Here is a 72089-nt window from a genome sequence, read left to right on the forward strand (position 1 = left end):
GACCCAATGTCAAACACCATGTACTCTACCAGTGCATAGTATTCCAGATATTGCTGGACAGCAACTCTCATCAGTCCTCACCAGCATAGCCAGTAGTGAAGGATGATGGGAGCTGTAGTTCAAAACCTCTGGAGGGCCACATGTTCAACATCCAAGACCCCTCTGCTCTTTTTAGGCCTAACCAGATTTACAGTGATTTTTATATAGGCTTTCATTTTCTCTGTGATGCTTTAGATTCCCCATTCAGCACTTATACAATGATCATAGAATCATAAATAGTAGGGTTGGAAGGGGCCAAGAAGACCATCAAATCCAACCCCCTGCTGGAAGCCAGTTACACCATCCCACTCAGATGACTGCGCAGTTTCTTCTTAAATGTCTCTAGCGTGGGAGAGCCCACGACCTCTCTTGGCAACTGGTTCCACTGTCAGATTGCTCCAACAGTTGAAAAGTACTTCCTTATGTCTAGCCTGCACCTGGTGTATTGTATTTTAAGTTTGTTGTTCCATGTCCTACAATCTGGGATAACTGATAATAAGTCTTTCCTTCTTTGTGCCAGCCTTTGAGGTACCTGCAGAGTGCTATCACCTTACCTCCCGGTCTTCTTTTCTCAAGGCTGAACAAGCCCAGTTCTTTCAGCTTCCCATTGTAAGACTTATTTTCTCCTTCCTCACCCTGCACAAAAGGTTTGTTTTTTCAGAATTTGTTTTATACATTGCCACACCTTTCGCTCCCCTCCCCTCCCTTAACAGCTCAACCCTAGTGTGGCATTGAGCTAGTGGCGTCTCTACCATGGAGTTTATGGCTACAGTGCCTTGGGGGCGGGGGATGCTGAGAGTGGTAAGACTTTTTCTGTCTAAACATGCGTAGGACTGCACCTTTAAGAGCCTGTGGAACGATCTCCTTCATGAGGCACTTCAGCCCTCAGCACTGACCCGCTGCACGTGTTTCTTCGCACGGTATCTGTTTGTATGGCATCCCTCCAGCCATCAGCTACATGTGCGCCGAGCTCATGATACTGCTGTGAGGGGAGTGTGTGTGTGTGTGTGTGTGTGTGTGTGTGTGTGTGTTTAAAAATTCTTGGGGAAACCACTTCAGGATGTATTTCAAATGGGAAGCAGTGTGTGAATACTGGAAATAAATATATAAAGACACCTGAGACTGTCCTGAACATTTGCTACTGTGCTCCTTGCAAGGAAGGGATGTCCCAGCTACTTGGTAATGTCCAATGGTGGTTCATCCTGATGAACTTGAGTGGCATGGTGGTGGTGGGGAGCCTTGCTGTTGTCCTCCAGGATTTTGTAGGCTTTTCTCACACACACAGAGGCAAGCCAGGAATTATGGGAGCTGTAGTCCAACTAATACCTGCCAGCACATTTCATTAAAAAGTGGCGACCAATGAGGCCCCCAAGGGGTGATGACAAAACATTCCATCAATCAAAGCATCATTTTAAGAAATGAGCAATATTTAGACCAGCATTTCCCAGCCTGGTTCCTCCAAGATGTGTAGGACTGAAATTCCCTTGGTTATGTGGGCTGAAAATCATGCCTCAATAATTCACACTAGTCAGGAATTATGGGAGCTGTAGTCCAGTCAATCTGGAGCAAAGGCTGGGGTTGGGAGGCTGCCTTAGGCTATTCAGAAAAGAAAAGAACTAATTTTGTTTGTTTGTTTAAGATTTTTGTATACTGTCCGACTACTACTGTCTTGGCACGGACAATTTCTGTCTAATCTGACAGAAGAGTAACAAAAAAGATTAACATGGACATAATTCTTCTAAAACCTTTGGTTAGCATAGCTCTATCATAAAAGCAGGAAGATGTCTATTGAATGCTGACTGATCCCTGGTCTGAAGAAGCAGTTTCAGAGTACGAGAAAGTTACTCGTTATCCTCTCTGACCTCGTTTTATCTACAGTGATGCAAAGGTTGCCAATATCAAAGCATCTGCGTAAGTCACTTAAGCCGCAGTCTGTTGATACGGAACAATCATTATTGCAGCCAGTAAAACTGTCACTGTGAAGAGAAGCCACTTGTACGGTGCCTTGTGCTGCATTGGCTAATAGCTGGGCTAGTGATGGCCCCTCGTTTACAGGTTATTTGGCTTTACGCAGAAATCTTCCCATGCTCCTCCATGTTATTAATAGTCCTAGTGATGAAACTTGCACTGCTTTTTCCCATAAAAACAATAATGGGTTCTGGCAAGAAAGAGCTGGATCCTGTTAGATTAGTTGTGCTGGTAAAAGTGGAGTGCTCCATGGCAGGTGATCTGCGGTCGGTTGTGTGTGTGTGTGTGTGTGTGTGCGTGCAAGATCGAGAAAGAGAGAGAGAGAGAGAGAGAGAGAGAGAGAGAGAGAGAGAGAGAGAGCGTGCGCGCGAGCGAGCGCTGATCCTGAAAACTGAGGCAGAGGGACTTTTCACAAGTTGAGATTGTTCTTGTGGAAAGTCACTTTGTTGTGGAAGCCAGATCCTGGGTCCAGCCCAAACCCAGATGTAGGTGACCTTCCAGAAGTTTTGGACTGCCTTTTGGCTGGGCCTTACCAGACCTGTAGTTCAAAACATCTGGAAGGCACCAGAATGTTTACTGTTCTGCACTTGTGATCATCAGCATGAATGAGAAAGTCATGCAAGGCTATTGGCTGCAGTTGTATTGTCCATACATTGAATTAAGTCTTGGCAATACCATAAATTGTATGCATTTACAGTTCGTCATGAAGCAAAGCTAAGTTGATATTGATTAGTGCACAGCTCATCTGCAAGATTTATACTGGACATTTCTGGAAACTGTTATTAGATAAGAACACAATATGGGCATATTTTCAAGTACATTGCTTTTACAAGATATTTGTGTGACTGGAAGTCATGTGGGCATTCCAGCTGCAGTCATTGGTTGTTGGTTGGTTGTACCTCAGACCAGTCCAGGCCCTGCATTTCCAGGCCCTACAAACTAGGAGAATGGACAAAGCACTAACATCACACACATGGTAAAATGAATCTATTTTGTACTTTCTGTCTTTGTGAGCGTGGCCGTCCTGCAATATGCCACGGTGGTGTAGTGGCTGGAGTGTTGGACTGGGATTGAACTGGGACTGGAGTGTAAAACTTCCAGGTTCTCATCCACACTCAGCCATCAAGCTCCCTGTCTTTGGGCCAGTCACTGCCTCTCAGCCTAACCCACGTCGCAGGGCTGCTGTGGAGATGAAATGGAGAGGAGGGGGATCATGTATGCCCCTCACAAGAGGAAACGGGTGTGGAGCATAGTGTTGCTTCCCTGTGGTCAGAATGCAGAGTTGTGCGTTTGTCTGAGCAGTGCTTCCCAACAATAAACCACAGGCATGTCAAGCAGCTAAGACCACACATTGATCTTGCCTAAAAGACACAACGGGTGTGTTTATGCAACTCTATCGTATTTTTAATTGCAGTCCGTTCTGGGAATTACTGTGCGGGATGCCCTCTCCTGTACCCTCTCCTGTATCACTCAGCAGCATGGCACACAGGGAAGAGGATGAAATTATCATCATCATCGTCATCTCTTAATCACCTTCCACTGAGGAACAGCATGTGCTTCATAAACATGAATGAGTTAAGCCTCTTGAATCCCTGTGGTGAAAGGGACACCACGCGAGCCCCTCTCCATCTGCTGGGCCTGCCTGCAGGAGGGAGGGCCTGTGCCAGCCGCCTTGCCCAGTCCTGGCCAGCGTGACATGGTTTTGGCCGGCCGGCCTGCGCTGCAGAGCATTGTGGGTGTCCCATTTAACCTTGGCCACAGGGCATTTGCGTTGCTGAGCTCGTGATCATAATCATATCATGAATGGCCCAGATTTAAGGATGCCTGCTGACAGAGCAGAGAAAAGAAATCTCCAGGCGTGTTTCTCAAGCTCCCTCTGCAATTTGGCTAAATAGGCTTCATTAAATGAGGCCGACGGCTGCATGTGCCGCTTTGCTGTTCAAAGCTGCTGAGCTGGCCCCGATTGGAGGCAATGTCCTACTTGAATTTCGCAGAGGCAGATTGGGCTTTGCGCCTCCTCTGTCCCTTCTGTCTTTTAGATACCTTAAAGCATGTTTCTGATTCAGCCGATTCAGTCACTGGTTGCTGGAATCTCTCTAGATCCCATGCTCCCTGTCATATACCCAGGACTGTTCAAGTCTCATATTTGAACTCTCTGAATATGTCAGTGGTGAGGTGTTAAGACAAGTCGTGAGCTCTACCTTCACCCATACACCACTTTTTTTCCTGCAGGTAAGTATGCGGGGCTCCCTGAGTGTCGCCCCCAAAAGAGGGGTGTAAAAGAGATTGCTGGTGTCATTCTATGTACACCTTTCTTGCCCTGGACAATTGGCTTCCAGTCCATTGCTGGCCCCTGCTCTGGCTCATATGAACCATATGCTGTTCCTTGTATTTGGACTGGCGACACTGCAAACAACCAGAGCAAACCAAAAACCACTGGCAAAAAGAGATATTGGCTGGTGTAGGAAAGCCAGGACTTGCAGGGTTGGAGCACCAGGACATTTTATTGATCAGGAATAACGATATCTTCCACTCCCTTCTTCAGCTTCTCTGTTTCCTCTGCTTCCCTGCTTAGCTGCCATCTTTATAGTAGGTTTTGGGGGGAGAATTAATATTCGCAGCAGCAAGATATTGACAAATATCCCTCTTGCAATGAAAAGTGTTTCTAATATTACTTTCGAATGTAATGTTGCATTTACACCCCACTTGTTTCCCTCTTGCAAGGAACCTGAAATGGCTGGGTGGGGTGGCTTGGGTCTGAATGGGCGGTTAAGACCCATTAGCTATGAAACACCCTGCTCCTGCTGGAGAACTCCTAAAACTAGTTTGTTGGTGTGGTTCGAGGCAGCCACAAGAATATTTGGACTCTCTTTGGAGCATGGTGTTGGGACTGTCATGATGAGTGCCTGCCGGTAGGTCAAAATCAGCCGCTGCCAAGAAAACAATTTTGAGCCCATCCAAATAAAATATGTGTGCAGCTCATGTAGAAAACATGCAACTTGCCAAGATCTTGGCTGAGAAATACCTGTGTGCACAACACCTCTAATTGATGGGTCATGGGAGGGAATACCGGCCCCTTCCCTGTGGGAGTACCATTGCTCATTGTTTTCACTCTCTTCTGCATGATCCTAGCTTTCTACTCTCCTTTCTTGCCTTCTTCCTTTGCCCAGAGCCCAGTTGTCCTCAGCATCCTAACTGCCAATCACACTCCTTTGTCCTCTCCATCATCATCCCCACAATCTCCAATTATTCTATCTGCAGCCCACCAGTTCTTGCCTCTCCCACCTATATTTTGTCTCTGTCCTTCTCTCTTCCCCCTGCTGCTCTCTCCTCTGGCACAGCTGAAGATTAGCATCCTGAATATTATTTACATCATTCCTAAACATTTAAATTAATCCTTGATAGATTTGTTTTCCTGAGCCCTTAACTATGATCTGCTTTACTCTGTATTTACACATAATCCAAGCCACAAACCTTCCCTCCTGGGCTGTGGATTCAGCCTGTTCTGCTTAGTCAATCCTGCTCTGGGTGAGAGAGAGCCTGGGCAGCTACTGGTTTGTCCTTGCACCACATGGAGGATCCTTCTGCAATACACAGATGGCCCGTCTCCCAGCAGAAATCTGCAATGGTGCCAAGAGAAGCTGCCCTGCGCTGTTGGTCCATCTAGCCATTATGGGGCACCCTGACTTGTAGAAGCTCCCCAGATGTCAGGCAGAAGCCTTCTCCGTCTTTTCAGAGGGGGGCTGAGGGTTCAAGCCTGAGAGCCTGCGAAGGGAAAGCATCCTCTGCCACCAAGCTATGTCCCCTCCCAAAGTCCACTCATCTCTTGCTCTTCCTCTGACTTGTACCCTTTTCTTTGTCATCATTTCTTATTTATAGAGAGGTTTTTGAGATGATTATATTGAAAGAATCTGGTCATATATGCTGCTGCAACCTTTTTTCATGCAAGAAACCCAAGGCAGCTTGCATAATCTTCCACCATTCCATTTTATCCTTTACAACAACAACCCTGTGAGGTAGGTTAGGTTGAGAGTAGATAACTGACCCAAAGTCACCCAGTGAGCTCCATGGCTGAGTTTTCATGGCAGATCTCCCAGGTCCCAGTCCAACATGGATGGCATATAACACTTCAGCTCCCATTTCTCATGGCTTCTCCCTCCCTCTACGTTACTGACAGATGTTAACCTCTGTATCTTACCTGTTAAACAATTCTGGTAAAATGCCTGTTTCCGTGACATTTTAAAAAATGAGGGAAAGGAAAAAGCAGGAAGAATGCATTTATTTATTTGAGTTGTATCAGACCTTTCCCCCAAGAAAATGGTGTTTAAGGCAACTAATTTCATACATGTTGAAATAAAATTGGTAAAAACAAAAATAAAACCAGTTGTTTAAAAAGAGAGTTCAAAACACAGTTATAAAAGAATGAAAACAACAGCAAGTCCAACAGACCTGCTAACAGGGTAAGGGCTTTTTTGAATTTAATTCAAAAGGAAAGAAAATTAAAAACAAAAAAACAAAGCATGGTATGGATGGTGCAGAGGCGTGGATGATGCATGAGGAAGGAATTTGCCTTCTGCTCTTCAAGAGAGTGGAAATCCATTTCCACAACAGGACTTTCTCTGTTTCTCCTCCCCTGCCAGCTCCCTGTACCCCTCCAAAATCCTCTGGAGCAGATTTTAAAGGCAGACTGCAGTGGGGAGTGAGAATCATCCCCCTGTAAGCCCCCCCCCCCCCCGCCCCCGTTCTACTGATGAAAGAACTGAATGGGATGCCACTCAGGGCTCTGAAAACATTCTCTCAGATATTTTGGAATGCATCTTCCCATAAAGTGTCAGGCTTAAATAGAACATAAGCTGGCAGAGGGAGACACCGGAGATTCAAATCCAGCCTGCTCCAATGAAAACAAGTCTGTAAAATGAGGCAGGATTATGTAAGCGACTGTAACGGGATTACGCCAAGTGGGAAGGAATTCGAAGCATTCCCAGTGACACCCTGCCTGAAGTGAGGCTCTGCTTCCCCAGCGCTCCGCTGGGAAACGATATCTATTGCCGGCTGTACACTGCCCACCAGAGCTGTCCAAACATGAGGAATGGGGCCGCTGGTTGACGACCGACTGGCTTTCCAAGCATGCAGACATGAAGCTTGCGGAGCGCCTGCGGCCGGCCCAGTGCAATGACCTCATCCATGATAACAAGAAGCAGAGCAGATGAGAAGATGCCTCTTGTCTCCGGTACCACCTCGCTCTGTAAAATAACAGTCAGCAGCAGGCTCCAAAAAGGACCACACACGAGCAGAGTCCCATAGCCAGGCAGTTGTCAGGTGAACGGGCTCGGTCACAGAGCACTTGCTTTGCTGGAAAAGGTCCCCAGTTTAATCCTGGCACCTTTGAGTGGGGCTAGGGAAAAACTCTTGCCCAGAACAAGCAAGAGGCCTGCTTCCAGCCTGGGGAGGAAGCACTAAGCTGGGTAGAGCCACGGTCCGGCCTGGTATACAGTTGTCTCCTCTGTTCCTATGAATGGCAGTCTAGGGACCAGGGAGAAAGTCGTTCTGTTTGCCTTTCATACCTTCAAACCAACACAAGAACCAAAACTCAGTTACTTCCAAAATTCCCACTACTCTGAATTTTACAGTGCCATTTTCTAATTTTTAAAATAAGTGTATGTTAGGGAAAGGTGGACACAAGATGCATACGGAATTCCATACGTGGCATAGTGCAAACTGTTTTTATTGTAGCATTTTTGGTGTTCTTTATTAATGGTTGTTAACTGCCCAGAGAGCTACAGCTATAGTGGGGTACAGACATGAAATTAATATTACGAAAGCAAATAGTAGTACAATATTGGTGAAAGCATCATTAAAAGGCATTATATTAGGAAAATTGCTTGCAAAAATGTGTAAATGAGGCAAAATTGCACAAAACTGCTTGTATTAAGAGAAAGGTAAACAAAAAAGCATATGCATTCTCATATAAACTTTTAATTTTTAAAAAACTCTCAATGTTTAGGATGAACCAAACTTAAGAAAGGTTCAATTAGAAACTAAAAGAAACCAGGACTAAGAGACTAACAGAAAGACATTTGTCTGTCCATACTAGACTTGGGATGAACCCTGTCAGAATCCACCCTGCCAAGCATTCGGGCGCTTCCTTTTGTGCTGGGCCTGCGCTTCCAAAGCAGGCCGAGTGGAAAGGAAGCCCGCAGATGTTCACAGAGCACCAACTGCACAACGAGTAACCTTCTTTTGCGCCAGAGGCTGCCCAAAAAGGTGGCAGCAGCTTGAACAGAAAAGGGATGCTGCTTGTGCAGCGGTTGTGAGAACAGCTTTCCTGGCAAGGCCCTCACAACCCAGTGCCCTACGCTCAAGCCTTCTTTGGCACCAGGTGCAGCTGCCGTTGGAGGGCCTCCTCTTCACACAAAAGAGTGGCACTGCCTGCACGCGCCATGGTGCTTGACCCCTTGCTAGGACCCAGAAAATTCCAGGCATGCCTGCCAGGAGCTTGGACTCTGGGCTGCCACAAAGCAGGCCATGGTTTGGGGAGCCGAGCCCAGGAGCTCTGATGGATTCCCACCCCTGGACAGATTCCTGACACGTCTCTAGTCCATACAATAACAAATGAAGCACTCAGCCTTTGGTAGAGTGAGGCAGCTGCCTCAGGCAGCTATTTTGGGTGTTACAAAAAGGTAGCAAATTAAGTTAGTGCTGTATTCTTACTGCCAGTGTGGTATTTTTACTTCTAGGAGTGGGGAGAGGCACTTGCGGTATGTTTGCCCTCAGGTGCCAAATACCTTGACTGACCTTCTGTACTGCTGTACACCTTGATTTGAGTGAGTCACGGTTCCATTTGATGCTCTGTGTAAGACAACACAATGTCTTGGGCCAGGCATAAAACACCTTTGTGTACTAGGAAGGTTTATTGCCCAAGATTCTGTAAAACAGTAGCTTGGCTAAGCTGAAGTGACGACAAGTGAAGTATAAACCATATAGATAAGGCTGTACAAAATGTGTTAATTACAGAGGGCTGGTGCCATAAAGTAGCTGACGCAGGAAAGCTCTGAACATTAAGTGGCCTCAGTAAGATGGCCTCTGTAGTAATTAGAAGGTTGGAACTCTTGGGAATAAGAACTTAGATGCATCATAAGCTTACGGGTCCTTTCTGGCATGACATGTAATGTTCTGGGTCCTTTCTGGCACGTGGCAGCAAACATTCCTCTTTCTAGGCACCTCTTTGTCTTTCCGTTTTCATATGAATCTGATTAATGGGGCTGGCCTGAAATAGTGGCTTGGACTAAGGAATCACTGGCTCTGTAAGGAACACTGCGGATTCTCCCAGGCCACCTGCAGGAGGAATAAGTGCAAGCTGCGTGGCAGAGGAAGCCAAATTTAGAGAGAAACAAAAGGGTTATTAATTCACAACCTGGCTAACCAGGGAACACGGGAACATAGAGAGCTGCCTCACACAGACTGGCTTTGCATGACATGACATGACATGACATGACATGACATGACATGACATGACATGACATGCAACCGGCAATTGGTATCAACCCTTGTTGGCCGTGTTGCCTGAACCCAGTCGCGGTGATTCACCATTCTGTGGTGAACCCACAGTAAGAGGCCTGTGGTGCAGAACCACAGTAAGAGACGACGTTCTGTTCCAGGGTTGCTCCCTCCCTGTCTGCACTCAGACAACACAGCCTACTTTTGGGAAATCCCCAGAACGAGAGAGCACTTTGCAGGAGTGGCCAGCCGGCCATGCCCCACAGATCGCCCCCCCCCCCCACCATGAGCCCCTGAGAGGCTTCCTCTTCCACGTGACCTGGAAGGGAGCATCCCTGCCTGGTTCAGCTCCTCTGCCTCTCAGGCAGGAGCGGGGGAATCAGTGGAATGGCGTTGCCCCTTTTGGCAGTGCTGCCCAGCCGATTGCCTGACAACGGAGTAGGCACCCCTGCCTGCTGCTCTAGGGGTCTTCCCTGCAGCAGGAGGCAAAGGTACCCGACCAGTTCCTTCACTGGCTCTGCTGCACTTCAGGGCATGAGTCCTGTTTGCAGGGTAGGGACACCTGCACAGCCTTGGTGAGCTGAACTAGGCTCGTGATCCTGGCTGTCAGAGAGGGGCCTCCTTCCTCCCTGCATTTTCCTCAGGGATACTGCTAGGAGAAATGAGAAGGAAGGGGGCAGGGAGAGGACCACCTGTTGGGCTCATGTGGCTCCTTGGCACTTAATGACAACCCATGGTGGAACGTACCATGATGGGATGCCCTGACATGTGAACCTGCCAGCTGAGTCAGATGAAGCTTTACCTGCAACGACAGTGGGTCTGTTTTATCTGCAATGACAAGGCGTCAGGCAGGAGTTTTTCCTGCTTTCTGGGAAGACTCCAGGAGTGAACCTGGGACCTTTTGCCTGCCAAGCAGGTGCACAACCACTGAGCCCCCATCTCTCCTTCCGGGTTGAGGGGCTAGTGTCTCGGTGACCTCGCCAACACTTTTCTGCCATCTGAGGTCTAGGTCATGTTGCCATGATGACCCAAACAGGAAAATATATCCCGGTGCAACCACCAAGAGGAGTATAGGGATTGGGAGGAACCAACTGGTGAAAGTAAAAGGTCTAATAAGGTGCTTGAATCTATGCGAGTTTCTGGCATTTAATCCGATACAAAAGAAAAGAGTTATAAAGATGTTGTACAATAATTCCTATTACACCAATATGAACCGGTATCAGAGACTGCCAACTGCACTTCAGCCTAGGGGCTTTTAAAATGCTCTGGAAATTGAAACAGTAAATAAGAGAGTATATATACAAAGGGTTGTATGCACACATACGAGTTAGGAATGGCAGTTAACTAAGTTGTGACTAATTTAAGTCTCATTGATTTCAGTGGGTCTATTCTGCCTAGGACCAACATTGGTACTATCATTAGAACACATGTGAAATTTGATTTTTGTGAATTCTGAGATATGAACTGTCCTGATATGGAACAGATTAACACGCAGAACTTAACTAGCTTATGCACTTCCTGAATGCTGCAATACATTTCTTAGCCTGAAACTGTTCTTCCTGCTCTACCCCTGCTATTCCATGCTTCACAACTGCTTCTGCTTTCCTGATACGTTAGAGCAGGGGTCTCAAACTCAACCTACCTGGGGGCCGCTGCAAGCAGAGCCTGGGTGAGGCTGGGCCACATCAAGTGGTGGTGGTGGGCCGCTCGTCCCGCGGCCGGCCCGGGTGCCGCCGGCGCTTGGAAGGCCGCAGGGCCCCTCCCCCGTGCCCCACCCGTGCCGGCAATTGGCCCGCGGGCCGCGAGTTTGACACCCCTTCCTAAGAGCAACAGAACTTCCTGAGAAATAATCTAAGCACCGACAGCTTTGCATTACAGATTTGGATCATACAGGCACCAGTGAGGCTATTCCTGAAGAAACCCTCTCTAGACTCAGATAATCTCAGTAAGTTCAGTAACGGGCAAATATACCCTTCCTGGGCAAGGTTTGGGAGTGGATAGAGGCCATTTGATCCAGACACTCTTGGATGAGACTGACTATCTGGATGCAGTTCAGCCAGGGGTCAGGCTGGCTTTGGGCATGGACACTGCCTTGGTTGCCCTGTGAGATGACCTATGCCTGAAGAGAGATGAAGGAGTACAACCTGTTGGTCCTCCTGGATTGACCATTTTATCTTTCAATAAAAAGATCTGGCCAAGTTGGGAGTAGCAGGTACTGCACTGCAGTGGTTCTACTTGGGATGGCCAGATCCAGAAGGTCATGTTTGGAGGATACTACTCAGCCCCTGGGACTCTTCAGTATGGGATTCCTCAGGCGTGTGTCTTGTTCCCTGTGCTATTTAATGTCTATATGAAACTGCTGAGTGGGGTCATGCAGCCTTTTGCCACCAGTGTGCTGATGACACACAGCTCCAATTTTTCTCTTCATCGTCAGCAGGTGAGGTGGTAGGTGTGCTGAACCGGTGCCTGGCTGCAACAATGGACTGGATGAGGGCTCACAGAGTGATGTGTGATCCAGACAAGACTGAGTGGGTGGTTCTTTTGACCAGATGGAGGGAATCCAGCCGGTTCCAGATGGAGTCACACTCCTCTTGAGGAGCAAGTTCGTAGCTTGGGCATGTTCCTTGAGACGTGGTTGTCTTAAGTTCAGGTGGCCTTGGTGGCAGAGAGCACCTTCTGCCAGCTTTGACTGGTGCCCAGCTTTGCACCTACATGGACAGGAAGAGTCTGACTTTGGTAAACTATGCTCTGATAATCTCTAAACTAGATTACTCAATCCATTTTACATAGGACTACCATGAAGACTGTTTAGAGGCCTCAACCTGTGCAAAATGCAGCAGCCAGATTAATTAATTTATTTTTTTTCGATTTATATCCTGCCTTTTTCCTACAAAGGGCTCAAAGGGCATCTCCTCAGCCATCTTATCCCCACAACAACAACCCTGTGAGGTAGGTCGGGCTGAGAGAGTGTGACTGGCCCAAAGTCACCCAGTTGGCTCCATGGCTGAGCGGGGACTAGAACCCAGGTCGCCTGAGTCCCAGTCCCAGGCTCTTAACCACTGCACCACACTGGCTCTCTAATTAATAATTAATTAATAACCAGAACCAAAAGGTCTGACTGCCTAAGACCAATTTTGGCCCATTTGCACTGGCTGTCTATATGCTCCTGAGCCTAATTCATGGTGCTGGCTTTAATGTACTTGTCTTCATGGCTTGGGACTACAAAACCTGAGGGAAAGCCTCTCCCATCTGCAATCTATGTCAGTATTATGATCTGGGGTCTGCCTCTGACTGATTCAATTGGTGGCAACAAGATGAAGAGCCTTCTTAGTGGCAGCCCCCCAGTTATGGAACAAGCTCCCCAATGAGGCATGCCTGGCACCAACCCTCCTATCCCTTGCATGCTTCTCCTACATAATATTTGACTTAAACCTAAGACGTGTGTGTGTGTGTGTGTGTGTGTGTGTGTGTGTGTGTGTGTCAATAACAGAGTACTGTTTGAAGCAACCTTAGTGTTTTTCCTGTTGAGACAGAATCGGTGTTATCTTAGTATAGGAAGAATAAAAAAGGGTAATTCAATACACTGACTTGCTCAGTGAAAGCAAACAAAGGTGACTGTTTTAAAACACAAACCAGCAAACAGTTGCTATCAAGTATGCTTTTCAGTTCTGCATTTCTTCTGATTCCCATTGTCTGACTTGCAATAACCACAGCATAGCACTTTCTGTTTCCTTTGTGATCAAGTGGATGCTTATTACCATTCCTGTTCCACTACTGACTCTATGTGTAAAGCTCTGTTGTTATTCTGAGTGATTTATGAATTCCTCTTTATTTTGCATTTCAGTTCTGCTTGGCACATGCCTGGGTATTTGCAGCAAATGACGATATGCAAGTCAGTATGATTTGTCTGGTTATATAACACAAGCAGTGGCCGCACTAAGAATAGGATGCGGAAGAAAGCCTGAAGGCGGAACCGCTGCAGAGAAGGGAGAGATTAAACAAATGAAATGCACAAGAACATGCCATTCTTCGTTAACAGAGGCAGCTTTCATTTGGCCCTCTTGGCATTTCCCTGAGCGTTTGTGTCAGTTTCTGGGAAGATGTCTGTTACGCAGCATCCTTCGGCGCTTGAGAACCTACATAGCTGAGGTCCAGCTTCCCATTTAGTTTGGACAATGTATTCCTTTGCTGACTTATGCAAGAAGTAATGCTAAATCGCTTCTGATGATTTAGGCTGAGCAGTCATGTTTGTGTGTACTATTGAAAACAATGGTGCATATAGATGAATGGGGTCCAATGCACTGTAGAAATAAGTTTTCCTGGGTGAACTGTTTCTAGGGGTGGAAGTTCATTTGCACCCAGTGCAGGTTACTGCTACAACTCTTAACTCTCAAGTTGCTGCACTCACTTTGATGCACACTCACACAGAAAGCTTGGTTTTCAAATCTCCCAGCTATCCAAGGATTCTGGCTCCGAGCCTTTCTTCCTTGGACCATTCTCCTGCTGAAGGATCCTGACATCTCATACTCTGTTACCTGGATCATCATCAGGAAAACACACAGCTCCAGGGTCAGTCTGCGTGGTTCCTGTTACAGAAGCCCCCTCCCTAGAAACCCATAGGAACCAAGCAAGAGGCTGAGAGCAACCTACAGCAACGTGGGATCCTCCAGTTGTGTTGGACAGCAAGTCCCATCATTTCCAGATAGCATGGCTAGGCTGAGTGGGAATTACAAGTGTTATAGTCCAATATAGCAAAAGGACAACAAGGTGGGAAAGGCTGCCCTACTGCAAGGTTTCCTAGGATGCTTAGGAGATGGTCCAGGAATTTGGCTTCTATGGTGGGATCTATAGAGCCTGATTCTAGAGTGTTTTTCCATTTTTCCAGTTCAGAGGGTCCCCAGATAGCGCTTGGGGGTTTGCTGGTAGCCTGTACGTTTTGCACTGAGTCTGGCAGACCTATCTTAGACATCATCAGGCTGAGTATTTTTCCACCAGTTCATGCACCATACCACTGCAAAGGGAAGCGTGCTAATACCAGAATGTGTTTAATGTGTAAAAAGAGGAAAACATGCAGCCCTAGATCCATGTGTGTTCCCAGCAAACAGAGGTGTACATACTGTTTCCTAGATACATGAAATCCTGTCTTGTGTGGAACAGGCTCTGAATCTGTAGTAATTCTTTAAAATAATTTGAGAGAGCAACAGGAGGAATAAAGGGATAGCAGATACTCAGACCCATTTTAGTAACAGCATTAAAATATGTCTTGTTCACTTTCAGCTTGTTTGCCTAGATGTCTACAGAAATATGAAAAGAAGCTCTGCTCCCACAACAGTCAACCAGATGTTGCTAGTGAATGTTTTGTTGCCAGCAATTGCTGTATCCCCGTTTTTCCATTCTGCCTGACTTTTCCAGTTTTCTGGTTACATTCTGCTCCATTTTATAATGCAGATTGTTATGAACTCTCCATGTACACATTTACTAAATTATGTATAATAATTTGTAGTTATACAGTATATAAATCTTGTGCTGCAATTAATGTATCTTTTTTATATGTACATATTTTCATCTTCTTTGAATCCTGGGGTCTTTCGTCAACCACGTATCCCATCTCACTGCCCTAGCTAGCCTGCTTCTCCCCTCCTCCCTCCATTTGGCATCTGCTTTAACCGCTCTTGAATAATTTTCCGCATCTCCTGCTTTCTCTTCCTTTCCACCTGGCCAGCCCGGCTGCCTGCTTTCATATGCTTTTCCCTAAATTATTGTCTGTCTAATGCTGTAAATATATTTCCTCTGCACACGCATCCAAGTCATTATAACTTCCTGCTGCAGTTTTGTTGTGATCAGAAAACCACCACTGCAGAAACTTGTGAAAAGAAGCCAGCCTGATCTGTTGATCATTCTGAATAGTCATTTGTTGCTCTGTTGCTCTGATCTAATCTGTTGATTATGTTGAATAATAAAATTGGGAAAGGATGTCAACTTTGTGGATTCCTCAAGCCTTCTTAGCTGTTACACCAGGAGTGCGACAGAGAAGTCTCTTCCCTGGTAATCATATAGGAGTCCAGGGAAGGAAATGAATGAAATGGACATAAAATATAACAGAAAGTGAGCTTATAGCATGGACTTCAGCCATGCCATGAAGTTTGCTCTCATCTTTGCAAATGAAATGACAGATATTCACAGTGGCAAATTAAACAGTTTTACCCTTCACATGGAAATGTTGACACATATCCCTTTTTAGGTGCTGCATGTATGTCTATTTAACAGTTCTATATGTAATTGATGAAACGGAACCTCACAAAAACTGCATGGCTGCTATAGGGATTTTTTGGGGGAGGTGGGGAGGTACACATCCAAATCCTGCTGCAAGCTGGTATAACTGCTGTCCCAAGATGTTCTGTAGGGGATGGGGTAGAAAAGCTTTTAATAAATAAATAAACTGTTGCCCCACCCCCACCCTAAGAGTGCATTCCATTTGGGCCAGTCATAGTAAAGCCCTTTCCAAATCAGTCCTGCTATTTTAAAAATGCTATGTCTGCTTTCACTCACGATTACATAATGATGATAGCCATTTTTATTGTTTGCTATTATTTTTCAGGCTGGATTCTTATAGTCAATGACTGAAGTTTTAAAACACATATTGATATTTTTCTGTATTTTGCTGGTTTTTGTAAGTCACTGCAAGAATTTGTTTAAGAAATTAAGACATTTTACAAATAAAAAAACCACAGATATACAGATTATATGTCCAGACAACTGGGTCTACTAATATTTTAGAGAACTCTTAATCATCATATTTTTCTGTGATAGAGTTATCAGTTAATAATAACTGCTAGAGATGTAGTCATTGGAGATACATCTAGTTCCCCAAAGCGATTGATTCTGAATTCCTTGTGCCACTTTTTCAGTGTGCTCACACTGGTGATATGTATACTAATCTAGAGTACTGCAGCCTAAATAATTACAAGGTATCTGTAATGTAATTTCATACCAGTTGTAGGTGGCTATTAAGGAAAGAGAGAGCCTTTTCAGTGGTGGCATCCCAGTTCTGGAATGCCCTTCCCTCATCTGGCACCTACACACAGTATTTTTCCAAGCTGCTAGTCCTTTATAGTGCTTTCCTATTCAGAAGAAATTTCCATGCAGCACAATGGAGCTTAGTCCCAAGTGAATGGAACAGGACAGCAGCTTTAGTTTTGTTTTTATATGTATTATTGGGTTTTTATTTTTATTATTTATGTGTGTATTTATTTATAAAATCTTTTATATACAGTTCAATTTGCTGGAGGTGCTTAGAATGGTTTACAACAGAAAAGAGCTTTACACTGGCTTTGATTGTTTAAATTTTGTGAACTGCCCAGAGACCTCTGACTATTGCACAGTATAGAAATGGAATAAATACATAGATACTCTATGTGAAATTAAAGTAACTTATAAGAATTCTTGTTGGAGAGAAAGCAATAGGTACCCTTTCCCAAAAGAAACCACACAAATATTTACAAATGCAGTACGTCAAACAGCTTGGTTTGAACTGATGGTTCAGAGATACCAAATTCCATTGCTTATTATCAGTTTGCTGACCCAGCCAGTCTTTGTGTAACTGATATCATACAAAGAGCCCACTCCAAGCTCCTCTGTCTTTTCTGGATTGTGAATTATCTAGAACAACTGCCTCTTAAATTACACATTACAGATTAATTAGGGTTTGGATGGAGCCAATTAAAATGATCTTAACATCAGTTAATCATCATCCATTAATTGCTGCTGTAGGCAAGAAAAGGACAAATTCAACACCTCTGACTTCCTCATCTCTGGCTTGCTTGAAAAGGCAGGGGCCACTCATCCACCTACCTTTGCCCAAAACTTTAGGTGAATCCCAGGACAGAATGGTAATTCCAATAAACAAAATCCTGGCACATCCAGATTTTGCAATGTGTTCTTTTGCCATTGCTCAGTAAAGGTGCCTGGCTGGGACCTGACTCTGCCAAGTGGCCTTCTCTGGCAGCCCAAATGCTGGCTAGGACAACCAGGTCTTCAAACATTCTTGCCTTTGTACTGGCTTTGCTAAAATGAAAGTTTCACAAGCCCTGCATGGACTGTAAAGAGACTTCAGAGTACATTCCTGTAACATTCTGTCCTCGAGCATTCTTTTCAGCAGATCTCTCTTAACACCATCTAGTACAAATGCAGTCCATTAAATCAGGGCAGGTTAACTCTTTCATCATTCTAATAATGCCTTCAAAACACTATCAGCAGCTCAAATTCCCTCCAAGGATCACAGCCTTCAGCCCATTATGGACAACTGCTTTGATTGTGACAAAAGGATGCTGAAGGGCACATATTATTACAGGCTGTCAAGTGTCTGAGCAGGACAGGCACAAGGGGGGGGGCGTGTTTAGAATGGAGCTCTAAGTTCAATAACATCAAAGGAAAAAATCCTTGTATCTACATGGTGACAAAAACAGCAAATAAAATCCACTATGAATCATCAGGTTGGGTGCAAGTTGCATTTCTAGTCTCATTGCTGGCGAGAGCTTTCTAATCCTGTTAGATGCAAGACTACAAGTGCGCCATGCCCATCTCAGTGCCGCAGCTTCAGCTGTGGACTTTCTTCTCTGCACATGGGTATTAAAACACAGGCGCCTCAAGCAAAGAAACATTCAGGTGCCTGGGTGTGGGTAAGCCTGAGTCCAAATTCTAACTTAGCCTTGAACTTGCTGCTAAGGCCTGGAGCAAATTACTAATGATCAGTTTCCTTTTTCCATCCATGAAACAGACAATGAAAGCTTCTTGTAAGGATAAAGAGCCTTTCCCAGCCTAAGCCCAGCCTTGTATTTAGCAGCTCTCCTAGTCACCACAGGTAACAAGGAAATCCGTAGAGGTGAATATCCCTGCAGACAGAAGAGGGATGCATCACTTTTACTCCTTCCCTGTAGTTCCTAACATTTGGTAGGGGACATTAAAAAAAACTCAGCTACTAAGAAACTAACAGTCTCTCTTCCCATGCTTCTTGACTTATGCTATCAGCATGGAAACTCAGCCTACTAGACTCTTGGAGAGCTAAACATTTCTGTAGTCTTATTTGCAAGACTGCTTGTTAAATTGTAGTGATCAGAAGAGTAATATTTTTAAACAAATATCAGCTATGAAGTCATGGTAACGGATACATTTGCTAGCAGTCTGAAGCAATAATTCTGCAAAATCATTCAGATTTGAAACAACCAAAGAGAGGTCCGCCTGGCGCCAACCCTCTACTCTTTTCCGTGCCAAGTAATGACCTTTTTCTTTAACCTTCATTTTAATGACTAATACTATTTTATTAATATTTCTGATGTGTATACAGTTGCATTTTATTTCTTATTATTGTTATTAATTAGGTAAAGGTTTCTCCTTGACATTAAGTCCAGTCATGCCTGACTCTAGGGGGCGGTGTTCATCTCCATTTCCTAGCCGAGGGAGCAGCGTTTGTCCCAGACAGTCTCCGTGGTCATGTGGCCGGCATGACTAAACACCGAAGTGCACGGAACGCTGTCACCTCCCCACCGAAGTGGTACCTTTTTATCTACTTGCATGTGCATGCTTCCGAACTGCAAGGTTGGCAGGAGCTGGGACAGAGCAAGGGGAACTCATCCCGTTGTGCAGATTCGAACCGGCGACCTTTCGATCAACCAACCCAGCTGCACAGCGGTTTAAACCACTGTGCCACCTGCAGTCCCGTTATTAATTAAGACAGGATATATTGCGGAATGTTTTATGTTATTTATAATATTATATTGCCATGTATTTTGGAATTTTATTCATGGAAGCCATTCTGAGGCTCTCACAAAGGACAGCATACAAATGTCTTCAATACGTAAATAAATAATAAACCTGTTGATTAAAAGTTCCTGCAAAAGCCACAGATGCTAAGAGAAGAGCCTTCCTTTGTGTTCTGTAATGGCTGCCAACTGTGGAGCCATAAGGACAGGAGAGCCAGATAGATGCTATTTATCCATCTGTAAGATCAAACATAAAATTGAAAACACAAGCTAAAGTACATGTGACTAATAAAAAGCAGTGTTAGTAAGATGACTTATACTAGTAAAAGTGTAGTGACTTTTTCAGACTGAAGATCTTTGATCTTTAAATGATTAAAAGTGTGCTGACATAAAACTTTTTTTTAAATATATACCTAAATACAAACAGGGAAGGAGGCCAGCAAACATACATGTGGGTGCACTCTATACTCTACAGATGCTCAGTTTGGTTACTGTGGCAGTGCCTTCGGGCATTTATAGCACCATCCTATGAATGCTTAGACAGAAGAAAAGTTCTGCAACTTCTAGCATGCCCCAGCCAGACATTTTTTTCTATTATAACATGCATGGTATTGTGCGCTTACAGTACTTGCACCTGTTAAAACAACCCTAAAAGCAAGGTCAGCATCATTACCCCCATGCTGTATGTGTGAGGCTGAGAGATTTGCCCATGAGTACCTAGTGAGTTCATGGCAGAGGCCAGATTCAAGCTGCAGTCCTAATCACACTTGGGAGGGGGTGACCAGCACTGACTTTGACCGGGGCTCCTTTCTGCCCAAGAGGAGCATGGTCCGGGTGGCATTCTGTTCAGAGTGCTCCAAGCAGCCAGAAGCGGGAAGACTGGCTTTGCTGACTGCCTCCCGCCTTCTCCTGCTGCTCTCCCAAATTTCTGGAGCAGAATCATTACAGGAGGGATATAGCCAGGCTGGAGTCAGTGCAGTGTAGGGCCACAAGGCTGGTGGCCAGATTGTAGGGAAAGCCATATGAGGTGAGACTGAGGGAACTGGGTATTTTCAGCCTGGAGGAGACTCCGAGGGGATCTGTTGGCAACATATAGGTACATGAGGGGATGTCACATGGAGGTGGGTAGAGACCTGTTCTCCCCTGCAGAGGGGGGCAGAATGCACTCCAACGGAGCCAAGCTCAAGGAATCAAGGTTCAATTTGGGTGCCAGGAAGTACTTCCTGACAGTTAGGACCCCTAGGGTATAGAATGGGCTTCCACAGGAAGTGGTTGAAGCCCCATCAGTGAGGGTGTTCAAAGACAGGCTGGACATGCACATGGTAGGCATGTCGTGAGCAGAGTTGGCTAGCGCTAGGGGTCAGACTAGATGGCCCGGGAAACCCCTTCTAACTCACTCTGTTTCTATGTTTCTAGGTTGCAGAGTGGAGGAAGGAATTAACCAAGGTAGCTTGCTGCCCTGTTGCATTGGTGGAAATGTTCCACTGGATTGGGACCCTACAATTCATTTAAGGATGATCACGGTTCCAATTCAGTGGGACTCACTTCTGAGCAAACGTGCATAGGATGATGTGGGCAACCTCTTAGCCAGTACACTATACCGGTTGTACATAGGTGAGCGCATGCATCTGCGTTGGCACCTAGCCATGAGTCATATGTGAAAATGTGGCAGCAATGTAAGACCCTGCTTGCATTCCCACCTTTACCTGGGGAGTAAAGCAGCATGCACAAAATCAGGCTCCCTGGTTCAGCTCGTGAGCAGAGCTAATAAACTGCACCTATGCCAACAAACCCCAGCAAGGTTAAAGAGCTCAAATTAGGGAAGCTGAGCAGGTACCATACTACAGAGGTATCAGTCTACATTCCAGGTCTCAGATGAAATCAAATCTGGAATTGCTAAGTAATGACAGATCTGGCGGGTGCGGGGAGGGGGGTGTTGGAGAAAGAACGAACTGTTCAGAAAGTGAACATGAGATAAATGTGAACCAAGGGCGAGTGCTGAGGGTGAAGGGACAAGGCCGGAGAGCTGAGCCAGAACATCACACCTGGTGTGCACATTCTGATCTCATCCTCTTATTACAGTCTTCAGTTGTAGCAGTTGGTAAACTGATCATCCGTAAGCATGGGAGGCCAAGGCATCGAAATGACCTGTATAAGCTGGAATTGAATCCCACCTTGCTAATTAAGAAGGGCAGAATTAAAAGAAAGAGAGAGAGGAGTGAGGTCTGAAGAAATCTAATATGACTATAATAATGTGACAATTATCCTAAGTCATGTGGGAGTGTAAGATAATCGCACATCTTCCAATAATGGCTTCAAAGGGCTGAACCTCTTTGTACTAACCTTCCACTAATTGCTGAATACAAACAAAATGAGCACATTGGGGCAATTACATAATTTATAGTTTTCTGAAGAAAGCATTATAAACTGGGACTAAGCGCTTATCCAGCACATCAGAGAATGAGTGCCCTGACTGATTTCAGCGTTTGCTCTGCAGTCCCAGTGCTCGAAGTTCTAAGTCAACAATGTGGTATCTTCTCTGCACAGCATGAATTGCTGAAATGGCTGAGAGAGAGGGGGAAGATCTTGGTGTTAGCCACTTTAATATAGATCTCAGACTGGAGCTTGGTATCTTCAAAATAAGCTGTGTCAGAAGACGGTGAGCTAGGAAATGGCAATTTCATAAGGCCTGCTAAAAGACCACTTGCTTTCCCAGCCTCCTCTGTATCTCAAAATCCCCCCTTTTGGGTCATGTCTTTCTACATTGTAAACCTACAGAAAGGATCTGTTTTCCTTATTAATTATATGGAAATTGATTTGGGAGTCTTTTTAGCCAAGCAGCACAATAAAATGCTATAAAGGAATGACATAAAATTGAACTAAAAAAGTTTTAAAAAATCACAACATGCAAAATACAGGTAACCTTTACAGAGTCTGCTTGCTAGCTAGTCAATTTCTGTGCTAGAATGGCTCAGTGGAGGATCCACCACAATCCTTTACCTTTCTACTCAGAAGGAAGTCCTACTGAGTTCAGTGGAGCTTATATTATCATGTAAATGGGGATCACCATTGCAGAATGTAGTCTCAGTCTTTAAAGCATTCAAATAAAATAGAAAGGGTACAAAATGAGGCAGGCATGGGATGTGTATGCACTGTCATTGCACATGTCACCACTCAATTCACAAGAATTATTTGACGGGCTTCCACACAATTACCTTCTCTGTGCTAACTCCAAACCAATGCTGTGATGGATGTTTTCTGTATCTATAGGTTGCATAGCCAAATAGATCAGTTCAGAGTTTCTGAACGCCCTACTCTCAAACTTAGTTTGATCACATATGGCTGCATTCAGTTTCCTGTAGAGGAAGCCTGTCTCATAAATGGGAGTACATTTGGATTTGTCAAAGTCATAGACAAACAGAGAAGCGTGTCCCTTAAAAACTTCTGCCAATACACCCAAAGGGGCAGTTGGTTCTTTTTCTGATGACTACTAACCTAGAATGAGATTAAATCCCTAAAGGAAGTCATACTGTTGAACTTAGAAGAGCTGAGCAGGGCTGTCATGCAAAGGACAATTTGGAGGGCTTTCACTCAGGGGTCACCCTAAATTGGAAATGACTTGATGGCACATAACAACAACACAACTACAAGCTGACCCAGAGTGCCCTCTACGTCTGCTTGGCCTTTCTAGAGCCCAGACAGCATGTGGTAGACTCCATTTTGAAATGTCCTTAGAACAAAGGACTTTCAGGAGAGAGGAATGTTTACTAGGAATCCTGCCAGCACGGCAAAAGGCTTGTACCCAAACAATCTTGTATTGTTGTACAAAAAATGCCACTTGTCATTTTGACATTTTCTTACTTTTTGAGTTTAAGTGCCAGGTAAATTTAGATTTTACATTGAAAAAAATACAATTCTTTGCTGCTGCTTTTTCAGGCTGCACCTTTACATATCATAAGTGCCAGACTGAGATCCCAAGATAATGTGGGCGCTTTTGTATAAGAAGACTGATTGGTGGCTGGGCAGCTGGATTAAATAGCCAGGTGGTAGTTGTATGCCAGGGTTTTATTTGACCCTTTGAGATCAGATAAATGGGTGGAGTACAGGACACGTCGATAAAAAAAGAAGTCTGCGGCCCATACCCGTTATAGATGTGGTATCTTGGGGAAAGTTTCATACAGTATGCTTAGAACATGAATTAACACACAACGTAAGTAATGCATTGAGGGAAACTGTCTGTACCCAGCACAACGAATGTGTACAGACTGCTTATTTATTGTGCATAATAAAGAAAGAAGTGGAGAAGTAGTACACAAAGCCCCCAAACTACATACAACTTGCTGAATACTAAAAACCTATAGCACATAGGAGCATCTTCAACATGAGCTATGCTCATCTCTCACACAACATAATCTATGCAAAAGTCTAAGAGAACAAAAGGATCATAAGATTGTTTTGAACTGTGATGGATTGAAGAGTGACAGATGGGAGGTGGAGGTGGAAGCTGTGAACACCAAAGTCTCTTGCTGCAAATAATCTGATCCGCAGAGAGATTTATCTGAGGACTTGAGAATTAGCTCCCAGTTTGTCTGGCAGTAGGAAATGGGGAAAATGCAGAGCTTCATCTGCCAATGGGCAAGGACTCTGCACCAAATACATGCATGCAGCAATCTTAAAGAATGGTCATAAGACTGCAACCAGTTTGGCATCTGTACCTATAATGATAATTCGCTTTAATAGCAAACTCAGTGGCTGAGTGCCAATAAAAGCAAAAACAAAGCCACTGACAAGATAGAGGCATCAGTGTGCTTAAGTGAACGTAAAGCTAAGTACAGTAGTAGTACAAAATATTTACAAAAAACAATACCCAAAGGGGACAATCCTACCTCCAAAGAGCCCCCAAAGGACTAATATGTCAGTCCTCAGAAGCCATGGAATACTGAGTGTCAGCTGAAACAAAACTGGAGTTGGGGACAGTGAATTGGCCTGGTTGGATCCCTGGAAAATGATGAGGATGGTTTCCTGAAAAGAGGCACCAGTTGGATGGGCAGGTGAGAGTACAACACTTTGTTGCAGGTACACTTATTACAGAATGATGTATACCCTATAATGACATGCCATTTCACATTGCCTAATAACATATCCATTACTGATTAATAAACTGCACAAACATCCTGGCCCCAAAGGAGTATCCTTTCTTAATGTGTATTAAACCTGTTCCTTTTTGTCATACATTTTGCTGAGGGGCACAAATGTTCTATGGCTTCCTTTTGACATTGCTTTAAATATTTGAAAACAGCTGATCTTTCTAATCCTCTCCCCGCCCCATTTTTTAAAAAATCTTGTCTTCCCTAGAGTAAACAAGTCTGATTTCTTCAGCTGTTTCCCAGACAACTTTGTCTTTTTGATCCATTCCCCTCCTTACAGCTTTTCTCAGAATCATTTCCATTTTGTCTTCAACCTTCCTGAACTGTAGTTTCCAGAATGAAATGCGGTATTGCAAATGCATTCTATGTAAGTGCTAAGCAGAGAGATAACCCCCACCCCCCACCATGCTTCTATTCACACAATCTAAAATGTGCTCTGGCAGCATCTCATTGTTGACTCTTATTGTTCTTCATGAATGCAATTGAACACAGAGGAACACTTTATTATATGTGCTGTCAGGAGAAAAATATATTTGCATGGGACATTTTTCCTCCTGCTGACCTTTAAGATGTGTAATATTAGCACAAAATGTTAGTAATTTCGACCTGAACAGTCCTTTCATTCCAGAAATGTGATTAATTAGGTAGTGCAGCCTAACAAGATTAATCATCAAAAATCCTGTCCCTTGGCAAACACACTAGCAGTTATCTTTGCAGCTGTTATTTTTCTTTCAAAGATGACATCTCTATTAAGTGGACTTATTTGGATGGCTTCAGGAAGGATGTCACACCTTCATACATGTCACATTTGGACCAAAGCAGTGATTGCAGGAAGATGAAAGCATGGATTCAGCTAAAATCACAGACCAAGGAGAAAAGAGATACTTAACAAGAACTGAAAAAAAGAGCATTATGTAGAAGGAATCAAGAAAAAAATTAACCCAACAGATTTAAAAGAAATAAAAAAAAGTCTCTTTTCCCCTGAAGATCTTCAAAATATTGACAGTCAAGGAAGGTATTATGTTGGCTTAAGCACATATGAACTCTTAGCAATAGAAATGTATTGGGAAGAACAATGTTTAAGTTAAAAACCTTTGCCTATTTAAAATGAAAACTTTCCTTAAACAAACACACACTTAAAAGAGTTGGGCTTATGTAAGCTCTGTGAAAGTCAACTGTAATGGAAAATGAATTATCAATGCACTGAACTAAATGACAGGGATACTTTTCTTACATAATAATTAAAGATGTTATGAGTATGTAATCAACCTGGGTGATCACGATCACTTGAGTGAGTTTAAAAAAAATCCAGCTTTTAGCCACTTAGTCATCTCAGTTTAGCAGGGAGTTTTTAAAAGGGGTTAGTTGTAACTTTAAAAGATTGGAGGTACAGAAACCCCAGATCCAGGATTGCCCTTTTAACAGAAGGTTCCTTCTTTAATGGAAGGGTAGCAAAGTTCTTTAGCTGGAGGCTTTCCCTCACATTGCCCACATGGTTCTAGGAGTTTCACAAGAGGAGAAGGCAAGAGGAGGAAGTGAATACTTTCTCCCCATGCATTCTACTCCTGGGAATTCTAGGAAGTGGGAACAAGCCAAGAGGGAGCCTGAAAGCAGCACTGAGGTTGTTCAAGTAATGCAAGCACCCTCTCAATAATGCAAGAAGTACTGTTGGTATAAGACTCTTCGTTAACCTTTATGTGCCCTAGAACTCTTTAATAAAAGTTAACATGACGTAATACCCGTATGACCTATTTCTATCTATCAGATGTGTTTTCTTTCCCTGTGAGGATGGACCATTGGTGCCCTCTGGATGTTTTGGACTACAACACCCATCATTTCCAGGCAGAATAGCTAGTGCTTTGTTTCTCCCATCACTTAAGCCTAATAGGAGTGATAGTGATCTTGAAAAATCCACCTTGCGCCCAGGGGAAATCTTGGTGAGGCAAAGCAGGGCAGGCTCAGTGGGTGGCCTGACCCCTTGTTTTAGCTGCCACTGTGCCTTAAAGCTCAACGCTTCTGCAGCTGCAGGAGTCCACCGTATACAGGAGTCATAATGGGAAACGAAGCGCACAGTCCTGCCCAACAAGAAGGCCGCTTTCGTGGTGACGGATCTAAAGCACTGCAGGCCCCAGTGAGGGCAACTCAGCAAACAGAGCCATTTCCTGTTACTGCTGCGGTTATTGCTGTTTGAGGGAAGAGGCCGCGTAGGCCGCAGATCCGTACGCCGAGCAAGTCAGGAACGCCGCCTCGCCGAGACAGCCGCATGCTAAGATGAGGCCGACCAGAGCAGGCACTGCACCGATGAAGGAAAGGCACCTGCGCGAAGCTCTGCGTCGCCGGGATGTTCTGCACAGAAGCTCAGCAAAAAACACGGGCCGGAGCAAGGCTGGCGCATGGCTGGGGGTGGGGGGGCTGCCCTTCACGTTGCAACACGGGAGACTTTCGCGCCCCATTTCTGCCTCGTGTCGCTGCCTGACAGCGCATCCCTCCAGGCTCACTGCCGCCCCGTGCGCCGCGTCCGCGGCCTTCACCCGCATCATCACGCGGCGCACGCTTCCTCGCCACCCGCCTCGGCTCCCCTAGCAACAGAGTCTGGCTCCCTTGCTCCCCCAATCGGGAGAGGCTTGCTCCGCCAGAGCCAATGGAGACGCGCCGGGCGGAGCCTATCCGCGGGGGAAGGGCCGCCCTGCTTGGCGCCGCCATTTTGGCCTACGAGAAACAAAAGAGCCGAAGCGGAGGAGTTGGTTGGCAGGTAATCGTATCCCGCTTGACTGTCCCATTGTTCGTTTGCTCGGGCTGGGTTGATGGAGCCGGGAGGTCTGAACCCGTGTTGGCGTCTCCAGAGGAGCCCCGGCATGGGCACCGGGGTCCCAGCGCGAGAGTTTCCTTCCTCCCGTGTCGGAGGGCCACCACCATGTTTCACCCCTTCTCTCTGCGTCGCCCAAGTGCCCGTGAGAAGGAACCGAGCCGGCCGGTTCGTTTCGCCGCCTCATCCAGCCCCTGACACGTGGCTCCGCCTGAGGGAGCAGGTGTCTCTTGCCCGCTTTTTCGGTAGCCGGAGTCACTGAAAGCCAGTATCCCCATCGAATTGCAGTAGTTTGCTGGGGGGGGGGGGGTCCAGATTAGAAGCCTTATACAGGGATTACCATGGGGGAGTAATACACCTGCGCCTTCACTCTCGTTATTTGTATAGGTTTCTATTTTCTCCTTTTAAATAGTCTACATATTTTTCGCATCTCCCTCGTACCTCTCCGCCTTCCGTCGGAATGGCTTTGCGAGTGACATAGCTGAGCACTGTGTCGTCTGTGTGATACGTTTGGCTGTGATGTGGCATGTTATGTGTGTGGGGGGAGGGGAGATAAAGGTAATAATGGTGAGGAAACATCTGCCTGCTGTAGCCCGAAGGCTTTTCCTTTTCATCAACCAGAATGAAAAAATTGGTATTTAGACCCAGCTTTTTAAAAATGTTAAGGTAATCAAGACTTCTGTACATATATGCTGTATCTCAAATGTTTTATTGTGGTAGGAAATGCATGAGTCATTGTTACTGAGCAGTTTGAATCAGCTCCAGTTGATCTTTCAGATACTTCTCCGTCACTCCCTCTCTCTTTCTTCCTGTCCTATATATGTGCAGCATTCCAACCCTGGCATTCTGCAGATGTGTGCCACTACAGACTACAATTCCCATCATCCCCTGCCAAAAGGTACCTAATTGTGCTGACCTGGAATGATAGAAGTTCTAGGCCACCACATTTGAAAGGTACCAGGTTATAGAGAGCTGAGGATCTGTATCACAGATCTTACAACAATTTGAACTGATTTTGGTGTTACCTATTCCATAATGAATTGAGCATCTAATTATTCTTTTCCTAGATAGCTCCCTGTATGGCAAAGGAACTTGATTGCTCTGAAATAAAAAAATAGCTGCAATCTGAAGTATGTTGATTTTTCTGACTCAGTTTGCTGAATGCTACTTTTAACTGTGTTTTTTTTCTCTTTGAGCTTGCTTTTATAGATCACTCTGCCCAACAGTTTAGCTGTGGATAGCATAGTGGAATATAAATAATATGAATACCTTTCTCCCATGTAGTAACTGTTTCTCCAAAAAAGAGTCAAGTACAGTTCTGAAGAACACCCAGAGAAAGGATGTTTGTTAAACTGTTAAGCAGTTGTAAAACACCTTTCTGTGTGCGCTTGATTTGACCTTGATGTACAGACTGTGTTGCTAGTAGGACTAGAATGTGACACTTAGTTATAATGAGTGGAAATGATAAAACACACCAAATAGGTACAATAAAATGATCAATAATAAGAAGGTATGCCCTGATTACTAAAAGGAGGCAGCAGCCACAGTGAAAGCTAGCTGAAAGCCTTGGTAAACAAAAGTAGTTACTAGAAAGCAGAAGACAAACAGTGAAGTGTATTAATGGGAGACTGCAGGAAATTTGTGGTGAGACTGGAATAAAATGCATCAGATGTTCTGTCGCCACTTGAGGTGATGGTAGGTTCCCTTCTATACCACTTCCAGCATAATAGTTTTCTAGGATGCCACAGTTTATACCAGTCTTCTCCACTCTGATTCTCTCTGTGTGTGCTGCCTGGATTATGAACCTCATAATTCCTAGCCTGTATGTCCGCTGGTGGTACTGGCTGGGGATGGTGAATATAATAGTCCAGACACATTGGTGAATACCAGGTTAGGGAAGGCTTAGCTACACCATGATATAGTAACTCTCCAAATGTAACAGAGATACATAGAAGACTGCCAGATCTGAATGAGCAAGAGGTCCACATTTTTACCAGATGGTGATATTTAAAATCATCCTTGGTCACCAGTGAAACCTGATGCTTTAGAAATACTCCAAGACTCTATTTTGTAGGAGGTGTGGAAGACTAATTCACATGAATGACAAAAATGTCTGGTGCCTCAGTTTCTATGCTGCAAGACCTGCCATAGGCATTAATTTGTCAGAGTATTTTTTTTTGTACCTTCCTGTTACAGGCTGTATGAGCTTTCTGCAACTCGGTGCTGCCTGCTTATTTTGAACTACAATTCCTAACATTCCTGACCATTAGCTGTATTGGCTAGGGCTGATGGGAGTTGAAGTTAAAAAAAATCTGGAGCGCACTAGGTTGGGAAAAACTGAGCTATAATATAAAAACACAACTCGGATGTAACTTCTGGCTTATTTAAGACTTATTTTTAAAAAGTAATGATGTGTTGGATTTAATAATTTTGCATAGAAACACAGGAAGATGAGTCAGTCTGTTGGTCCATCTTGTAGCAACTCATTACTGTTTCAGACAAGTTTTTCTAGTCTTACCTGGAGATGCCTAGAATTAAACCTGAGATTTTCTGTGTACAAAGCATACATTCCACCACTGAGCTATTGATGCCATTGGCATTTCAGTGAAGCTGGAGTTTTTGTACTAGAATATTATACAGCAGTCCTTTATTGCTTCAAGTGAATTATTACAAGATGCAAATTTACTTATGTGAGTCTTCCTCACAGACCATGAGCCAACTCCCAACAGGAAATTGCTGTAGAATTTGCAACCTTAGAGGCTATAAAAGATGCATCCAATGTTACCACAATCTGTCAGTATATTAAAATGTAAGCTTTTGAGGGACACATTCTGGTGTAGACCACTAGTAATGGGGGAGCCTCTCTGAGTTTACTTGGGAAAACTTTATCTCTTTTCTTTGTGCCTATAGATCTCCAAAAAGTTCAGAATGTTGATTCAGCAGGGGAAGCTTCCCCTTAGATGACCACCTAGTTTAATTAGACTTGCAAGCGGTCTGAGGTGTGCCTGGTTGGTGCCTGCAGAATCTTTGTGGTTCTGTGCAATCCACCTGTCTGTATCACCAGCATCCTCCCTCTTGCATCCAGCTTGGGTGAAATTTGGTGGGCTGTCAGAACCTCCCCCCCTTCTTCAAATAAGGACAAGAAAAGGTTACTGGTTCCCACAGAAAAGGGAATAATTTGGAGTGGACTGTGGGGAAAGGTTAATGAAAGGATTGGTGAAGACAAACTAAAAACAATTCTCTCATCCTCTCTCAGGTGGTATAAAACCTGTTGGAGATGGTGGTGATGGCAAAGATGGCTGTAGTTGTTCTCAAAGTGTCTATGTATTTGCTATCTGTTGCAACTAATTTGCAAAATATTTTGGAAATAAAATTGCTTGTCTTTGTTCTGGGTTGGATGATGCTGCAAACTGAATTGCAACCAAATGTGACTGCAGCACCCTCTTGTCGTGTTTGTTTGGAATGATTCCAGATTTATTTTATCTGAATTTGTGAATGAGGTGGTATGTAGAGAGGCTCATGTAAGCTGAATACTCTATCTTTTCCCTTTATAACTTATCTAATAATGCTAAGAGAAAAGAATTGTGATGTGGAAAGTGATAGACTGGGAGATGCCTTACTTAGTGTGGGGAGGTTGCCGCATTATTATTGGAGCAGGTGGTGGTCACAACATCTCTTTGAAAGTCTGTGTCAGATCTAGAGAACCTGAAGAACTGAGTCTATGCACATATAGTGCCAATGGTTACTGTGCAGTTAACTTTCTTACCTTGTGTTCTGTGTTCGCACATTCGTGAGGTAACTACTCATGCATAGTCTCCATGCTTTTTTCCTTTCTTCCCTCCAAATGGCAGCATGTATCCCATCAGCCCCCTCACAACTGGGAGCCAATTCAAGCACACACTGCTCCTGCCTGCACCACCTGCCTCTCCTTCTCTGGCCTGCATATTCCCCTGGGTGAGTTCTCAGCTAGCCACCACTTCCCCACCCCTCCTGCTCTGCCGAGAGCCCGTCTTATTTGAGTAGCATGGTTGCCCTCATGGTTGCTGTTTCCTTTCTTCCTTCTCTGTGTGTGCTGTTTCATGCCTAGTTGGATCACACACCTTGCCTGCCACCTGCCTGTCTACCTCCTGGCCAGATGGTCAAGATGCCTGTCTTGCCACCTGGCACCGGCACATCCCGACCTGGTGCAGCCTACTGCATGAACTGTCTCATGCGAAGTTGCACTGTTCCCTCTTGTGCAAGTGTGCTGCAGTTGTGTATCTTTACCCAGATGGATGGAACCGCTGCTCAACACTGTTGTCTTATTTGGATTATATAATAAGTTTGTTCACTCCCATCCATGGCAGGACTAACTTCTGTCCTACTAGGTAAGCTTAGAAGATGAAAAGGAGGTCTGATGGGGGAGAAAGGGCTGTTGATGAGCAGTGGATATTAGTATTATTACTGTACTGGATTTATAACCATCTTTTCCTCTTGTGAGTAACTGAAGGTGGCTTGCATAGTTCCATTTTATTCTCACAACAACAGTTCTGTGAGGTAGGTTGGACTGAGAGGGAAGTCATCTAGTGAGCGTCGTTGATAAGTGAGGAGTAGAACCCACGTCTCCCAGGATCCTTGTTTAGCACTCATTTAGCCACACCACATCCCACTGGCAGAGGCAGACTGATCTAGGCCTGAGTTTGAAGGATCTGATATCTTGCTTTTTCGTAAGTCAGCTTTTTTGAATGGAGAGTTCATATTCTGAACTGCCTCAGTTTGAACTTGGCCTCATCACTAATTTGCATTTGTGTAAATTTCATTCATCAGTGATTTCTTGTATTGTACCTAAATATTTAACCAAAGTGTTGTTAGAGTTGCCTCATATGTAAAAATTTCCTCAGTGTTACAATGGTCTATTTTCAGCTGAAAAGATTTGTAACTTAGCATTAGGGAATTGTTGCAATCACTACAATATGGCAGGCTCTTTAATAATCTATAGTCCTATCAAGCTCTAGTCCAGTGCCTTGTTGGTGTTTTTTTTAACCAACACCAAATACAGGATGTAATTTGGGGAAAGCGCTTTTAAGTCTTATTGGTTTTAAAGGAACAGATGAGCAGATTCTTAGTCTCTTTCCATTGAACCCAATTGGATTTAATTTTGGCTAGATTATACCCATAATTGATTATTATGGCTTTAATCCATTATTATACCTATAATTGATTATTGTTGATTATTGCCTTTGTGGATCTGTCTTTCTTGTTCTACTTTTGACGATGATAGTGGAATATCTAAAAGTGAAGGGAACTGTGTTGACTGTAAGAGCAATTCCAAAATCAGTATTAGAACAATGACTTAATTAGGCCATTCAAGAACTTGGCTGATTTATAAGTCATGGTGTCTTCATGTAGTCAACATCTTCTGCTTCCATTGTGGGAAGAAATTGCAGATGTTTGGCTTGGGCTCTGCTAGATGCTGTAATAGTTCTTGATTATACTTAAGACTTTCCTTAGGATTTTGAGATAAACAGATTCACATTTTTTGAAAATAAAAAATCCAGCTGTCAAAATCCATAGGCAAAATAGAAGGGTTCCTTGGTTGGCCAAAAAACAGAGAAACTAGGAAGTTTGTATATTAACAAAGCTGGATATAATTGTATTTGGTACTATGATTCTATTCTGCCTGCTATCCAGATCGTTGGTTGTTGGTGTACAGTATGAAAAAGCTCATGTCCAGCACTCCGAGTTGTATACACAATGCCCCTCATTAGATCAGAACTCTGTGCACCTGCTGAACAGATGGCTAACACTGTCAGCTTTGGCTGAACTCATCACCTGTTTGGATGGATTGAATCCAGAATGCTTTTCTTCCTTTTTTACTGCAGTGCACAACACAAGTGATTGGCACTAACGTAGTGCTGGCCATCTGTTCCAGCAGGGAGATCCTTGCATGTAGCAGCATGTGAATAGTCCACTGTTGCATGGATGGATTTGTGGACTTAACAACCGTTTATGGGCATGGATGAGGTTCTGTGGTCCTGAGGAGAAGGAAAAATCCTGTGCACAATAGCCTTTTTATTGCCAAAGTATAATAACCATATTGGACCCTAACTGGTTCTATTCCAGTGTCAGTTCAAATCATTATAATCTATTGCAGTCTTCTAGTTGCAATGATATCAGCTTTCATAGATGTGCAGGTTGCAAAAAGAAACAGTTTTAATGGGTATTTTATTTGCTCAGTCCTTAAAGAAGCAGCATATAGCAACTAAACATCTTACCAGAACCTTTATAGGAAAGGTTTTGTCTTGTTTAAATGATTCTAGAGAAGAATCTATTCCTTATTTTAAGAAGGGACTCTTTGCTTTTACATGAATTCTAGGTTATAATCTAGCTTTGTGTCTTGGTGTTGTGTGTAGTTTGCGGCAGCATGGCAAGCAGATTTTTGAAGCTATCCTTTGCTTGTGTATTGAAATCCTGAAACTGATTGTTGTTTCTAAATAAAGTCCAGTATATTGTATTGCATATTTAAAAAGACAGACTATTGAAATTAGGATGCAATGTTTATACTATACCCTTTTGAATTTTTAAAGTGCTATTGGTTTTAAAGAAAGTCAGCAAAGAATTAGAAACAATGGAAAAAATCCTACCAGGTAATGGAAAATTTTAATCTCTTCAAGCAAGCTACGAATGTGCAATGCTGGATCTGGGACAGTTAGATACACATTATATAGCAGACAAAAAGCAAAAGCATTGGAATGCAGAGCAATTAAGAAATCAGCTTAATCATAGGGGAGCTTTTATTTCATTTTTCTTTGATCTTGTACAGCTAGTTTAATGGCTACAGCACAAGCTGTGCTGTATGCACAATAGTTAAAAGCTTCATCATAGTCTTGACAAATGAAGCAGACCCATCTATTTCTGCAGCACTTAAAATCTCAAAGCCTAAAATACCTTTAGCTGCTGCTTTTTTTTAAACAGTAGTGCTGCCCTTGTGTCCTTTTGAATTCATCTGCCTATCTTCCTTACCATCTGACTTGAAAACATGTAGTACCATAGGCAGCAGCTGCTGTTCCTATTGTTCCATTGCCAGAGACATGGTTGCCCAGGTTGCCGTGTTAGAGGAAGATCAAATATTTCTTATATGCTAGTTTGCAAAGCAAACTAAGCGTTCCCTTGCCCTAGCACTGTGCATCCAGCAATATTTGGTTGCCCCTCTTGGCTGAACAGAAGTTCAGAGGTTTTGCAAGTTCACATGGTACATATTGCTAAGTGGAGCATCACAGTTAGGCCAAGGCTGCAGGTGGCGCAGTGGTTTAAACCGCTGTGCTGCTGGGCTGGTGGATCGAAAGGTCGCCGGTTCCAATCTGCACAACGGGGTGAGTTCCCCTTGCTCAGGAAGAATTCAAATAGGAGATGGATGAACTCCATAAAGGAAGTCTCAGCCTTGAGTTTAGAAGAGCTGAGCAAGGCTGTGAAGGACAGGACAATGTGGAGGCCATGTAGTGCTGATTTCTGTTAAGGGTCTGGGTGGTTCCCCTACCTTGCCCTGTAACCATTTATGAGAATTGGGAGGAGGTGAGATGGGGAAGCCTTGTCATTCTGTCCTTTCCCATTTACTTGTTCATACCCCTCTCTCCTTTCAACCTGGTAACAATGCAATGGGAAAAAATTTTAGAACTGCTTGCACTGGGTTAGTCTCTGCCTTCTCCTTTCAGTGCACCTCATTCAGATATGCGGTGGAAATTTTCAGTGCTTTGTTTTCTGTGGAAGATTTTCTGTTGCACAAGTTTATTAATAAAATGAATGCATATCAATTGCAAATATAGTATTAGGCAAGCTTGGCAATTTCAAATTGTAATGAATGTTTTTCAGGTTGTTATTTCTAGCAAGTATGTGAGAGAATACATATTGACATGCATATTAATTCATTTTATCCTTAGACATACAAGTAGCAACATGAAACTGAAAATGTCCAAATAACTTTCATGTAAGAGAGTTGAGCTCTGTTAAAATAGATTAATTGAAGGCAGTATATCATGCACAATCTTTGGGATGCTAACATTAATGAGTGTGTCTACACTACAGTTTCAATACCTTTGTTTTTTATTTAAACATAATGTAAGGGAAGCGCATACTATTATTCTTAAATGTTTCCAAGTATTCCAAGAAAAATATCTACACATAATATTAAAATCACATTTGGGGCATAATCCTGTGCATCATTTAGGATGCAGGTGGCGCAGTGGTTTAAACCGCTGTGCTGCTGGGCTGGTTGATTGAAAGGTCGCCAGTTCGAATCTGCACAACAGGGTGAGTTCCCATTGCTCCATCTCAGCTCCTGCCAACCTTGCAGTTCGAAAGCATGCAGATGCAAGTAGATAAAAAGGTACCACTTCGGTGGGCAGGTAACAGCGTTCCTTGCACTTTGGTGTTTAGTCATGCCGACCACATGACCATGGAAACTCCGTGCAGACAAACACTGGCTCCCTTGGCTAGGAAATGGAGATGAGCACTGCCCCCTAGAGTCAGACATGACTGGACTTTAATGTCAAGGGGAAACCTTTACCTTTTACCTATGCATCTTTAGACAAAAAAGTCATACAATTTCCATGTCATGGATAGGACATTTTGGAGGGCTTTCATTCCTTGTTGTTAGTTGCGAAGTCGTGTCCGACCCATCGCGATTCCATGGACAACATTCCTTCAGGCCTTCCTGTCCTCCACCATCCCCCAGAGTACAGCTAAGCTCACACCAACTGCTTCAGTAACTCCATCCAGACACCCCATTCTCCACTGTCCCCTTCTTCTTTTGCCCTCAATTGATCCCAGCATTAGGGTCTTCTCCAGTGAGTCCTTCCTTCTCATTAGGTGGCCAAAGTATTTGAGTTTCATCTTCAGTATCTGGCCTTCTAAAGAGCAGTCAGGGTTGATCTCTAGGACTGACTGGTTTGATTGCCTTGCGGTCCAAGGGACTCGCAGGAGTCTCCTCCAGCACCACAATTCAAAGGCCTCAATTCTTCGGTGCTCAGCCTTCCTTATGGTCCAGCTTTCACAGTCATACATTGCAACTGGGAAAACCATAGCCTTGACTATACGCACTTTTGTTGGCAGGGTCTCTGCTTTTTAGTATGCTGTCTAGATTTGCCATAGCTTTCCTGCCCAGGAGCAAGTGTCTTTTAATTTCTTGGCTGCAGTGCCTGTCTGTGGTGATCTTGGAGCCCAGGAAAATAAAATCTGTCACTACCTCCATTTCTTTCCCATCTGTTTGCCTGGAAGTGATAGGACCGGATGCCATGATCTTAGTTAATGTTGAGTTTCAAGCCAACTTTTGCACTCTCCTCTTTCACCCACATCAAGAGGCTCTTTAGTTCCTCTTCACTTTCTGCCATTAGTTTTCATTCATAGGATTGCCATAAGTGGGACATGACTTGATGGCACATAACAGCAACAATTTCTAGCATGCTTTTCAGTTAGCCATCCTGTAAAATTTCCAGTGCAAATTAGTCCAGTTTTGATAGAACATTTTCTAATACACATTGGAAAATTTTCTTCCTATGCAACTGAACTGAATTTGTACAGGAAATTTTTCCAGTTCAAAATTTTCCAGAAAACCTACACCACTGACCTCATCTCTTCTGCTTGCTTGAGATTTAGTTATGATGCCAGAGTGCATTGTTGACTATTCAGTTGTCAGATGTTAATTTCAGGCAGATTAGAATTGAGGGCAATTTACTTTAGATGTAACCCTCTGCATGTTGCTCAGAAAAAGTCCTACAATTCTCAGCATGCTCTAGCCAGGCAGTTGATGAAGAGAATATATTTTTGAGAGAGCAGTTAGGTATTTGTAAATTATATGATTGAGATGAAAATACTGTGTAACTATTTGACTTGAGTGTTAGTAATTTTACATGAAATGAGGTTATCGACAACTAAAATAAATATAATTTTATTTAGAAATGTTTATTAAAATGCGTTGATCTGAATTTTTTTCTTGAATTATGCCTGGGAGATGGAAAAGACTCCACAAGTACTGTTGTGTTATTGTGTGTGTGCATGCTTGCTGGTAGAAAGATAGTCACAATTGCCTAGTAAATTGGTTCTGAGGGATACACCCATTCTTTCTGCTGTTGCGCTTTACAGATAGGTGCCTTTTTGTTGCCACATTTGGAATTTTGAGCGGGCTGTCACCAAATGCCTGCCATAGGAGGCCTGCCTATTCATAAAATGGCTATCTTGGTGGACCTGGCTGGTCACAGAACGCTCATTTCCCAGAAGGCAAACTAGGGAGATAAAGGACAAGTTACTTGACCAAGAACCTAAGTATAAGTGAGAGTTGGGACACTGATATCCTATACTCAAAAGTCTTTTAAACTCAAGTACAGATGATGTTGGGACAGCCTTTTGCTTTGCAACATGTTAGTCTCTTCATTTTTAGTCATGGTCATCCCATAGGACACAAAATAAAAAGCAGTTGAGGGAACCCTGGCAAGGCTCAAGCATGAGAGTGCCTGAGAATCCCACATTGTTTCCCCAGCATTAAGTTAATGCAAAAGAAAGAAAGAAAGAAAGAAAGACAGAAAGACAGAAAGAGAAAGAAAGAAAGATCACTGGGGGCATTGGAAAGGAAGGGGAGAGAGTTGAAATAAAAGCTGAAGAACAAGATGTGAAGGTAGAGTATCATGGAACTGTTAATGTTTCATGTATAGAAGGAGCAAGTAAATGAAAACAGAGCAGGAAGTTGTTGGATGTGATAGATCAGGGGTGTCAAACTCGCGGCCCGCGGACCAATTGCCGGGACGGGTAGGGCACGGGGGAGGGGCCTTCCAAGCGCTGGAGGCACCCGGGCTGGCTGCAGGATGAGCGGCCCACCACCACCGCTTGATGCGGCCCAGCCTCACCCAGGCTCTACTTCCAGCAGCCCCCAGGTAAGTTGAGTTTGTGACCCCTGTGATAGATGAAGAAGGAAATGCATCAGAGGTTATAGCAACAGTAAGTGTTCCAGGGATCCTGATCCACCCCCAGCATTTCAGTTTTCTTGGTGTTCATCAGTGGGAGTTTGGCTTGGCTCTGTCATTCTTGGGCTTAGGGCAACTTTGGACATAACAGCTTCATTTTGTGCTTAGAGTTGTGGCACAGGGGCACTGCATGGGAGGTCCCCCCAGCAGCAAATGTTCAGTTTTTAAAATGAGTGGTATCTCCACTAGTAATTCCATAGAAATGAAGTCTTCACTTGCTGAGAAGCATTGTCATGCTTATTTCACAAATTCTTTTTATGCTACTGTGGAAATGAGGAAGAACAGCAACAGCAATATGTACTATGTTGTGTGTAAACACTGAAATCAGTTCTTACTGCTGATGACACTAAAATCAATGGCATTTGGAAGCTTCTTTCCTTGTGATAACTCCCCTCCCCCAATCATGTTTTCAGTGATGACCAGCCATAGATACTATGACTTTTATTTCAAATTAAACATGCAATTTATGCCTAATATTGTGAAATTGCTTATGGAATAATTAACTTACATTGATATTATCTTTATGAACCACTGTAGTGTAGTGGTAAGAGTGTTGGACTGGAACTGGGGAGATCTGGGTTTTAGCTTCCCTCAATCATGAAGCTCTCGGGTGACTTTGGGCCAGTCACAAGCTCTCAGCCTAACACACCTCACAGGGTTGCTGTGAGGATAAAATGGAGAAGATAACGTTGTAATCTGCTTTGTCTCCTTGTAAGAGAAAGGCTGAGTATAAAAACTTTTGATGTAACTTGAACGTTTGCTGCCTCCAAAACAAATTTTGGGGGAATATGTAATACCCAGTTCTTTAGTCACTTCCTATTTGACTTTTATACCATTAAGTTATTGAGTTCTTGCTTTTACTCGTTTAGCTTGTTCCGTTTTCATTTTCTGTGAAGAGCAAGCTTGCTTCCACCCCCAACACTGCTGCTGAGTTCTTCCTCTTATTAACCTCCTACAAAAATTTCCATTCATGTTTACTGCTATCTAGTGTCAATATACTGACTTCATTTGCAAAGATAACTTTGAAGTTGGCTTTCTATCCAATTTTCAGAGCCAACTTTGGCAACTGTCAGATAGTGAGATTTTAGTCTTAGAATTTTTGGAAAAGCAAAACTTTGCTGAAACAACTTAGACCTAGATCATGTGGACACCCTATAATCCAATATTGTCTGTTGTTCCTTGTAAGAAAGACTTGGTGACACTGCTGTTGTTTCCTGTTGCAGATGTCTAGAAGTGTGTTTTCAGGATTGAGGCCGTTGTGACTTACTCCATTATTCACTTAAATTGCTGTGCTATTTTGAACAAAAGGCTAATGAAAAGTATGATTGCTTCTTCTTTGCTTCCTCCAAGCCAAATGTGGGGTGGTAATTCTAACAATTATAAGGCTGGATTCTTGATTCATATGAGATAGGGGATGGTTTCATGCATAAACATCATTATTAGCTTCTCAGGGAAAAAATCTACAAAGCAAGGGTGAACCTAGAATGTATTAGGTAAGTGGCAATGGGTGGGGTGGGCAAAATAAGAAAACAATGGGCAAGTATTTTTCACTTACTACTGTACTTGTCCCAAGTGTCTTACGAGATTTCCAGTCCTCAAAAGCCAGCCTCTCCCTTGGTGGGAGTTGGGCTTCCTCCAGTCCAAGCAAGATTTTCTTTTGTGGGGAGGGTGTATGGAGGAGTTGTGTGGGATGGAGTAGTGGGAAATCACCAGGTTCTAATGGAAAAAAGCAAAGGGGGACAGGGAAGGAAGAGTACCTTTGAGAAGGTTGCATTGGCTTGCCATGCTACTTGGAAGGCAGGGGTTTTACAAAGGTTAGCCTTTTAAAAAATCTGCAAATCTTGACTGTTTTTTAAATTGGCTTAGGTGTTTTACTTTAAAACAGTGGATGGTTTTAGCTGCATTTATATATCAAGCTCCAATGTTTGTTCTAAATTTTGCCATTCTTGAAAGTTATTAAAGTGCAAAAGCTTGAAACATCACAGTTGCCAATATTTTGAATATTGTCAAGATGTTTTGATGTTTACTTTTGAAACTTGCAGTCCAGGTAGAAATTAAGTAGGACAAATGAAAAGTAGGGAATGTGAAATACGTGAAATCATGCAGGAAAACATTTGTTGTATTTTAGTATTTGGCACTTTCTGTCCCTAACACGTAAATCATTTTTCAACATCTTCTCAATATTTAAGAAGGATGTTCTGTTCCAAAGGTCTACTAATAATTCAAATGGTTTACTTTTTGTATGCTGAAGGTTTAGCAAGAATTAACACTTGTTCCCATTAGAGTTACATAAATAGTCTTAAGAGGAAAAAAGATAGAAAAACTTGCTGGGGTGGAACTGGAAAGAATAATGATACTGTTGTTGCCCTGAGCTACAGCATGAAGAGGGCAAGTGTTTTAAGAAGCTGTACATGAAAAAAACAAACACTTTATCTAGGGAAATCTGTTAACTTAGATTGACTTGGGGTGCTTCCAGACAGGCTTCTTTGGATGTCAGCTACGCAGACACCTGCAAGCCACACGGGGACCACGATTACTGATGCTAATCCCTCTTAGTCCAAACAGCAGACTACAGAATAGCAGGATCAGTATAAATGGCGCAGTCCGAGAGTGCAACTGTAGTACAAAAAATAAATAAAAGCCATGTTGGTTTCTTTCCCCTGTGGCTTCAAACGATGAGAGCTTAGTAAAATGGTTAAACACAAAAGATAAGTTTCTGATTAAGATCTCTGCTTAGCCATATACATGCTGTATGTTCACCCTCCTGCTCCCTCTACCCTGTTATTTTGGAGTAGTAATGCAACCTGTGTTACAGGGGTGTGAAAGATGTTCATAGGCTTCAGTAAATTTGCTTGCCATGGTGAGGGTGTGCTGCCCTCTCTGCAGTCAGTGACTGGTTTTCCAAACATTTTAACCTTTGAAGGAGGACAAGGTTTGTCCTGCCAGTTGTGCAGCAATTTGCCAAGTTCCAAAGTTGGAAGCAAAACTGGGGTTGGTTTGGCAACTGCATGGCCACTTCTTCCAAAGAACTTTTGCTATATAAGCCAGACCAAACCAGTAATACACACAACCTGTAACCAGTTCCCAGCTTGTCAGTAAGATGGCATTCCTATAAAGTTATGTAAACAGAATGAGTAAGAGAGACTACACTAAAATTTGAGTGGAAAGTTGGAAGGTGCGGTTTCCTGTCCCCTAAGTTTATATGCTATACACTTTCTCACTAAACTTTAACAGTAGGCATTCCATGATATTTTAAAATAGTTTTAACGTTGCATTAGACGTCTTGCCTTTTGTTTCCTCTTGTGAGGAACCCAAGGCAACTTGCATAGCTCCATTTGATTCTCATAATAAGAACCTTATGACTAGTCCAAAGTCACTCAGAGAGTTTCATAACCGAATAGGTTCCAGAACCCAGGTCTCCATGGTCCCTAGTCCACCATTCTAACCATCACACTACGCTGGCTCTAAAATGTGACTAGCATCTGATTTTGCAGGAGATAGTTTTGCCTTTCTTAAACTTACTTTACACTCTGTAATCATGTGTGTGTATGTGTGTGTGTGTGTACTGACAGCTTGAAGCATATGGCAAGGGCATCCTAGAGATGTACTGGAAGGTGAAAGGCTATGTGCTTTGGCAGTTGGACTAGTAGTATCTACCCTTGAGCTGTAATTCTGTACTCATTTACCTGTAAATAAACTCTGTTGAACTTACTGGGAGTTCTCAGTAAACATTTATTTCATTATTAGATTTATATCCTGCCCCATTAGCCACAGTGGCTCTCTCAGTGGGATACATAGGATTGTTCTGTTAACCTAAAATAATCCAGCATCCGTGCTGTATGTTTTAGCTGTGACTGCAGTTCAATGTCTTCTTAATTTGGGAATAAGTTGCAAGTACAACTGTGACATTTGCTTCCAAATAAACACAGATGTAAGCCTTGAGAAAAAAAGTTGGTGATATGTCTCTGATAATTATAGTCAATGTAAATATATACGGGAGAGGTTTTCATAGCAAACATGGCAGGACCATCTGTTTCACTGTCATTTTGGACACTGTGGAGCATTGTTTGTGACATTGTTTGGATGTAATATTCCTGTTATAAATGACTATAATTCTATTTTAAAATCTATTCCATGAAGTGCTCTTGTTTGGAAATGAAGTGATACATGAGTGTTTATGTAGCTTGTGTCTTAATTTTCAAATATTTATGTATAAAACTTCCTATAGTGCAATCCTTAAGCATGTTTACTCAGCAGAAAGTCTCAGCACAACTGGATTTGGTCAGTAGTATTTTCCTGCAGTCAAGTGCTCAAAGCAGTACAGAAGACTGTAGACCCCCTGGAGACACACCCTCCACTAATGAAGGGCCAAGTCCAAGAGCCAGGTGCCAGGAAGCCTTGTTCCACACTGGGCCTTATCTGGCTGCATGTGGGGAAGAAATGTGTATGAGGGCAGGTACTTCATGGTGTGGAGAACATGGACCACTGGGTGGGGGACACCCAGCACTTGATTTTGGCCTTGAAACTAGTATGCAGTCTATACAGCCATGTTTGTACTGTTTTTACATACTGCAGTGAACAGTTGGGATTAACTGATGCGTCCAAATTCATTCAAGAATAGTCTTAAGATAAATAATTTTGCAGTATTTTAAGTGTGCCTTTACCAATACATGTATCTGTTGAATAATATTAAAATACTGCACTTGCCCATGGTTAAGTGACAGAGCCTTATGCTTATGTTTTCAGCTGGAGGTGTTTCTTGTTGGATCATGTTCTGGAGAATACCCAAGGGGCTGCAGTTTTGTAAATGCACAGCAATTCCCCTATGGTCTGCTTTGAACATGCACGAAAGAAAACAGGTTGGGAAGTGTGTGGCAAATTAATGAGCTCGCAGGGGATGATTGGGGAGTGGCATGCTTTTCTGCGTTTGGAAACCCATTTTGTGGCAGAGATAGCCTTTTCTGTAAGAAATTGTGGAGGGGATTTTGGTTGCTCTTTTTTCTTACGTGTGTGATGGTGATGGAGCAAAATGGTCATGGTGTGATTTATATTCAAATCAAATTTAAAGCCACATCTTATATTACTTGGAAATAAATCCCACTTAATATCTGTATATTACTTACTCCAAGAAAATGTGCACAGGATTGTGCTTGCAATATAATTGGTGGAGTAATTTGTTGTAATTGGAAAAATTGTAAGGGTGCCATCTTCTGGATAAAAATATGCTACAGAAAAGGACAGGATGCAGTACTGTGTAGAAGTCAAGGCATGTTTCATCCCAGTGATCATCCCAAGAGAATTGGCATTAAATGTGTTTATTATTTATTTACCTTCTGAATGCGTATTTCTCTTGAATCAGGCATTTAAAAGTTCTTGAAAATGTTTTGGTAAACCTAAATGGCATTGCATTTTTACCAGGTACTGTTTACAATAATACCGCCATTATGTTCTAGAAAACTAGCTCACACTCTCTGTTGTACAGTATTCAAAACCACTACTCCCATGGTTCTATAAATTTATCCATTTTGATAGAAAAGACATTTATTCTTGATATTTAGATTTAAAGGGCTGCAGTATTGTTCTCACTTTCTTGGAAGTAAATATAATTGAACTCTGGGATTGACTTCTGAATTAATGTGCTTTGAACAGCTATACAATGTGATCCCGTACTTGAGTATATCTAAAAATAGGTCTCTGACCTAGAACACTTTGTGGTTTCCCAGAATTAGGTGCATTATTGTTCATGTAATACTCTTTAAGGGTGAGGCAAGTGTCATGTTATTTTTAAATATAAAAAATAGCTCAAATTGCTATTATAGCTAATAGCTGTAGCTCAGATTGTTTTGGAACCTTTGCACTTGTTAATAAGATTTATGAACAGAATCATCTCTTGAATGATACAGTGGGCCACTGAGTTAATATGGGCACAGTCCTTTGCACACCTAGTCAGAAAAAAGCCACAAAAGTCTATGCTAGCTGGGAAATGCTGGGAGTTGTAAGACTTTTTACTGTCTGAATGGGCACTGGTTTATGCCCTAAATGTAGTATGCTATTTCTGGATGTAGTTTGTCTTCATAAGAAGAGATCTCTGTAGATATGACAGTTGCTAAATAAAATATTTAAGATGATTTTTTGTAAGATTTAAATTAATTAGCTAATAAAACAAGTGTTGAAGACACTACCTCTGTGCAAATAGGCATGGCAGATTTTGAGAAATTTTAAAAATTAAGGAAATAATGAATCTGTGTCCTTTACAGTTGTTTGGGGGTACGTAGCTATGCGTGCCTGGTATTTTTTTCCTGTTCATTCTTCTTTTTAGATGCTGCCGTCAGGCAGAGTTCTAAAACTGTTCTTTAAATTCTTATATGAAAAGCAGGTTGAATTGGAAGTGTGTCCTAAAGAGTGTTTAAAAAGGAAAATGCTTCCCCAGTAGCTCTGTAAAGGATGAAGAATATAACTTACAACCATTTGCTTAATTCTGGAAAAATTAAAGCATACTTTATTGTTTCTGTGCAAGGGTGTTTTAGCTCGAGGCCAGTGTTTTTTATTTTAAATAAACGGTGTGTGCCTCTGTGCCAGCCTCAATGCCAGAGGAAATGGAAACATCTCCTTAACAGTTAAATATTATATATGCTGACTTTTAAAAGGCTAGCTCGCCATCTGTGAGATCATACAGAAAAAAGAGTGAAAATGCGTCATGTAGGCATAGTTGTGCCCTCTGGACCATTGAGCCATAAGAAAACGCTGCGACTGGGCGGCTCGCAGCTCTGAACGGCGTGGAGGAGCAGTGCGAGTGTCTCTTGCCGTCCACTCTCTGCACTGACATTCTCGCTGCTCCTTCATGGCGGACACACCTAGGAGGTTTGGGCTGGCTCCCATTGGCTGAGGCTGCGGGGGGGGCGGGGTATGCGGACTTTTGCATGACCTCACTCCTGTTTGTCTCCGGCTCGGTGTTCCGTCTTCAGTTTCAGCTTCGGCAAGGAGAGTTTCACTTCTGTTTCCCGTAGCGGAGGTTACGAAAGAATGCGCTAGCTAGCCTGCCTCTCTTTCAGACCAAGCAGCTAAACAAAAAGGGCTTTTTTCCTCTTTTCATAGACTTTCTCAACTGGAATAAACACCAAGAGGGACAAATCTCAGCGTGAGGTGCCTTCTCAATTGCCACATTGGTGTATCTAATGTGCCACAAGGATGAGCCCGGCATTTGGAGCTATGGAAGTGGAGCACTATTCCAAAGGGGTCCTGCTAGAGCCTTTTGTGCACCAGGTCGGGGGTCACTCCTCTGTCCTCCGGTTTAATGACAAGACCATCTGTAAGCCCCTTATCCAGAGAGAACACCAGTTCTATGAGACTCTTCCTGCAGAAATGCGTAAATTCACTCCTCAGTATGAAGGTATGTTAACAACCTTAGAAGGGGGCTGGGCGTTTTATTCCCTTTGTAAACCCAAATGTGCTCTTTTGTCTCTAAAATCTCCTGTGTTGAAGAGATTTTAGGGGGTTTCTTTTCATGTATTTTGATGTTGTCTGAGCCAGGCTGTGGAGATGCAGGGTGGAGATGCTTGCCAATGGGTCTTTGGGCTGACTAACAGCATTAGAGTAGATCAACTCTGCTGATGATAGCCTATAGAGCGCCCTTAGGCACAGGTAGGTAAGTATATTGATACAGCTTGTATGTTTTCAGTAATGATGTGCTGCTACTTTCTGATTTACTTGTCATGTGTTTTTATTTTTATTATTATATAAACTGGATCAGTTTGCTTGTCTTGTGGAAGTTTAGTGTGGATTATTGGATTGTTCTAAATCTCCTACATTTTGGAGGATAGCAATGAAAGCTAAAAACTACTGTTAAACATATTCAGCTTGTTTTTGCCCTTAAGGAGATGGAAAAAAAACCCCTGTGGCCATTAGGTAGGCAAAAGGTGAAATACCGTCGAGGAGGCTGTCTCGGATGGTATGTGGAAGTGGATATTCCAGTTTTTCTAAGCATTGCATTAAGCAATCAAAACATTTTGCTTTCATGGAGTACCCAAACAATTTAAAGATAGTCTGTATTTTAACATTAAATTTTATATTGTATTATATTTCTTCACTGAACTAAGCAAGCATGATTTCTTCCGTGTGTGTGTGTGTGTGTGTGTGTGTGTGTGTGTGTGAGAGAGAGAGAGAGAGAGAGAGAGAGAGAGAGAGAGAGAGAGAGAGAACGAACGAACGAACGAACGAACGAACGAACACTGGAGGAAAACTAGGAAAGATACTGTTACTTGTATTGCTGTAATGGTGTGCATACTTATCAAAACATTTAAAAAGTCTTATTACAAGCTGTTAGAAATGATAGATGAGAATGTGACTTATGAATGTTTAACAAAATGTAATAAATTGTACTAGCATATGTGGTTTTTCTCTTTTGGGGGGTGTTTGGGAGGGATTAAGGGGGGGCTTATTTGGTCCATCTTTGTTGTTTTTTCCAGGATAAAGCCAATGGCCATTTTCTAGCTGGCTTCCCCCCTTTCCTGTAGTTCTTTCTGTGTGGGCAGCAGGAGTGTCAGTCAAAGCTTCCGTACTCCCCACCCTTGCTACTGTAGGTCCCAGAGCCGTCTGCCCTGCCAGAAGTGCCAGTCTCGCCAAGAACCCTAGTGATGGCCGGCAAGAATGTGCAGATTGATTGATTTGAGGATAAAGAGAGAGGACTGAGAACACCCCCCTATTCATTCAGCCAGTTGTTACAACTTCTGCCGTAACAGTCCTATATGGCATCGGGGTGCAGCCCTGACAGAACTTTCCTCTAAGACTCTCAAAATAGAACACAGTGCTCTAGAGACTTTGAGATGAGCAGGCAAAAATGCTTTGAGGTTCACCATGTTTGATGTATCTCAGTCAAATTTGTTTTGTACTATATTTTGTTATTTATTTGACAAGATTGCTACGTAAGTGAAATCAATAAACAATATTCCCCAAAGGAACAACAACAAAAAAGAATTGTAAAATTAAACGTGGTGATTCTAAGTGGAAGCCTTTGAATTAGTTGTCTGTTGTAATGTGTGCTGTTGTTCTTGTTTTGCCCTACTCTTGCAAGCCTTTCCTTTTCCCTGGAATATATTAACCCTTCTGAAAGCCTGTGTTTGAAAAAATGCTTTTAGCTTTGCTGCTAAGCAAAACTTAAAGCTCTTGGTGTTTCTGTGCAGGGCATATTCCACTGCAAGATGTAAATAAACTATGTTTTACATCTCTCTTAGGGACAGATAAGTCAGCTTATTTAAAAGAATAATAATAAAAATTTTCAATAATTGAAAACGTCTCCTGTTATTATTTGATTACTCTGTGATTCTGCTCACAAGAAAGAGAAGAATCTCCTGTATCGTTAATGTGTTGTCTTCATGATAAATTGTCTTCTCTGTGAGGTGTCACCTTGTCTAGATGTTTTGATATTTGTTAGGTGGACAGATGAGTTTTGGCCTGTGGCAAGATAAAAAACTAAGGACTGGGGTAAGAGAAAAACCAAAGTTGCTATATTCTTAGTATAAAATTATGTTGTGTTGTAAGAAGTATTGCCTTCTAATTTCTCTAGTCTTAACTGGCTGTCTCATTTCTTCTCTCAAGGTGTGGTATCTGTAAGCTTTGAAGAGGATGAAGATGGAAACCTCTGTCTAATAGCTTATCCATTAAATGGGGACCATGATAACTTAGAAAGCCTAGATAATTCTGACTGTGAACCCAAAAATAAATTGCTCCGGTGGACTAATAAAAAGACTGTATTGCTAGAAAATGAAAAGCTAACTAAGGAATGGGTCCGGCAGCACAGGAAAGAAGAAAAAATGAAAAGGTAAATAAACAGTAAACAAAACAAAAACTGAGGGTGATTCTGTTAGCTTTGTACTCATGTGTACGCAGGTGTCACTGATTATGCAGTACAGTCCAAACATCTCGAAACTAAATCACATTGGGTTGCATTTAGCCCAAAGAGGCTTCCAGAGCAGGTTCAGAAGGTGCTTTGGGGCTGTGTAGGGGAGCAGAGAAAGGGAATTCATGCTGCAGGTACAAAAACCCATTCGTACAGTGTTTGCTTGAAGCCCTTGTATTTAGTAGGTCTTTTACCAAGTTGTGCATAGCATCACATCCTTAGGCTTTCCTATTTTCAGCAGCAGATTGGGTTAACAAGGCCTAACTGAAACATTTTATAATTTGAATCTTGAAATTTCAAATGCTGGCAACTGGTAAAACAGTTCTTTGCAGAACAATATCAGTTCTGTGCCCAACTAAACCTTGTAAAATTTTGCGGTAATGGCAGTTACCACAAAGGGTAATGCTGAAAATTACCCTTGCTTTTTATTTTATAGTAGCATATCAGATAATTAATTTCCACAGGATCACGGCCATGTTAGCCTGTTTCTCCAGAACAACAAACAAAACAACATTTGGCACCTTAAAGATCAATAAGACATTTATACTGGTATAAGCTTTTGTAGACTGGAGTCCCATTCCTGAGATGCAAGTACTCTTGGATGAAGGCTTGTCTGAGACAACATTGGGCAAATTGCTCCGATGATGTAAAGAAAGTGGCTACCACCTGTCAGTTGCAAAAGCTTTATGAAGTGGGCCATATGGATGCTGCATGTGGGGAAAGAAGGCTGGCAGAGTACAATTCTGGTTTATAATGTTTTTGAAAGGAAAGAATATGTCTGTTTCACTAAAAATATTATTTTTTTATTTTTCAGTCATAAATTAGAGGAAGAATTTGAGTTGCTGAAGAAATCTGAAGTGTTGTATTACAGTGTTGAGAAAAAGGGGAATGTCAGTTCGCAGTTTAAACATCATAATCCTTGGAGTATAAAATGCCATCAGCAGCAGCTACAGCGAATGAAGGAAAATGCAAAACATCGGAATCAATATAGTATCCTTTGTACAATATGCCTTGAATGCTGCTGAGCAAGAACTTATCTAAGGAATATTACGTTAACCATGGCACGTAATTCAAGCTTTGAACTTTGGAAGCTATGCTGGGGTTCTTGTCAATGGCCGGTGGATAGTCTCTGTAAAGGATTATTTTCTGCTCCTGGAATCTGACTTAAGTTGTTTCTGTGCTGGCATAAATGCATGTCAGTTGCCTTCTCTGAAATTGATGCACAGCCCCTGCAGCTGATAGGGGCTGTTGGTGCCCGCTGTAGGCAAGAAGCCATCACATGGCCATCCAAGACAATAATCCACCGCTAAACCAACAGTGGTGGAAATGTCTGTACAGCGCTGCTGCAAGTGCATGCGTCCTTAAACCAAGCATTTACCTGAGGGCAAATCTAAGTTACATAAGCAGATCCTCATGCCTTAATTAGTGGATGATCCCAGTGGAGTGAGGTTCTGCTGTTTCTGAACAACATGTTTAGCTTAGGAAAAAAGGTGAATTAGGGGAGAACTGATGGAGGTGTACAAAATTAGGCTAGGCATGAAGAGAGTGGATAGGGAGACATTTTTCTCTTTTTCTATAATACAAGTACCCAAATGGGTCATCCCATGTAGCTGATTGGTGGGAAATGCAGGAGAAATAAAGGGATACTTTCTGAAACAACACACAGTTAAACTATAGAATTTACTTCCGCAAGGTAGAGTGATCGCCGCCAATTTTGCTGGCTTTGAAAAGGGAATTGGACAAATTCCTGGAAGAGGAGGCTGTTGATAGCTACTAGTCCCAATGGCTCTTTGTTATCTCTAATGTCGGAGGTGGCATACCTGTGTATACCAGTAGCTGGCAGACATGGGTGAGAGGATGCTCATGTACTCCTGTCCTGCTTGTGGGTTTCCCATGGCCTTCTGGTTGGGCACAGTGTATACAGAATTCTGGACTGGATGGGCCATTGGTCTGAACCAGCATGATGCTTACAAGCTTTGTCAGAGTCTGACTCTAACCGTGAGCACAGGCGTAGGCAGCCCGGTGCCCTCAAGATATCTTACACTACAGCTTCCAAAATCCTTGGACATTGACCATGCTTACTGAGGTTGATAGGAGTTGTATTGCAAAACATCTGAAGGGTGTCAGATTGCCTGCCCCAGAACTAGCGTTATGCTCTTTGAATGACATCAGAAGGCTTCTTCTCTAACGTCATTAAGTGCGTTTATTGTTAAAGATTTTATCAGCCCAAGGAATTATGTGGCTTTAATTGTATAGAGAAAAAGACACTTAAATGATAGAGGTGCTGCTTTTTTTAAATCTTCCCCTCTTTTTGTGTTCCCAGTAAGTTATCTGATAGATTGATATATGAATTTGATTGATTTGTTCCCCTCTCTACCAAAAATGGAACTTGAAGTTATTTCATGATTTTGATGTAAGCTTTTCGCGTAAATTAAGAACAAATGTCTCAAATACAAATGGCAGCCCTCCTTCCAAATCCTGTAAGTATTTGCCCCGTGGCTACTCTGACATTCTGTACTTGCCAGGACAAAATAAATGAAAGTTTGCGTATCTGCAAGCAGGGCTGATGCTATCCTGAGGCAAATTGAGGCACCCACCTCAGGCTGCAGAGTTGGAGAAGTGGTAAATGTTGCTTCTCCCAGTCCTACCGGAGCATGAAGAGCCGACCAGCCACTCTCCTGCCATGGTATTTGCTGCAGTGAGAGCTGCTGGTGGGTCTCCCTGGAGCAGCTGCCCACCCTGAAAGTTCCCCTTTCACTTTTCCCCTTAACCCTGCTGCTGAGGGGCCCCAACCAACCAACCTCTTGAGAGCCCCACAGCTGGAAAGAGGCATGAGGCAGAGGCAGTGTGTGTTCTCACTTCAGGTGGTAAGACACCTTGGGCTGCAATTGCCTGCAAGCATAATTATTTTATTAAAAAGCAGGAGATGCGTCTTCATACAGCACATAGTCAGTGGTGGAATTCGCTGCCACAAGATGTAATGCTGTAAAACCAGCTTGGACTGCTTGCAAGGGGGTTTAGACAGATTCATGGAGACTAAGCTGGGGAGCATGGGTGGGATAGTGTTGTTGCGTTCATGTCATGCTTGTGGGCTTTCCGAAGCATCTGATTGGCCACCAAGGGAACAGAATGCCAGGCTCAATAGGCCCTTAGTCTGATTCAGCCGAGCTGTTTTTAATGGACTGCATTGCTGCATTTTGTCCATTGTAGCCTGATTGCTGTATACTTCTGGAGCTGAATCTCAGGCGTAAGAAACACTGACAGATTTTTAAAGATAGATATCAAGCTTTTGGGATTCTTAAAAGTTGTACAATGAAAACACATTTTTTCACACAGGCCTGCTAGTGAAATTATCCATCTAATCAAGATTATTCATTATCTGATTGAGTTAGGTAAAGAGTAGTAACTAAACAGTTTATCCAAGATCATATATATCATGATTACATGAAAATCAAGAGACAGAATCAAAATTTATCTACTCCCAGGTTCTACACTCTGAAACATCTTAACAGGACAATGTTTTATTTAGGGATTATATTGGAGGCAGCTCAAGTGCAGCCCAACAGTAAGAGGAATTTTTTCAGTGTGTTATTAAGTTTCAAACATTCTAAATAATCCAGAACAGAGGGAAGACTGGCAATTTTAATTACTGGTTGGAGCATTTCTTTATTTTGGCTTCAAGGACAAGAGGAATACATAGCTCGTATGGCTTTTCCTTAACTACGTAGAATTCATCTTACTGGAAAACCTGACCTCACGATACGAGGTGCCTTGTGTGTTAGATCTCAAGATGGGAACCCGGCAGCATGGAGATGATGCTTCCGAAGAAAAGAAAGCTAATCAGATCCGGAAGTGTCAGCAGAGTACTTCGGCAGTTATAGGAGTCCGTGTGTGTGGTATGCAGGTGAGTTTAGGAAAAAATGGATAGGAGCAAAAGGAGGTATTTGGAATGAATAGTTTTGACTTAAAGGAGGCAGTGTGTGAAACCACGTTCTACTGTAATTTTTTTTTTTTTTTTTTTTTTTGCAGTAGCAAAAACTCTAGCTTCTTCCTGAGACAGGTATTGAATTACTTTGAATTAGAGAAAGTGGCCCACCTGATTAGAATTGTCATGGAACAGAAGAATTAAATGCAGGCAGGGGTGTACATTCTAATTTTTTCTAAAAATAACAAAAATGCAAGCCTCTAGGGGTTCTTTTAACACAAAGGAATTCAGTGGTGTTAATTTTAAAACAATTCTGTAGCCACCCTACTTCCCACATTTTTTGCTGAGAAATTTCCGTTTTATTCATCCTCTTGCTGAAGAAAGCTCCAGAACATGGCAGTGTCATTGTAATTGGGCAGAAGGGCCACATTGGAGCAATTGCTGTTCCTTATCAGGAAAGGGGAAAATCTGATCAGCAAATCCTCTGTAGGAAATGGAGGCGGTTGTTTCCGCGTGCACGTGCATGGAATGCATTATGCACACAGCAGAGTGTCCTGTTGTCGCATCCTTTATTGGCAGATTCTGCCCAGGCTAGCTTTGGATGCAAAGAACCTGTTTGTCATGAAGCGTATCAGACAGAGTGTGTGCTTTCTGATTCAGCTTTGGATGTCAGAAGTCTCCAGCCGGATCCAGATGTACTTGTGCTTAGAATAGATTTCTTGAAAGGAAGGGGACAAAGTAGTCATGACTAACTTACCTCTCATTGGTTTCAATGGTTCTGCTCTGAAGCTAGCATTGTTGTAAAGGGACATGCCAACTCATTTTAACTGCAGTAAGAAATGGGGCTTTGTAAACTTGACATTAGCGAGAGAGTGATGGTGGCAGATCCTTAGGCCTTTTTCCCATTTCAGTCCCCCTCCAGAGCATACTCACATAAAAACTGTTCAAAGAATCTTGTCTTTGTAGTGTGGGCACTTTAAAAAGCATCCCAAACAGAGTCCCTTTCACAGATAATATGACTCCACAGAGGTAATTATGTTTTGTACTGCCTTTCGGGTTCAAGGCTCCTGAAGGTGACTTACATTGAAGCAATATAATTACATTGGGGCTGCTTCTACCCTTGGCATTTTCTGAAATAGCCTTCCCACAACAAAATCCCATCCTGATGAGGGCCTTGTGGTGGATCACATTGACATTCATCCCATCCCTTTCCTCTTGTGCTGCCAGTTGTGCATCCCGTGTTCGGCTGGATGCCCTTTCTTCCCCTCCACACCCATCCACAACGGCCGCTTTTTTCGTTGTTCAGGGGCAGGGGGGGACCCGGGTCCTGCGGCTCTGCTTCAGGTGTGCCGTTCATCAGTGGCATCCAGACGTTCTGCTGCTGACATACACAGTTGTGGCTTGCTGTGGGAGGCAGCAAATGGGACTGCTTTGACACAGGCCCCTTGTATCTCAGCGGGTGCTTTGCAGGCTCTTGCAAATGTTGTGTGGATGGGAGAGCTTTCAGGAGAATTTTAGAAGGCGGTCACAGTGTAGCACATCTCCACTTGTTTAATTGTTGCTAGATGAGGTCATGTATTTCACTGTGCCTTACTGTGTAAATTTTCAGTAAGAAGCGTATCTGTCTGACTGGTTTATAGAAGCAACTGCCCAACTATGGCTTTTTGTTAATTTATTATATTTCTATATTGCCCTAAGCCAGTTCATAACGGATCTAAAGCTATGTAAAATATTAAAGGGAGTAGTATTGCTTGCCACAATCAGTATGCCATTCATAGCCTGCCTTCCTTGATTGATTGATTGTTTTTGTATGCTGCCCCAAACCCCAGGGGCTCTCTGAGCAGCTCACAAAAATGTGTGACCAACTATTTATCCAAGTGTTTCTTGTGGGGAGCATATTTCTGTTCTCCGCTTTCTAACAAACAGATATGGAGAACCTTTATTTTTCTCTGCTGGACATGAGCTAGTACAATCATTTCAGTTTGGTCTTCATTATCCTTCTAGCAGATACCTACATGATTGGTAGAAGATAGCTTCAGTATTCTAGCAACTTGTGTCAAATGCTAGATTTCTTCTGTCAGCCATCCTTTGTGTGATGTAGACCCACACAGTCATTTTTCTTTAAAATACATTTTTTCTCTTCATGGGCATCCCACTGGGCATGACAAGCAGCAAGTCCAATTGGCAGTAGTTTTGCATCAGAATTAATGAGCACAGGCACGATACCTTTGTTAATGGGCTGAGTACCATTATGCATGTCATAACTTGACTTTGGAAGTGGCAGCCAAAGAAATGTCTAATCCTACTTATATTCTTCAGTCTTATTTTCTGAATAGAAAAAAATAAACCCGAAGAGTTTGTTTTGCAACTAAAAAACAACATGTATTGAGGAATAGGGGACTGCTACAATATACCACCTCTGCTTTTAGCTACCTCAGAGGGTTTTTGCAAAGATTTTCTTCTGGACCAGTAAATTTCTTAGCTGAAGTCCCATACACACTTAATCGGGGAATAAATGCCTTTAAACTCAGCAGGACTTACTTTTGAAGAGACATGTAGGAAACTGCACTGGTAAGGGTTTTAATTCAGAGTTACTTCTGAATTCAGTGCCAATAAATCCTCTCTTGCCTTGTATTTTCTACAGGTTTATCAGCCAGGTACTGGCCAGTTAATGTTTATGAATAAGTACCATGGAAGGAAGCTTTCTGTCCAAGGATTTAAAGAAGCACTTTACCAGTTCTTTCATAATGGCAAATACCTGCGACGAGAACTTTTTGAATCTGTTCTAAAGAAACTGACTGAATTAAAATCGGTCTTGGAGAAACAGGAATCATACCGCTTTTACTCCAGCTCTTTGCTCATTATTTATGATGGAAAGGAGTTACAAGATGTAGCTGTGGACTCTGACCCAGAAGACCTCGAAGGTCTTTCAGAGGAGTCGTCGGATGAATCAGCAGGCGCATATGCTTACAAGCCCACTGCTAGCTCTGTTGATGTTCGAATGATAGACTTTGCCCACACAACATGCAGGTATTATGGAGAAGATAGTGTGGTGCATGAGGGCCAAGATACGGGTTATGTTTTTGGACTTCAAAACTTAATAGTTATTATAAAAGAAATAAGGGACGAAAGCAGCGAATAAACATTTAGAATGCAAAACCGTAGAAAGTGCTATAGTGACTCTTTGTATTCCAGACATATTGACCACTTTCTGGTGGTAGCAACCTGTACAGAATCTGTGGGGATGGCCCCATCAGAGTCAGAGCTGTGCAAAAGAGGGCATTTCCTTTTAGTGGTGCTAGAGGTAGCACTGACACATCTGGGTATCTTTCTTATTTATTTTAACTCTCTCGTAAACATTCCACATTTGATTATTCAAATACCTCTGTTATTCCTGTGTGTATATGTACCAATAAAATTCTTTTTGTTCATTGTAAATGATAATGTTGTCTTTCTCAGCTTGGTCATTTATTAAATAAAGAACAATGGGCAGAGTATCATTTAGGTTAGATGGGCTTCCCCTTCAGGCCTCCTTTACAAAATAAATTACTTACTTGCAGAAAGTTACTCAAGTGTATTCCTGATACTATGTTAGCCCCAGTCATTTGGCAGGAAGAAGTGGGAACTCCCCAAATCCAGTGTTTACTAGGAGCAGGAACATGGGTGTTGGAAGAACACCTCTGATCAGTAGATCACTGAACTGATCTTCTAATCAAGTGTGTGGAATCCTTCACACTGTTTTAAGATGCCAAATATTGCAGAGGGGCCCTTCCAGATTGTACCAAATCATTGCCAACTACTGTTTCCAGTTTACCAGACAGGGCCAGTGTGTCTGTATCCTCCCCATTTGCTGTGCTGTTGTGGAGCAGAATGTTTGGTACTTTTCTCCTTGGCTGAGGTTCCCTCTACCTGATTTTTCTTGGCACTGGAGCCACTTACGTGTCAAAATTTTAGCTTGGGAACTGAACATGCCTTTTTTTTCCAGAAGCCTGCTGAGAATTTCCACTTTTCTCAGTGGGATTTCTTGCCCTTCATCAGCTCTGGGGAATGCAATTTGGATTCAGTGCTTATTTTATGCAGTTTTGAATCCTGAACCAATTCAGTATGACAGATACGCCCTTTAACACCATGGCCACACACAGTTTGCAATGACCAAAATAGAACATATTTTTAAAAATTAATTCTTTTAAGGTTAGTTTGAACTCATGTATTAAAAACATTGGGGAATAAACCCTAGAGAAAAAGTAATACTAATACATTGTATAAGCACAGCAAATAGTCATTGTGCACAGTACTTGCCTACATGACAAATACAATTGTATAAATAAAGAACACCTCTCTCCAATAACTAAAGGCAGGAAACAGAAAAGGGCCCTATTTGTGAAAGTAGCAACCCTACTGTTGCGGATTGTGGTTTGATAGCTTTCCAACAGACCCTGTAGTTCTTTTCACTGTTTATTGGACCGCTTGCTTACTAAATCCATAATCCTATATACATGGGCATAAATCCTGTTAATGAAATTGGGCCCACTTCTGATAGACATGTATTGGATTTCATTGTCAATGTGCAACGTACAGAAGTATCTATATATCACAAAATAAATCTGAAAGAGATTTAACAGGAGTTGCAAATTATATTTAAAATTACATGTATATTACCATTTTAACAATAAGATTTGCAGTTTATGCATTCAATCATTGCATTTTGTCATATTTACCATAGGTACATTTTGCCCAATCCACTCCTTTTAATGTGCTAATTTTCTATGTGCAGGGTTTTTTTTCCAATCAAATTGGGGTGTTCCAGCACTGGAGGTAGGCACCTTGGCTGTGGCAAGTGAGTCGCCTGTGATGTTTCCCTAAGTTAATTTTTGTTATCTTTTCTTACAATAAAGCAAATATAAAAGCCAAAACACTTGAGTAGTGATACTAAGATGGTAGTGAAATTATATCCTTCCTGAAGTATTCCCATAAATAGCACATTTGCCCAAACATGTCAATTTTCATCAAATTTTGTTGCTTTGCTGCTGGTCACCCAGTTGAGTCAAAATCTGGATTTCTTGGGATGACCCTAGACTTCGAGAATGAGAACTAAACTTTCTGCCAATAGTGTTGGTGCCCTTCCTGAAAATACTTTGTGCTTCTGCCCAGATGAAGTTAACTGGAAGACTGCTCAGTATTCAGTGTTGGAGAAATGTACACAATCTTATGAAGCACTTGACCATGCTGGCTTCGCTTGATAGGAGTTACAGTTTAACACATCGGAAGGCACTAAGTTGGGAAGGGCTGTGGATACTTTAAGGAAGACACAGACTGTCCGCACTGAAAATCTTGAGTTTACTGGTTGCCCAGCTTCCTGCTCTTTTCTTCTCAACCTCATTATCGTGCAGCTGAGCCCTCAAGAGCACAGCACCACAGCGCCTCTGTGTGCTCGGGTGTTCGTTCAGCCATTCTTGCACATGCCAACATGCACGGATGTGCGCGCTGCAGAGGCGCAGGCCACAAGCTGCAGCCGCTGCTTCCACCCTCAGCATTGCACTGACCTCTTCCTTTTAGATGCCCAGCTGACTTCCTCTTGCCTTCCCTTTGGTTGCTTTTCTCTAGTTGAGAAGGTGTGTGCCTGAAAGCCTGCGGGTGCTGATGGCTCAGAGGGTGCAGGCTGCCCCGTGCCGGAACAGAGAGGCTGGGGCCTCTAGGTGGGTGTCTCTGTAGCCCCAACAGCAAAACGGGCTTCCCACCTTCCCCGTTTTTGTTGCAGCTAGTTTGGATAGCTTGGCTTCCTTTCTTAACCACACCAATGCAATACACATATGGAAAGAGCTACAAGTGTTGGTTTTCCATAGCAGAGGGGGTAGTCCCAGTGGCCATCTGTATATGTGAGTCTTTGACTGGGGACACAGATCACAACCCTGCATGATTATTTATTTATTTTATTTATTAAAAGCTTTTGTATGCTGTCCTATTATACAAGATCTCAGGATGGCTTACAATATTTAAAAAACAAAACTACAATTTCAATAAATAATAGAACAGAACAATAAATCACAAAACAAACAGAGCCACCATTACCACCATTTGTGGATTTTTACCATTCTCGACCCAACAGATGGGCAGAGGATGGGGTGGCTGGATGGAGTCACTGGGGCAGTGGGTGTGGGCTTGAGTGGACTCCGGGGGATGGTGGCGGACAGGAGAGCCTGAAGGAATGTTGTCCATGGGGTCGCGATGGGTTGGGCGTGACTTTGCAACTAAACAAAGCAACAGATGATCAAGTGGCTCTATGTCATCATGGTTTTCATCCTCCCCGGTTAGTCTTCCTGCTACTGACAAACATTCCATCAGCCCCCATGCCTAAAATTCAATTCCAAGGTGCTTGGTTCCTTGCCTATGTCACCTGCCTCTTCCTCATTGGCCTGCATGTCTGCTGCTAAGCAGCGAAGGATAATAGAGGTTGGATGGCTGGAGATGCTCTCAGTGTTGTCACTCTTTCCAGGGGACTCTGGTAGTTGCATGCCAGGACCATGGGAACCACCAACCTTGGTTTGGCCAACACAACAAGCCATGGTGGTCCAGAAAGACCCTAGAAGAAGCTGTAGTTTCATAGTGTAGTCCCTAAAGATCCAACTTACCCCATGGTCCAAATACTATGACTGACTTTGAGCAATACAGCAGGTCAAGACTAGTCAAAAAACCCACAGTGGCTTGGCATGATGCTACAGAGTGGTATATAAATATAATAAGTGATAGTGGTAGAATGCTCCCTCTCAGCTATGCACTTTTTAAAGAGGTAACTTCTTCAGCATTATGCTCCTTTTCAAACTGCCTTGTTGAGTTGTCCCTGAAATACCCACTTTGCTCATCCATAGAGCCTCTATCCTTTTTTATACATCCTGCTTCTCAGAGGTACAGGATTGAGTGAGCCCCTGGCTCACATTCTGTTGTGTAACTGTTTTTGTAAGTTGTCCAGAGACTTTTAGTATTGGGACGGCATAGAAGAACTTTAAATAAATAAATAACTTATACATAAATAAATAAACAAACAAACCCACAGTCTAGATGTTCCAGGACATTGTCAAAATCTGCCCTGTCCCAAACTTTCAACATTATTATTTTTACTATTATTTCATTTCTATACTGCCTCATAGCCAAAGTTCTCTGGGCTGTTTACAACAATCCATAAAACATGATGATATCATACAGTAAAAATATAGAAACAGAGAAACATTAACAAGTATAAAACAGGTAAAACAGTTATTCAAAGTTGAGGGGCCACCACAGAGACCCACCCCCCTTTGTTGCCATCCTCTGAGGTGCCATTAGACTTGAAACTCATGGGGAGGCCCCAGGGTAGTGTCCAAATGGATTGCAGCTGGGAGAGGTGCTCCAACAGGTGTTCCCAAATCATGTAAGGCATTATAGGTTAAAACCAGCATCTTCAATTGGGCCTGGAAGCACATAGGCAGCCAATGCAAGTGGGCCAGGACTGGCCTTTTGTGTTCAGACCTGTGGGTCCCAGTTATTACTCCGGCTGCCACATTCTACATAAGCTACAACTTCTGAATCATCTTCAAGGGCAGCCCCATCCAGAGAGCACCCACAGTGATCTGATTTAGAGGCTACCAGAGGGTAGATTACCAAAGCCAGGTTATCTCTGTCTACATAGGACATAACTGGCCATCAACCTAAGCCAGGAGTTGGCAACCTTTAACACTCAAAGAGCCATTTGGACCCGTTTCCCACAGAAAAGAAAACACCGAAAGCCTCAAAACACTTTTGACATCTAAAATGAAGAGAACACTGCATATATCGTTTTTTACCTTTATGCTATGTATAAAAAAACTATAGTGTGTTGCATTTATGAAATCAATGAACTGCTACAGAGAAAACAATTTTTTGTTTCTGCATGCAACAAAAATATTTTGAACTCCGAAAAAAAGACGCTGGGTTGAAGGTTACTTTCAAATAAAATACTCAATGTCTATTTGAGTCCTCCTTGTATTTATGAAATAAAAAGCTGAACTTAAACTATCCACCTGCAGCAAACCAAAAATGTGGTCTGCTTCTGTGTGCCCTCATGTACTGGAGGGTGCAGTCAGCTGTCAACCTGAATAAAAAAAAAAACTAACTGATACTTTCATCCAGTAAGTAGAGTTTCTGTAATACAACAAATATAAATAATAGTCTGGTGAAATATTGAACAAACATCCCTCTCCCAATGTAATAATGTTGCTGGAAGTTTTATAAGAATCTTCTTAAAACAAGGAAGTAGATCTATATCTTCATTATGATTTAGCTGCAGCTCTTGTTCAGTCACTAAAAACTGTTATTTTTAATCTTACATTATAAACTAGTAGGACTCCTTTCATATATTTGGAATAGAAGAACAGCTTCCTGCACAGTCAAAGTCAGTGCTAAAGGGCTGCATGCGTTAAACAGCAAACCCCATAAGTTCATCAGCAGTAAAAGCAAATGAATCTACCCATGTACCATTAAACATTCGGTTTTCTTCAGAAACTTTTCTTCAATTTACCCGTGGTTGGCCTGCTGGGGGAAAAAGCTCAGTAAATCGGCGTGGGTTGCAGATCGGCAGCTGTGACACGTATTTTGAGTGACGGAGAGCAGAGGGATTCAAGAGTCACGTGCAGCTCCGAAGCCGTGGGTTGCCGACCCCTGACCTAAGTTAACAGAAGGCACTCCAAGCTACTGAGGCCATCTGAGCCCCTAACACTTGATCTGTTGTTGTCTCTGGCAAAGACAGATCACAGAGAAACCCCAAGCTACAAATGTGCTCATTCAGGGAGCAGTTACATTTTTTTTCCTATAAACTTTTCTAAAAACGAGATTGGGGTAACAAAAGGCCCCCAGGTTTGCATAAGAATAGTTTCGTGGGGTGCTTTTCTACAGTACTCAGCACATTGTGCAACAATCTAGAAAATAAAACACATCGTAAAACACTGGAATTATAAATACATGATGTCTTTTAAAATAAAATCTTAGAAGAAACAGGTCATAATTAACAGTTTACATGAAATCAGAACAGGTCTCAAAACCCTGACAAAGCAGGCAGGTCCACCCTTTGCAAAGAAAAGAGCGCAAGCATTTTCCCTGACTACAAACCAAAATGTTTCCCCTACCTATGAGTGCCACAGTGTCGAAGCAACATAAGCAAAGGCCCTGCTCCAGCGAGGCCGATATGAACAGTCCTCCCAGGGAGGGGGGATCTGAAGCAGAGATTTCATGGCTAGTCTCCATGGATAAGAGGAAATATGGGGAGGGAGGCTCTTTTGGGGGTGCCCAGGCCACTGAGGACTTTGAAGGTTAAAACCAGCACCTGATCCTGGAAATGAATCAGCAACCAGCAGAAATGAGCAAGAATAGCACTAATGTGATTTCTGTCCTCAGTTCCTGTAGACAGATGGGCTGCAGAATTTGGTAACAGCTGCAGCTTCCAAAACATCTTCAAAGGCACTCAGTGAGCTGCCAATTTGCAATAATCCACATGGAAGATTACCAAAGCATGGAGGAGGGCAGTAAGATCTGCATCCAAGAAAAAAAGATGTAGCAGGTATTCATCAGGGAGAACAGAAAAAAAATATAATAGCAATAATAGCCAGAGCAATCTCCTGAGCATCCAGCAGCGGAGCAAAAGGCTGGAAGCGCTCCCAGACTATGAAGCTGAGCGTGGTCCATCCCGTAAGCAGCGTGGGGAACCTCCAGCCTGGAGGCCAGATGTGGCCCTCCAGGCTTCTGCGGATGCTATTATTACTCCCTCAGTAGCTAACTCCCTTTCCACAACCACTGATCATTTGGTGACTTCTTGGTTTGTGTTCTGTTAAATGGTGGAAATGCCTCTCCTGCAGTTTATTTCCTGGCAGAAAGAACTTTAAGCTAAAAGGTGCAGGTATTGGATTTCTTAAAGATATTTTGGCTCCACCCATTTTGCATTTGGCCCCACCCACCTCTCACGAGCTTCTTTGAAACTGAATTTGGTGCTCCAGCTGAACAAAGTTCTCCACCATCCTAGTCCATGTGATTCTCTAACCGTCACCCCTTCTGCCTTGTTGGAATTCAACTCCATCTATTGTCCTTTATCTTGCCCTTGGGAGAGTCTCCACACACTGGACCTGAACAGCTACCAGTGACTTCTGCATGGGGTAAAATGAATCACAGTGTGAGAATACCAATGGTGGCTCACACTGAACCATAGATTTGATGGCCCAAGATATCAACCCAATCTGAGACCAGAGCCAGGTGAATTGAAAGCGCAGTATCTTCTGCATACGAAATAGGCTTACAGTTGCCAAACCTATGAATGAATTTTCTCATCATGGATTTCCAAGGTGAATGGAGACTTTCTGCTCTTCTGAGCTTTTACTCCAGAGGGCATGACTAGATATATTGGGCTTCTGGAACATGATGGTTCATATTGGCTGAGCGTTAGGAGATGTGCCTTCATAGTAAGAACTGTTTGATCTGGGCACCCACTGTCATTCTGGAAGGATGGTCCTTGCCGGAGGTCCTCAAGCAGAGGCGGAAAGCTGTCTGCTGGGGATGCTCTAGATTTTTGGTATCAAATCACAGATCGGACCAGATGAACCGCGAGGCATCCAACCAGCATGAGATGCCATGGCAGGACTGTGAATTTTAGTGAAATAATCTTGCTTTGTTGTGAGTTGAATGAATTAGTTCATGAGGTACAAAAACTCAATTTGTGCAATACCTCTATTAGGAACAACAAACATTCCATAGAAAGTAGTCCAGGACTCTTCATCAAGCTAGGTGGTAGAAAAAGCAGTACCCTCCAACTTAGGAAGAGTTCTGGAGACCTTAGAAGCTTACATATGTTGGTGGAATTTTAGTTGGTCCTAATAAGGACTTTTCCTGTGGGCCAAGTCATCTTTGTGACTTTAAGAAAAAATCCAATTATATTTTCCAGTGCGCAGGGGAAGGAGAATTCTGATCTGTTCCCTCCCAGGAGAATTTATTAGTACAATCATGAACAAAGTCAAATCTTTAGATTAGGTGGAGCATAGCCAAGTCATTCCAGTAACAAAACAACCTCTGCAACACACCTTAGAAACATCAGGAAATAATTTTTAAAAAAAATTAAATGGGATGCCTTTGTTCTTTCCTTGTTCCTTGCAATAAACATGTTTTCCCCCTAGATCTGTATTAGCTGCTGGAACCCTGCAAATATATACTTCATGGACCATTTCACATGCCTGCCTTATATCATTTGATCTCAGCCTCATTGCTCAGATTGGTCTACCTCCAAGTGAGTCTTGAAGCAGAAGGTGTGCAGCCGCTTTTATCAAAAAGGACTGTGTTGTAAGTGCTATAGAGAAGCAGTACCCAAAGAGTTTGACTTGTGACGGCTCTGACTTTCACACATGGCTTTCACATATGTGCAGCTCCTAGGTAAAAGAGGGCCGAAGAGAGAGAAGCTGGGTAGCTCCTTCTAAAGTTCCACTGCATTTTAAAAACATGCAATTGTACATTTATGATGGACCAAGGGCTAACTGTGGTGTATTCATCAGTGTCTGAAAGTGATTTTCTGGAAAAGGTGAACAAAAAAACTCTAAAAATAGAATCCATTATGCTTTAGGATGGCTGTGAGCCCTGCTTTGCACAGAACAGTCCTATCTGGTCCAGGTCGGGCTTGGATGTAAGGTGGGCAAGAAGGGGCCAGGAAGTCCTGCCATGATAGTTAGCATCAGGACTGCAAACTGTGCAGACACCCAGTTCACCTGCGAACCATCTTCTCCACTGCTGCAAGATCTACCGGGTTGCAGTTTGGTTGGTTGGTTTGCTTGCTTGCTTATTTTACTGCCCAGTAGCCAAAGCTCTCTGAGCAGTTTACAACATGAAGTCATCACTTCTAACTTTGCACCTCTATTTATAAATCAGCACTTGCAAATGTTATGCAAATCTGTGTCATCTTTAGTCCTCAGTTTTGGTGATGGGTCAGTGACTATCCTTGTTGTACATGTTGATTCTGCAGCCATTTGTGTCTTTTCTCATGACTGTCACAGAATGCTTTTTACTCTGGAAGGGGGAAGTCGCCACAGCCGATAAGCACAACTAATGGCCATTAATAGATGCATCCTAATTTCCTCTCTAAGTTCTAAATGACAGCTGGGTTCTTCTTTGTGGTCTCTGTGCGTCACACATATGGGCTCCTTGGAGCACAGAACACCACTGACAGTTACAGGCAAGCAACCTGACTTTACTGGTGCTCCTTCAGAAGTTTTAACCTATAACTCCTTTCAGGCCTATCAAGCATAGCTAGTGATGAGGAATCCTGGGTGCTGTGGGCCAAAACATCTGGAAGGCCGCACATTGTCCATCCTGGTCTGGATTAGAAAAGCCATTCAGTTAGTGAGCATTGCCGTCCCATGTGAGCTTAACCCTGTAAGCTAATTGTGCATTGTTGAAATAATCAATAATGGCAGGACGCTGGAGAAAATGGTGAAGATCCAGACTCACCAAGCTGAATCTATTCTCCTTTGCAATCCATAGGACAGTGGATTTACTGAGTCTTTCCAGCTCAATTAGAGAGCGCCAGTGAGGTATAGTGGCTAAGGGGGCTGGACTAAGATTCAGGAGATTTGGGGTTATGGTCCTTACTTGGCTCTGAAGCCCACTGGGAGACTTTAGGCCAGTTACAAGCTCTCAGCCTAGCCTACCACACAGGGCTGTTGTTATGAGCATAAAATGGAGATGAGCAGAACCGTGTGAGCTGCCATGGGTTCCTTGGAAAAGAAAGAAGGGTGAGATATAAATGCAATGCTGTTATTGTTATTAATTTCAGTGGCAGCCAAGTGCAACTAATCAAATCTGCATCCAGTCCAAAGAAATCTAGCCTGGAAAGGCCCTCCAGGAGGAGGAAGGTAAAAGGCAGGCCAGTTCAGTTCAGTCACTTAAGAGCCAAAGCAGCATTTGTGGAAAGCAAAGTGATCAATTTAGGCACCCTTTGGTCCTCCATTGAAGGTATATGCAACACACTGAGAAGAACTGGGGTGGCATTTTCTCACAGTGTGATGAACTCTCTGACTGCTAAGTTGCTTGAATGTACTAGTTAGCCAGCTCTTCCTCTTTGCAAACACTACAGCCATCCAGGACTACTAGCTATGAAGGCTCTAACATTGGCTCCAGCACCAAAGGCAGATCCTGATGTATTCCAGCTGCTAGGAAAGATGCGGGAAGGGGCGGTTGCCCTCGTGTCATGTTGCTGTGCTTCTCATGGGCACTTGGCTGGCCATGGTGGGGACAGAAGGCTCGCCTAGATGGACCTTCAATCTGATCCAGCACAGCTCTTCTTCTCTCCTAATGCCAGGATGATGATCCTACTGGAGGCAACAGCCTAGCTCAGCCTCACTAGTGTGCCATTTTGAACTCTCCTTTATTTTAGAGCTTTCTCAGTGAATAACTAGGCTCTTCACATCACCAAGTCCTTTGCACAAATGCTGAGATTCAGCACTCGGTTTGCCACTTGTCATAAGAGGGAATGAAAGCGGGGAAGCCGCCTGGCACTGCAAGTAAAGAGGTGCCAGCGTGGCTTGGTGGGGAGACGGGAAGAAAGTCACACTCCCCATGAAAGGTGTCAACCAGCCACTGCTTCTGCTGACTTAACTGACAGGTGAAAGCCAGAAAGAACAAGTTTCAGAAGCTTCCCGGCAAGAAAATAAACTGGGGGAGGGAGCAGGAAATAACCACCATCCAAGCTGAATGACATTATAGAGTGGCTACTGTATGAGTAAACTTTGTTTTCCTTCTTTGCTTCGCATCCTGAAGTCCTTTCTTGCCGTTCCTCTGCCCGCAGAATGCCAGTTACATAACCGCTTCTTCTGGCTTTGCCAGCGTTAAGCACCATTAGTCCGTGGGTGGAAGTACAGAGTGTGATTGTTTAAGCAAAGTCTGGCTTTTATTGCACAAGTATCCAGGTGGTGCAGATTGTTAGCAGTAGTTATTGGAAAGGCTTGGCCGGAGAGATGGAGGCTGGCATGGTTCGCGGAAGGCAGCTCCCCACCATCTCCAGGGGTAGCTGCTCTGGTTTCTGACTGGGAGCAGAGTGCCTGGGATGGCTGCCCCGCTGTTCTGGAAATCACTCTGTCATTTTCAGATCACTGTGCCTTCAAGAGCCTCCAACATGCTTTGTGTCGCAAGAATGTCGGGGGCGGCATGAGGGCTTTCAAAAAATCATTACAGACTTGCTGTGCAGCATCGAAATGAATGCTTGATTCAGGGTGGCTAAGGACAGCCTCGGCTTGCAAACCAAGCTCCGATGTGCTTGCCTCGAAGTCTCATGCTCAGGTCCCAGCACAGCAGCCCGGGAGGCTGCGCCAAACCTGCAGGAGCTCCCAGCACGCTTTGTGCCGGTGAAGCACCGCACGCTTTGAGAGCGTCAGAGGAACGAGATTCCAGCAAATGGTGCAGCAGTGGCAGTGGCGGCCGGATGCCTGTGCCAGGACAGAGAGCAGAGGAGGGGAGGGCTTGCTGGAGGGAGGGACACAAGGAAGCTGCACCGCCCTGTTCTGACGCTCAGGCCCTTGTGGCGACGGCTCTCCAAGCCCACTCGCACTGCCATCCTCCCGATGCCGTCGTGCAAGGCGGGCTCCAATTACTGCTTTGTTTGATAATTCACGAGACACCTGAGCCTGTGCTGAGTGAGTATCATCTGTCAGCATGTGGACCACAAAGAGCACCGGATGGGAAATTCCGCTTCAAGGAGCAGCTCACATCTATGCATGGCTGCCAACGTGCAAACCGAAGGGAGGGTGGGAAACAGGAGAACAAAGGACGTCCTGGGGTTATAAGCAGCTTAGAAGATGATCTAGCATGGCCGTTTCCTTTGAGGGCAGATTGGGAAAAAGAGGGAGAATGCCAGGCCTGCCCCGCCCTACTAGAAGGCCTGTGCCTCTCCCATTCATGACAGCCAGGCATGATTTCTCCAAGAGGCCAGTGCTAACTGCGCAGAAGGGGATAATAAAACTGCTGGGTAAGGTGCAGATCAGCTGCAGAAGGTGAAGCTGGGAGGGAAGCTTATCTCTGTGCCTGCAGAGGTGAAGTCAGGCAACTGCCTCAACGACGACATGCCAAGCCGCGCGTTGATAAGGGCTGTCTGGGAGATGGAATGATTGCAGGGGGACTTTGAAATCCCCGCGGAGGAGGAGGAGAGTGCCTGGCGCTGCCCGGCTGGGAGGCCAGCTCCATCACCTTCAACTTGCTGCTGTTCCATGGATCCGTCTGAGTAAAGGCCAGCTCCCGATCAACCACAAATAAAAGGAGCAATTGGGATACTTTAAAAAAGAACAAAGAAGAAAAATGCTTTCTGTTTTCTCTGCAGTTTGAAAGGAAGATTTCCCACCACACTGGGCTTGCTAGAAATATTCAGCCCAGTTTGAAGAAGCCCAGCACCCAATCTCCTGCTCTGTGAGAGTGCATCAGTTCACTGAAACACGGCTTTTCCAGTGGATGGATCATGACTCACAACTTGGTCACAGCACAACCCCATTCTATTTGCTCTCCGCTCCCCCCTCCCCCCTGCCTGCCAAGATGGAGGAGAAGAGGAAGCAAAGAGAGAGGTTTAAAATAGAGGAGGAAGTTCGCACACACATAGCCCCATGCTGGAGGCTGCAGTTAAATGTGAGTCCTACATCTGAAAAGGGTGGGCATAAGGACCGTACCAAATCAGACTGACAGTCATCTGGTCCAGCACTTTGTTCACACAGTGGAATAATAATGTCCCCAGGCTTACTTTCCCCAGCAACTGGTACAAACTGGCATATTGCCTCTGCTACTGGAGACAGCAAATAGTCGTTGTGACAAGTTACCAATCATCAAATGGCACTGAGAGAGCTTCTGTTGAAAGTACAAGTTGCACTGATGTGGCTTATGTCAAAGGACCTGGCACCAGAGCTGTCTTAAGAGGCAAAGCCCTTTTGTTGATAACACTTGGACAATAAACTGGGGTCATTAGAAATGAAGGCAACATTCCAAAATCAAAAAAACGCTGCCTAGCTTTTCGATCACCTTCAGGGATTTGATGATGGCGCCAGAACTTTTCACTCTTGGTACTTTCTGCGTCAAAACAGTCATGAACCCCTTTGCTATCAACATGTTTGGCATGAACACCAGCAGTTCTAGCTGCTGTACTGATGTGGACATTGATCGTTTCGTTCATGGAAGAGTTATTTTGTTGATTCCCTACTTGGACAACTGCCCCCTTGGTTGCTCCTATTCCAATAGAGTTACTAGTGGTTGTAACCTCAGCTCAGCACTGCACTTTCTTCTCCAGTGGGTTTGATAAAAGGTCCAGAATTCCACCCCAACCTGTCCAGCAGCTTTTCAGATAATGACCCAAGATGCTCCTTCTCCAACATGGTACCCTGTGGCTGTACTGACACACATCTTCCATCCTCCCCAGGGAATGGATATAATAGTCCAATGCATTTCCTGGTCACCAGGCTGGGAAGGACAATGCTGGTTGGAGGTTATGAACATTGTAGCCCAACACATCTGGAGGGCACAAGGTTGGGCCAGGTAATACAATGCAGCATCATAACCTTGGAATAATAAATACACCACCACTTTGAATTAAGACATTGTCTTTTTGCTAGGAGGGACAGATTCAGTAGGCTCTTCAGTCTTCCAGAGCACTCACTCTGAGAGCAAAGGGCAACCACAAGAGCGTGGAGTTTCTCCTGGAGATGCTGAGAAGAGTCCTGCAGCCTGATAACCTGCCAATAGCTATGCGACAGGTGAACTCAGGAGAAATCAGAGAATGGGCCCAAAAGCACATCTCCTTTTCCTGCAGAGAAATCACAGTTTATGGATACAGGTGTGCAGCCTGGTCCTTGGCCATGATAAACGCTTTGCAGCATTTTTATCATCTACATTTCCTTTGGGTAGCTCTAATTTTCGTTTGCCTTACAGGGATCATTATCATGTGGAAGCAATGCTGGACAGAATATGGGAGACTCCCCCATAATACTTATAGTTTGGTTAGATGAACTTTGGGAGGGGGGTTACATCTTTTATCGCTTTCCCACCCACCACCACTGTTTCCTCCAAGATACTCAGGACAGCATGTATGGGAGTCCTGCCATTTTTTCATCACAGCCATCCTGGGTTGCACTCGAGGCAGGGCAAAAGTGGCTAGTAATGCTGTAACCTTCATAGTGGCATGAAAAGGCCACCCAAGTACCTCTGGTCTAGCACATTTCATCCATCGAACCGCACTGGTTCACTGTAGAGAACAACCTTGCGTAGGGCTTAGGACTGCTATGCAGAAGCTTAAAGCTCTGTGGACAGTGACTGAGAACAGAATCCCAGTTAATCAGAGGGGCTGAATAAGGTCCAGAAAGAAGACAGATTTAAGGTTCATTTAGAGTGCGGGCTCTATCCAGGCAGGAACACAGCTGTCAGCAACTTCCGATAGCTCTGTTTGGGATCCTGCACACTCTAGCAATAAAGTATGGCAGAATCTCCATCAGCAGTCAGAAAATGGATTAAGAAAGGCAGGTTGGTTGCTTGGCCAACTGCTCTTTAAAATGATTAGGGTTTGGGCTTATGACCAAGTAAGGGTGGGCACCGAGTGCTCATGCTTCAGTAAGAAATAGAGAAGCAAGTGTTGCAGAGGTATCAGCTGCTGATCCTGTTAATCGCTTTGAGCAACAGTATCCTTGCAGATGCTGTTATTAACACGCCCAGCCGCCCTCAACCTGGGTCCCTCCAAATTTTTGAAGACTACAGCTCCCAGTGTTCTTGACCAACAGCCTTGCTGCCCAGGGCTCCTGGGAGTTGAGGTCCAAAGCAATGGGAAGGCCCCTGTTTGAGGAAAGCTGCACTAGTCTTAATTCAAGCTGGCTGAGCCCTGCCTTCGTTGACAAGGACTGTGCTTACCACATTGTTTTGCTATATTGGACATGCTCTTTGCTTGGTTTTTTTCTTGTCCCAGTGCAGTACATGGTGAGTACCTGGTTAAGCTTCTGCCCTTAGATTTATTTATGTGGTTCCATCTTCCGTTGCTTTTTCCCTTGAATGAGAAAAAAAGAGCAAAAAAAAAAAAAAAATCCTTCCTTCAGGAGTCTGGTAGAGTAGAGCTTTTCCCACTTGACCATGTTGAAAATCTGCATTTGTGGTAAGACGATGCCAAGAGCTAACCACAAGGCAATGTTAACATTTGCTAATAAGACTGCCTTAGCATCCTGTAGTCATTGTAGTAAGATACGGCTGAATGCTGGCTCAGATCTACAAGACTTGGCCTTGCTTCTGAAGGTCTTGGTGCCACTTTACACTGCAATGTGTTATTCAGCAGCTATACCATGCAGGAGTTTCAGGTACAAATGCAGTCTCTTTTTCTAGCCTGGGTTATGTCCTGGCTTTCCTCCTCCCAGGGAACAGGATGGCAAACCAGCCGCAAGCAACATTTTTGGTTCCCTCCAAGAGATTATGGGCACAGGTACACTCTGCATGGAAACTCACATGCAGTTTGTTCTTGCAGGATACAGAAAGATTGAAAAACAAACTGACACAGGTCTCTCTCTTTCCCTGTACTTTTAACATGAACTTCATGTGGAAACATGTCTTCGTGGAGGATCTTAGCGCAGAGCAGGCAGCATAGAATCACTAAAATCTCTGGGAGAACTTCATGGATTCTAGTCCTCATGTCAGATAAAGAGGGTCTGACTCGGTCCAGCTTACACACCGTATTTTGATTGATCTGATGGTGCTGTGGGCAGTCTTCCTCTTCCTCACTGGCATTCATTGCAAAATGAAGTGCTTTGCTAGAGACCGGGCCCTTGAGGCTGCCGCCCCCCCAATATCATTTCAAAATATTTATTTCCTTAATGCAGCCAGTGAGAGCACCAGAGCAGCGAGGGGGCGGTCTCCTCTTACATGAGTTCCCTCCTTGGCCCTGCGAATCTCCCCAAAGGCAGCTTCCGATCGCTTCAGCAGGCTGCCTCTCAGAGGCCTCTGGCTGAGGGAACGTTGATGCTATGGGCTGCCAAGAAGTCCTCTCCCGCTTATGGCACTCCTATGAATGCAAGCCCTCCAAAATGCCCACTCCTTCACAGCCCTGCTCAGCTCGTGCAAACCCCGGGCTGTGGCTTCCTCTGTGGTATCGATCCATCTCACATGTGGCCTTCCTCCTCCTCTTCTGCCCAATTAGCATAATTATCTTCTCCAGTGAATCTTGTCTTCCCATGATATGTCCCAGGTATGAAAACTTCAGTTACATCACTTTTGCTTCTAGGAAAGGCGCTGGCTTGACTTGATCCAGGACCCGCTTGTTTGCCTTTCTGCTGCTCCAGGGTGTTCGCAAAGCTCTCCTTCAGCACCACGTTTCGAACGCATCAATTTTCCTGCTCTCCGCTTTCTTCACTGCCCAGCTCTCACACCCACACATAGTGATCGGGGGTGCAATAGTGTGGATGATCTTGGCCCTGGTCTGCAATGCTTGTTTCTGGCTGCAACTTCTAAGAGCCAGCTCCTGCCGAAGCATTTTTCTTTGCCTTCGGCCACTGGCTGGGTGGCTGTTTGTGGACCCTCCTGCACCACAGGGCCCTGGATCTCGTTCCCATGGTCCGACGCTAATGGCGCCACTACTAGCTCATCGGGAGGTTTGTGTCACGGAGGCTGGCTTTCTTCTATATGTCCTGAGCTACTCATGTGGACTAGCTGTGATCAGCTACTGGGATTAGTCCTGTGCAGATTGCTGATGCACGGCTAGCAAATGGCTCTGTTCTCCAAAAGCATTTGTTGTGACAAAGGTGCTGCCTGTTCAACAGCAAGGCGAGAAGATTTGGTCCCACACGTCACGCCAGACCCTTGCAAAAATTCAACCCATATGCATGTAGCTAGAGCGAAATATGGGCGAGGGTGAACTCATTTAAATACTCTACATCATGGCCAATAAGACAGCCTGTGTAAGGGCCCCCAGTGCAAGTGAGAGTCACACAAAGGGCTTCGTGGCTGATGGACGCCTCTCCCAGGCAATACCCAAGGCTCCTTCCACCTCATGCCACGCAGGACTAAGGGGCCCAGGCTTTGCCCCAGGG

General features: G+C 43.6%; 1 protein-coding gene across 3 annotated transcripts; it reads left to right on the plus strand.

Annotated features, from left to right (window-relative positions):
- The first annotated feature begins 27096 nt into the window (after window positions 1-27096).
- On the plus strand, window positions 27097-55464 carry IP6K2 (inositol hexakisphosphate kinase 2). Of its 3 annotated transcripts, none has more exons than XM_044451240.1 (6): window positions 27097-27161; window positions 45302-45596; window positions 47801-48023; window positions 48916-49091; window positions 51830-52005; window positions 54671-55464. In XM_044451240.1, exons 2-6 carry the CDS (start codon window positions 45395-45397, stop codon window positions 55166-55168), a joined length of 1275 nt encoding a protein of 424 aa, XP_044307175.1. In that variant the 5' UTR covers window positions 27097-27161; window positions 45302-45394; the 3' UTR covers window positions 55169-55464. The 3 variants fall into 3 exon arrangements, with proteins under 3 accessions (XP_044307175.1, XP_044307176.1, XP_044307177.1); XM_044451241.1 differs by lacking the exon at window positions 27097-27161 and adding an exon at window positions 29951-31169; XM_044451242.1 differs by lacking the exon at window positions 27097-27161 and having other exon boundaries at window positions 45158-46319; window positions 46359-48023.
- Window positions 55465-72089: the final 16625 nt, after the last annotated feature.

Source organism: Varanus komodoensis, unplaced genomic scaffold (genome assembly GCF_004798865.1).
Source record: "Varanus komodoensis strain SLA01 unplaced genomic scaffold, ASM479886v1 scaffold6_2, whole genome shotgun sequence".
Classification (NCBI taxonomy): Eukaryota; Metazoa; Chordata; class Lepidosauria; order Squamata; family Varanidae; genus Varanus; species Varanus komodoensis.

Excerpts from the sequence above, each read along its gene's own strand:
- IP6K2 (XM_044451240.1), top strand. The coding sequence starts at position 45,395 with ATGAGCCCGGCATTTGGAGCTATGGAAGTGGAGCACTATTCCAAAGGG. Across the intron at positions 45,597-47,800 it reads ATTCACTCCTCAGTATGAAG|GTGTGGTATCTGTAAGCTTT; the intron begins GTATGTTAACAA and ends TCTTCTCTCAAG. Across the intron at positions 48,024-48,915 it reads AAAGAAGAAAAAATGAAAAG|TCATAAATTAGAGGAAGAAT; the intron begins GTAAATAAACAG and ends TTTATTTTTCAG.